Below are 57486 nucleotides of genomic sequence, written 5' to 3' on the forward strand. Positions count from 1 at the left end.
TCTTTAAATGTTTAGTAAAATTTGGCAGTGAAGCCATCAGGTCCCAGGCTTTTTTAATTTAATTTTTTATTTTTTTCTGAGGCGAAGTCTCACTCTGTCACCCAGGCTGGAGTGCAGGGCATGATGTCAGCTCACTGCAACCTCCGCCTCCTGAGTTCAAGCAGTTCTCCTGCCTCAGCCTCCCAAGTAGCTGGGATTACAGGTGCCTGCCACCACACCTGGCTAATTTTTTGTATTTTTAGTAGAGACGGGTTTCACCATGTTGGCCAGGCTGGTCTGGAACTCCTGACCTCAGGTGATCCACCCACCTCCACCTCCTAAAGTGTTGGGATTACAGGCGTGAGCCACTGCACGCAGCCTGATCGATTCATTTTTATTTTTCTACTTAAGATATGAGTCATTTACACACCACAATTACAGTTACAATATTCTGTATTTTTCTATTTACTGTTACCAGTGAGTTTTGTACCTTCAGATGATTTCTTATTGCTCATTAACATCGTTTTCTTTCAGATTGAACTCCTTTTGGCATTTCTTGTAAGACAGGTCTGGTGTTGATGAAATCCCTCAGCTTTTGTCTGTCTGGGAAAGTATTTCTCCTTCATGTTTGAAGGACATTTTTGCTGGATATCCTATTTGAAGGTAAAAGTTTTTTTCCTTCAGCACCTAGAATATGTCATGCCATTCTCTCCTGGCCTATAAGGTTTCCACTGAAAAGTCTGTTGCCAGACCTATTGGAGTTCCATTGTATGTGGTTTTTTTGTTTGCTTTTCTTTGAGACAGAGTCTCACTTTGTCACCCAGACTGTGGTGGAGTGGCACGATCTTGGCTCACTGCAACCTTTGTCTCCCATGTTCAAATGATTCTCATGCCTCAGCCTCCTGGGTAGCTGGAATTACAGGCACACACCACCATGCCCGGCTAATTTTTGTATTTTTAGTAGAGACAGGGTTTCGCCGCGTTGGCCAGGCTGAACTCCTGACCTCAAGCGATCCACTTGGTCTCAGCCTCCCAAAGTGCTCAATTACAGGCGTGAGCCACCATGCCTGGCCTCCATTGTATGTTGTTTCTTTTCTCTTGCTGCTTTTAGGATCCCTTTTTTATTTTTGACCTTTGGGAGTTTGATTATTAAATGCCTTGAGGTAGTCTTCTTTGGGTTAAATGGGCTTAGTGTTCTATAACCACCTTGTACTTGAATATTGATTGATTTTTTTTTTTTTGAGACAGAGCCTCACTCTGTCACCCAGGCTGGAGTGCAGTGGCACAATCTCGGCTCACTGCAACCTCTGTCTGCCGGGTTTAAGCGATTCTCCTGCATCAGCCTCCCGAATAGCTGGGATTACAGGTGTGCACAATCACACCTGGCTAATTTTTGTATTTTTAGTAGAGACGAGGTTTCACCATGTTGGCCAGGTTGGTCTTGAACTCCTGAGCTCAGGCAATCTGCCCGCCTTGGCCTCCCAAAGTGCTGGGATTACAGGCATAAGCCACTGTGCCCGGCCTGAATATTGATATGTTTTTTAAGTTTGGGCTGGTGTCTCACTAGCTCACGTGTCCCCCAAGTCCACTGGTTCCGAGCCCAGCACAGCATTAGAACTTTCTAGACCAGGTGCGGTGGCTCAGGCCTGTAATCCCAGCACTTTGGGAGGCCGAGGCAGGTGGATCATGAGGTCAGGAGTTCAAGACCAGCCTGGCCAAGATGGTGAAATCCCATCTCTACTAAAAATACAAAAATTAGCTGGGCATGGTGGTGGGCACTTGTAATCCCAGCTACTCGGGAGGCTGAGGCAGAGAATTGCTTGAACCTGGGAGGCGGAGGTTGCAGTGAGCCAAGATTGCACCACTGCACTCCAGCCTGGGTGACAGAGCCAGACTCTGTCTCCAAAAAAAAAAAAAAAAAAAAAAAACTTTCTAGGAGGTGCAGTCCTTGTGGCCTAGACCGTCTTTCAGGTTTATTTAGGACTGTAGGGCATGTTAGCCCATGGTGGCAAAGCTTGCTGAAACTCATGTTCTGACCTCTGGGATGGGCAAATTCCCTCTGGCTAGGGCTGGTCTAAATGCTCTCTCTGAGGGTGCTGGCTGAGTTCTGCCCAGTGTTGCTCTCAACTGCAACAGGGGAGCACTAAATTCCAACACAGTCCCACAATCACTGCGATCTCCCTCCTTCAACTGTAGAGTCTCTCTGTGTGCCACATGGCCACTGCTGGGGTCTGGGGAAGGGGAGGTGTTAGCAATTTAAGACTGTCTTTCCTACCCTCCTCAGTGTCTCTTTCAGTCATATGAAGTTAAAACCAGGTACTATGAGTGCTCACCTGATTTTTGGTTCTTATGAAGGTGCTTTTTAATATAGATAGTGGTTAAATTTGGTGTCCCTGTCAGGAGACACCTCCACAGTTGGTGGAGGCTTCTATTTAGCTGTCTTGCTCTGCCTCCTCCATTTTTTTTTTTGTTGTTGTTTTTTTAGACAGACTCTCACCCCGGTTGGAGTGCAGTGACACAAAAATGGCTCACTGCAGCCTCGACCTCTGGGACTCAAGTGATTCTCCCACCGCAGCCTCCTGAGTAGCTGGGACTACATGTGTGCACCATTGTGCTCAGCTCATTTGTGTTTTTAATTTTTTTGTAGAGATGATGTCTTACTATGTTGCCCAAGCTGGTCTCAATGTCCTGGGCTTAAGGGATCCTCTGGCCTCAGCCTCCCAAAAGTACTGGGATTATAGGCATGACCTGTTATTGTTTATGAACTGTGTGCTCTTTACAATTTTCTCTTTGCAAGCATTTATTCTTTGATTTAACTCACCATTACTACAACCACTTGTCACTCATAGATTTGCCAGAGATTAGGTAAATATTTTACTTGTTTCTATTAATCTTTTTTTAAATGTACATGTAGCTTGCATTTATTTCAATGTTTAAAACTGGAGATGTTTTGGGTCTTTCTTTAGAACTTTGATGATGTTTTTGTGACAAAAAACATGCTGTAGGAACTTAATTCTTGTTTATATAAATTAGCCTTTTTTTTTTTTTTTTTTTTTTTGAGACAGAGTCTTCCTCTGTTGGCTAGGCTAGAGCACAATGGCTCAACCTCAGCTCACCGCAATCTCTACCTCCTGGATTCAAGTGATCCTTCCACCTCAGCCTCCCAAGTAGCTAGGACTACAGGCTTTTTTTTTTTTTTTTTTTTTGGTAGAGACGAGGCGCACTCTATTGCCTAGGCTGGTCTTGAACTCCTGAGCTCAAGTGAACCTCCCACCTCAGCCTCCCAAAGTGCTGGGATTACAGGTGTGAGGCAGTGTGCCTGGCAAGCCTATGGCAAAACTGGCTTCCTGATGTATCATTTTGCTTAAAGTCACAGTTTCCAAGTACCTATCAACATTAAGTGATGACTTAAACTGTATAATCCTTTAACTATACTGCTGAATTCTGTTTGCAAGTACCTTTCTGAGGATTTTTGCATCAGTCTTCATAAGGGATACTGGTCTGTAGTTTTCCTGTAGTACCTTTACTGGCCTTGGTATTAGGTTAATGCTGGCCTCATAGAACGTGTTAAGGGTATGCCCTCATCTTCAATTTTTGGGAAGTCCGAAATGATTGATACAGTTCCTCTTTAAATGCTTGGTAGAATTAATCAGTGAAGCCATCAGGTTTAGGGCTTTTCTTTGACAGGAGATGTTTGATTACTGATTGAATCTCTTTAGTAGTTACAAATCTACTCATATTTTTTATTTCTTCATGGTTTAGCCTGGTAGGTTTAGTGTTTCTAGGAATTTCTCCATTTCACTTGGGTTATCCAATTTCTTGGCAGACAATTGCTGATAGTATTCCCCTATAACTCTTTTCATTTCTGTAGAAATGGTAGTAATGTCTTCATTTTCATTTCTGATTTGTCTCCTTTGTTATAAGTAGATCTAGCTAGAGATTTGCAGTTTTTTGATTTTTGAATAACCAACTTTTGGTTTCATTTTGATTTTTCTGTATTATTTTTCTAGTCTCTATTTCATTTATATCTATCCTAATCTTTACTACTTCCTTTCTACTGCTAGCTCTGGGTTTAGTTTGCTCTTCCTTTTCAGTTCCTTAAATTGGAAAGTCCGGTTGGTGATTTGATATTTTTCTTATTTTTTAAATAATTTTTAATTTTGCTTTCTTCAGACCAGACTCTTATTTTTTAATGTAAGAATTTATAGCTAGAAACTTCCCCCTTGGCACTGCTTTTGTTGTGTCTCATAAGTTTTGGTATGCTGTGTTTTCATTTTCACTTGTCTTTATAAGTATTTTATTATTTGTCTTGTGGTTTCTTTTTTTTTTTTTTTTTTTTAGACAAACAGCTTTATTTGAAAGACGGAGGACAGCCGAGTCCTCCCGACCCCGTGGTCCTGGCGACATCGGTCTCACGTGTGGGAAGACCAGTGTCCTGCGGAGAGAAAACAGGGTTAGGGGTCGGCAGCCTGGGTCAGGAGCCAGACCACGCGAGCGGCCGCACCCAGGGAGAGGCCGCGGGGCCTGTTGGGGCTGGGTTTCACCGCCGCACATGTGTCAGCGCGCGGTGAGCTGAGGCCCCTGGAGGCTCTGGGTGCCGAATCTCACCCGCTGCCATGGCCAAAGCCGGGGGGGTGATTTTCAACCAATGCCAGGTGGTTTCTTTTTTGATCTAATGGTTAAGAGTGTGTTAATTTCTATGATTTTTAAATTATCCAGTTTTCTTTTTGTTTTTGATTTCTAACTTCATCCCATTGTGGTCAGGGAAGATATTTTGCTGTCTTTTAAAATCAATTCAGACTTAATTTATGACCTATCTTGGAATTTATCCTATGTATACTTGAGAAGAATGTGTATTTCATTGTTGGGTAGAGTGTTCTGTATATGGTTGTTAGATCTAGTTGGTTTATTGTGTTGTGAAAGTCCTATATTTCCTTGCTTAGATTTTGATGGTTCTATCCACTATTGAGATTGGGATATTAAAGTCTCCAACTATTAATGTAGAATTGTACTTCTCCCTTCAATTACGTCAATTTTTGTTTCATATATGTTGATGGTTTGTCATTAGGAGCATACATGTTTACAACTGTTAAACCTTCTTGCTGTATTGAACCTTTTATGTTTTTTATTTTTTTAAGACAGGATCATGCTCTGTCGCCCAGGCTGAAGTGCAGTGGTGTGATCATAGCTCACTGCAGCCTCCAATGCTTTGGCTCAAGCTATCCTTCTGCCTCAGCCTCCTGAGTAGCTGAGACTACAGGCACGTGCTACCATGCTCAGCTAATTTTTTAATTTTCTGTAGAGACAGCATTTCACTGTGTTGCCCAGGCTGTCTCCAACTCCTGGTCTCAAGGCACCCTCATACCTTGGTCTCCCAAAGTGCTGTGATTACATGCCTGAGCCAACGTGCTCATCCTGAACCGTTTTTTAGTATATAATGTCCTTCTTTGTCTTTAGTAACCTTTTTTGCCTTGAAGTGTATTTTGTTGTATACTAGTATCGCCATCCTTAATATTTGGTTATTAGTTTCATGGAATATCCTTTCCCATTCTTTCACTTTTAACCTGTTTTTGTCTTTGGATCTTAAGTCTCTTACAGACAGCATATACAGTCATTTATCATTTATGTATGGGTATATGTTCTTAGAAATGCATTGTTATGCAATTTCATCATCATGTAAATATCACAGAAGGTACTTACAGAAACCTAGATGGTATGGTATAGCCTATTGCTCCTAGGCTACAAAGCTGTTACGGCATGTTACCATACTAAATACTGTAGGCAACTATAACCCAATGGTGTTTGTATATCTAAACATAGAAAATATATAGTAAAAATGTTATTATAATCTTATCATTATATTACCATCCTATGTGCATTCCATCATTGACTGAAATGTTATGTGGCACGGGAGTCTTGAATCATGGTTTTTTAAAACCCATTCTTCTAATCTCTGTCTTTTCACTGAAGTTTAACCCATTTACATTTAAAATAATTACTGATGAGGGAATTCTGTCATTTTCCTATTTTCTATATATATTGCAGCTTTTTTTGGTTCCTCATTTCTTATCTGTCTTCTTTCATGTTTAGTTGATTTTTGTAATGAAACTTTTAACTTCCTTTCTTATCTTCTTTTAGCTATTTTCTTTGTGTTATCATGGGATTACATTTAACATCCTAAATGAGGAAGCTTCTAACATAAATTTATAGCAGCTTAATTTGAAAAAGATACAAAAACTGCTCCTTAACTGCCCTGTTCCCCACCCCTTTCAGCTGTTGATATCACATAATTACATCTCTATATAACATGTGTCCAAAACAAACTAAATCTATTAGTCCCTTAAATTAAGTAGAAAACAAGATGTGGAGTTACCTGTTGTGAAAATGTTTTCTGGGTATGTGACCACAAAGTGCATTGTAGGATGCAGTGACCTAAAAATGCATACCAGTGCTAAAATAACTGTTGCTGTCTGCAACATCCCTCCTCTCCTTAGGAATGTTGACCAGACTCTACAAAACCCAAACAGTTCCTGTAAGCAAAGAGTAAACAGATTAAGAAAACAACCAGACGGCTTAACACACCATCAGTGACTTCCCCCGCCCCTTCCATTCCCTCTTCATGATATAAAAGACTAGATAGGCATGTACTATAAGCACTGAAATCTACCTTGTCTTCCTGCTGCCCAAGGCTGCCTTATAAATTTCCCCTGGATAAATCTTTGACTACCTGCCAACCTGGAAATCTGCCTTTTTTTTTTTGGTCTGATGGCAAATCAGTAATTTGCCTCCACTTGTAGAGGGCAAGTCTCAGTCCTGGCAGGGAGTTTTCCCAACAAAAGCAAAGTTACAATAACACTAGCTTTTGGCCTAATCATTGGTTTTTGTTAATGTATTGGTCTCAAGTCATGTTGTAAACAAAAAGTGGAGTTACATACCATTGTTACAATAATACTAGCTTTTATAATTTCCCATGTATTTACCTTTACTTATCTTTATTTCTTTATACAGGTTCAGTTACTGTCTAGTGTCCTTTCAACTTGCAGGACTTCATTTAGCATTTCTTGTAGGGCAGGTCTAGTGGTAATGAACTCCCTCAACTTTTGTTTATCTGGAAAGTCTTATCTTCTACTTCAATTTCAAAGGACAGTTTTTGCCAGATATGGGATTCTTTTTTTTTTTTTTTTGACACAGAGTTTCGCACTGTTGCCCAGGCTGGGGGGCAGTGGCGCGATCTTAGCTCACTGCAAGCTCCGCCTCCTGGATTCACGCCATTCTCCTGGAGTAGCTGGGACTACAGGCACCCACTACCACGCCCGGCTAATTTTTTGTATTTTTAGTAGAGATGGGGTTTCACTGTGTTAACCAGGATGGTTTGGATCTCCTGACCTCATGATCCGCCCGCCTCGGCCTCCCAAAGTGCTGGGATTACAGGCGTGAGCCACTGCGCCTGGCTAGATATGGAATTCTTGATTGACAGACTAAATTTTTTCTTTTACCACTTTGACTATATTAGCTCATTGTCTTCTGGCTTCCAAAGTTTTTGATAAGAAATCTGCTGATAATCTTATTGAGGATCATTTGTATGCGAAGAGTCATTTCTCTTTTGCTGCTTTCAAAATTCTCTTCTGATAGTTTGATTATAATGTATCTCAGTATGTGTTTCTTTGAGTTCATCCTACTTGGTTTATTGAACTTCTTAGATATTCATGTTTTTCATCAAATATGGGAAGCTGTTGGTCATCATTTCTTCAAATATTCTCACCAGCCTTTTCTCTCTCTTCTCCTTCTGTAGTTATCACAATGTGTATGCTGATCTGCTTGAGGTATCGCACAGGTTCCTTAGACTCCTTTCACATTTCTTCAATCTCTTTTCTTTCTGTTCCTCAGACTCAATAATTTCCATTATCCTCTCTTCAAGTTTTCTGACTCTTTCTTCTAACTGTTCAATGTGCCTTTGAATCCCTCTTGTGAATTTTAAATTTCAGTTATTGTACTTTTTAGCTCCAGAATTTCTTTTTGGTTTCTTTTAGGTTTTCTATCTGTTTTTGATATTTCCATTTTGTTCATAAATAATTTTCTTGACTTTAAATTCCTTTTGTTTTTTGAGTCTCTTTAGGTTTCATTTGAATGGGTTACACTTTCCTGTTTCTCTGTATCCTTTTTGATATTTTTGTTGAAAACCAGACATTAGAATTTACTAATGTGTTAACTCTGGAAATCAGATTCTTCCTCTTCTCCAGGGTTTGCTGTTTTTGTTACTGTTTTTATTATTTTTGTTTTTTTGATTGTTGTAAGCCCTCTTTGCCTAAGATGAGTCTGAAGTATAAATCTAAGGTCTTCTCAGAGGTCTTTTCTGAGCCTGCACCATCCCCTAGGCTGTGCCATGACTTTCTGATTTCTCTCATATATGCAATTGTGTTTATGTCTGGCTCCCAAAAGGGGAAAATGAGAAAAATGAATGGGAGTGGGGAGGGAAGCACCAGCTCTTTAATTCTCCCGGAAGTCACTTCAACCAGAAGGTGAGGGGCTTGCAACAATGGAAGTGCAACAATGGCTAATGACTCTCTGCACCTCTGTGATCACGAGTGGCAGTTAGGAATCAGAGCACAGATCTAATGTTTTGAGGACAATGTACTTTTTGCCCCCTAGCTCCTACAAGCTGTGTGCAAACCACTCTAGGAACATGTGCACAGCTGCATGCCATGAGATTCAGTGGCAGGAGATGGTTAGCTGCTACTGTGCCAAGACTGGAAATTGACCGATTTTTTTTTTTTTTTGAGACAGAGTCTTGCTCTGTCACCTAGGCTGGAGTGCAGTGAGGTGATCTTGGCTCACTGCAACCTCCGTCTCCCAGATTCAAGTGGTTCTCCTGCCTCAGCCTCCAGAGTAGCTGGGACTACAGGCATTCACCACCACGCCTGGCTAATTTTATATTTTTCGTAGAGATGGATTTTGCCGTGTTGGCCATGCTGGTCTTGAACTCCTGACCTCAGGTGACCCACCCACCTCAACCTCCCAAAGTGCTAGGATTACAGGCATGAGCCACTGCACCCCACCTCTCTTTTCCTTTTTTTGGTCTTAAAACAACATGCATTTATTTGGGTCACAATGCTATAGATTGGCTATTTGGGCTGGGCTCCGCTGGGCAATTCTTCTGGTCTCTGTTGGACTCATTCCCGCATTTTTTCCCCCAGTTGCTAGGTTGGCTGAGTGTCAGCTATTCTAAGACAGATGGCTCACTGCTGCTCCACATAATCTCATCTCCCAGTAGGCTAGCCCAGGTTTGTTCTATAGCAGCTGAGCAGGATCCCAAAAAAGCAAGTGGAAGCATGCAAGACTTCTTAAAGGTTACACTTAAGACAACTACATGATCACTTTCACCACATTCCATTGGGCAAAACTTCATAGCATGGCTAGCTCAGACTCCAGGGTTGAGGAAATAGATTCCACTCCTTAATGAGGGGAGTTACAGAGACACATTGCAAATGAATGAATATAGGGAGGAACAGAGAACTGGGGACATTTCTGCAATCCTCTTCAAAGCATTAGCATATATATTTTGCCTTAGGCTTTATTTTCTAAGGGACTCAGGCTATGACAGTGTCTATTACACTAATTTTTTTTAAAGAAATTGACAAAATTTAACCACAATGTACTGTCCAAGTCTTCCTCTGGAAGCTGCAAGTTTCAATAAATTCTACAGTTCTAAAATACAGATGGTTCCTTGACTTATGATGGAATTATATCCCAGATAAATCCATCACAAGCTGAAAATATCTTAAGTCAAAAACACACTTTTGACATATTATTTTTAACTTACAACGGGTTTATCTGGGACATAACCTCACTGTAAGTCGATAAGCATACTAAAATCTATAACGTTTTTGGACTATTGTAAAGTTGAAAAATCATAAGTGAAACCATCGTAAATCAGGGATTGTCTGTACATAAGACAGACTCTGCCAGTGTAATTTTTGTCTAGGTGAGGAGACAGATTTCTGGTGCTTCCTATTCTGCCATTTTCCTAGAATCCTCTCCTATTTGTTTCATTTTCATTCATTCTATATTGATTAATATTAAACATCTAATATTGTGACTTTATATACTACTTTGGCTGAACTCTCATGTTTCTATTTTTTTTGTTCTCATTGTGATTAATTTCTAAATAGTTTATAAATCTGCAATCACGGTTGCGATTTTCTCCTTGACCCAGATTTAAGGCATTTTTCCCTTTAGCTTCCAATTAGGTGAATTTCCTTTTATCTTTTTATCTACAAAATTATTTTTAGTGCTCTCTGTTAACAGAGTGTGTAACTTAAAATTGAGATTTTTTGGGTGTAATTTAATTTTAAAAATCAATTTTTATAAATGTTTCCTGGTCATTAAAGGCAACTTCTCTATCTGCAAGTTATAAAGTTTAATATAGCTGTTAAATCTTGTATTGCTACTTAGGTTCTTTTAAAAATTGTCTATTACTTCCCTGCTGAGGTTTCAAATACAAAGAATGGTATATAATCAAACAATTTAAAGGTGAGGAGAAAGAGAATGTGATGGTTAATAGTGAGTGTCAACTTGAATGTATTGAAGGATGCAAAGTATTGATCCTGTGTGTGTCTGTGAGGGTGTTGCCAAAGGAGTTTAACATTTGAGTCAGTGGGCTGGGAAAGGCAGACCCACCCTTAATCTGGGTGGGCACCATCTAATCAGCTGCCAGCATGATCAGAATATAAAGCAGGCAGAAAAAACGTGAAAAGATTAGACTGGCTTAGCCTCCCAGCCTATACCTTTCTCCTATGCTGGATGCTTCCTGTCCTCAAACATTAGACTCCAAGTTCTTCAGGAACTTGGACTGGCTTCCTTTCTTGCAGCTTGCAGATGGCCTATTGTGGGACCTTGTGACGGTGTGAGTTAAAACTACTTAATAAACTCTCCTTTATATATAAATATATATATCTATTCCATTAGTTCTTTCCCTCTAGAGAAACCTAATACAGATTTTGGTACCAGGAGTGATTCTACAGGAACAGAATATTAAGGATGGAGTTCTTTTGTTGGTTTTGGGGTTTCTGAAGTTGGCTGCTTAATATGATTAGACCCCAAAATGCTAAGGACTCTAATAGTATGGAGAACACTGATAGTCGTTAGCATGAACTTTTTTTTTTTTTTGAGACGGAGTCTTGCTCTGTCACCCAGGCTGGAGTGCAGTGGCACAGTCTTGGCTCACCGCAAGCTCTGCCTCCCGGGTTCACGCCATTCTCCTGCCTCAGCCTCCCGAGTAGCTGGGACCACAGGCACCCACCACCATGCCCGGCTAATTTTTTGTATTTTTAGCAGAGACGGGGTTTCACCGTGTTAGCCAGGATGGTCTCGATCTCCTGACCTTGTGATCTGCCCGCCTCGGCCTCCCAAAGTGCTGTGATTACAGGCTTGAGCCACCGCACCCGGCCTGGCATGAACTTTTTAGAGAGTTATGAAAAATAAATGCATTTGACACTCCTGATTCACCACTTGTGAGAGGCAAGGAGTTTAGTGACTCTATACATAATACCTTTGACTCTATGTGGAGAACAAAGGAACATAATTAAGTTGGTTGGTTGTTCCTAAGTTCACTGGACAAAGTGAATCCAAAGGGATTCTAACTCCTCGCTCCGGAAGCAGATACTGAGCCTCAAATCTGCTAAGATTGTCCTAAGTGAGAGTCTTATCTCCTGTAAAGAAAGAACTGAAATTGTGGAAAAACAGACACAAGCTCTTATTAGGCAAGTGGCTGACCTGCAACAAAAGGTGCATGCACAGCCTTGCCAGGTGTCTACTGTTAAAGTGAGGGCATTGATTGGAAAAGAATGGGACACTGTAAGTTGGAATGGGGACATGAGCTTGTAAACGCTGATGAACTTTTTTTTGCCAAAAGAAACAGCTTCCCCATCCCGGGTAGCAAGTAGCAGCAACATCCCCTCCCTGACCCACACTGTCATCAGCCTTTCTACCTTTGTCAGAGGAGATAAACCCTACGCTGCCTGAGGCAACAGTGATGGCCTCCCCTGAGGCAGTTGCCAGGCAAGATAACGTTGATTCTCCTCAGGAGCCACCCCCAATACCCTTGTTTGCTTCTGGATCTATAACAAGACTAAAGTCCCCGCAGGCCCCTAGAGGTGAGGTTCAGAGTGTGACCCATGAGGAGGTGCACTATACTCGAAAATAACTGCTTGAGTTTTATAATTTATATAAGCAGAGATCTGGAGAACAGGCATGGGAATGGATATTAAGGGTGTGGGACAATGGTGGAAGGAACACAGAGTTGGATCAGGCTGAATTTATTGATTTGGGCCCACTAAGTGGGGATTCTGCATTTAATGTTGCAGCTCGGGGAGTTAAAAAAGGTTCTAATAGTTTATTTGCTTGGTTAGCTGAAATATGGATTAAAAAATGGCCCACTATGAGCGAGCTGGAAATGCCTGATCTCTCTCAGTTTAATGTAGAGGAAGGGATCCAAAGGCTTAAGGATATTGGGATGGTGGAGTGGATTAGCCACTTTAGACCTACTCATCCCAGCTGGGAGGGTCCAGGAAATAGACCCAAAACCCCTTGAATGAAGGGGAGGCCAGTCCCCTTGAGGAAGGACCCCACTATATTACCGACAATTTATGCTGTTAATCTTTCTCCCATTCTCCCCCAAGAAGACCTCTAGCCTTTTACCAGGGTAAAACTGTGCACTGGGGAAAGGAAAATGATCTGACATTTCAGGGACTACTGGACACTGGCTCTGAGCTGACGTTGATTCTAGGGGACCCAAAATGTCACTGTGGTCCTCTAGTTAACATAGGAGCTTATAAAGTTCAGGTAATTAATGAAGTTTTAGCTCAGGTCCAACTGACAGTGTCCAGTGGGTCCCCGGACTCATCCTGTGGTCATTTTCCCAGTGCCAGAATGCATAATTGGCACAGGCATACTTAGCAGCTGGCAGAACCCCCACATTGGCTCCCTGACTGGTAGAGTAAGGGCTATTATGGTGGAAAAGGCCAAATGGAAGCCATTAGAGCTGCCTCTACCTAGAAAAATAGTAAATAAAAAACAGTATCACATCCCTGGAGGGGTTGCGGAAATTAGTGCCACCATCAAGGACTTGAAAGACACAGGGGTGGTGATTCCCACCACATCCCTGTTCAACTCTCCCATTTGGCCTCTGCAAAAGACAGATGGATCTTGGAGAATGACAGTCAATTATGTAAGCTTAACCAAGTGGTGACTCCAACTGTGGCTGCTGTATCAGATGTGGTTTCACTGCTTGAGCAAATTAACACATCTCCTGGTACGTGGTATGTAGCCATTGACCTGGCAAATGCCTTTTTCTCCATTCCTGTCCATAAGGCCCACCAGAAGCAATCTGCCTTCAGCTGGCAAGGCCAGCAATATACCTTTACTGTACTGCCTCTGTGGTATATCAACTCTCTGGCTGTGTCATAATCTTATTTGGAGAGAACTTGATCTCTTTTTGCTTCCACAAGATATCACACTGGTCCATTACATTGATGACATTATGCTGATCGGATCCAGTGAGCAAGAAGTAGCAAATACACTGGACTTACTGGTGACACAGAAGATGGAAAATAAATCTGACTAAAATTCAGGGACCTTCTACCTCAGTAAAATTTCTAGGGGTTCAGTAGTGTGGGTCCTGTCGAGATGTTCCTTCTAAAGTGAAGGATAAGTTGCTGCATTTGGCCCCTCCTATACCAAGAAAGAGGAACAACGCCTAGTGGGCCCATTTGGATTTTGGAGGCAACACATTCCTCATTTCGGTGTGTTACTCTGGCCCACTTACTGAGTGACCCGAAAGGCTGCCAGTTTTGACTGGGGTCCAGGAGAAGGCTCTACAACATGTCCAGACTGCTGTGCAAGCTGCTCTGCCACTTGGGCCATATGACCCAGCAGATCCAATGGTGCTTGAGGTGTCAGTGACACCTCAAAGGATGCTGTTTGGAGCCTTTGGCAGTCCCCCATAGGTGAATCGCAGTAGAGGCCTCTAGGATTTTGGAGCAAGGCCCTGCCATCTTCTGCAGATAACTATTCTCCTTCTGAGAGACAGCTTTTGGCCTGTTACTGGGCTTTGGCGGAAACGGAACGTTTGACTATGTGTCATCAAGTCACCATTCAACCTGAACTGACTATCATTAACTGGGTGCTTTCTGACCCATCTAGCCGTAAAGTGGGTCACGCACAGCAGCATTCCATCATCAAATGGAAGTGGTATATACGTGATCAGGCTCGAGCAGGTCCTGAAGGCACAAATAAGTTACATGAGGAAGTGGCTCAAATGCCCATGGTCTCCACTCCTGCCACCCTGACTTATCTCCCGAGCCTGCACCGATGGCCTCACAGGGAGTTCCCTATGATCAGCTGACAGAGGAAGAAAAGACTAGGGCCCGGTTCACGGATGATTCTGCACGATATGTAGGCACTACCCAAAAGTGGACAGCTGTAGCACTACAGCCCCTTTCTAGGACATCCCTGAAGGACAGCAGTGAAAGGAAATCTTCCCAGTGGGCAGAACTTTAAGCAGTACACCTAGTTGTGCACTTTGTATGGAAGGAGAAATGGCCAGATGTGCAATTATATACTTATTCATGGGCTGTAGCTAATGGTTTGGCTGGATGGTCAGGGACATGGAAGAAGCATAATTGGAAAATTGGTGACAAAGAAATCTGGGAAAGAGATATGTGGATGTATCTCTCTCAGTGGTCAAAAACTGTGAAGATATTTGTATCCCATGTGAGTGCTCACCAATGGGTGATCTCAGCAGAGAAGGATTTTAATAATCAAGTGAATAGGATGAGCCCTTCTGTGCATACTAAGCCTCTTTCCCCAGTTACCCCTGTCATTGCCCAATGGGCCCACGAACAAAGTGGCCATGGTGGCAGGGATGGAGGTTACATATGGGCTCGGGAACATGGACTTCCACTCACCAAGGCTGACCTGGCTACGGCCACTGCAGAGTGCCCAATTTGCCAGCAGCAGAGACCAACACTGAGCCCTCGAAATGGCACCATTCCTTGGGGTAACCAGCCAGCTACCCGATGGCATGTTGATGATATTGGACCTCTTTTATCATGGAAAGGGTAGAGGTTTGTCCTCACTGGAATAAACACTTATTCCAGATATCGGTTTGCCTATCCTGCATGCAATGCTTCTGCCAAGACTACTATCTGTGGACTCACAGAATGTCTTATCCACTGTCATGGTATTCCACACAGCATTGCCTCTGACCAAGGCACTCACTTTATGGCTAAAGAAGTGTGACAGTGGGCTCATGCTCATGGAATTCACTGGTCTTACCATGTTCTCCATCATCCTGAAGCAGCTGGACTGATAGAACGGAATGGCCTTTTGAAGTCACAATTACAACATCTACCAGGTGACAACACTTTGCAGGCCTGGGGCAAAGTTCTCCAGAAGGCCATGTATACCCTGAATCAGCGTCCAATATATGATACTATTTCTCTCATAGCCAGGATTCACAGGTCCAGGAATCAAGGGGTGGAAGTGGCACCACTCATCATCACCCTTAGAGAGTCACTAGCAAAAGTTTTGCTTCCTGTTCCCATGACATTACGTTCTGCTGGCTTAGAGGTCTTAGTTTCAAAGGGAGGAACACTGCCACCAGGAGACACAACAGCGATTCCATTAAACAGGAAGTTAAGATTGTCACCTGGACACTTGGGGCTCCTCCTACCTTTAAGTCAACAGTCTAAGAAGGGAGTTACAGTGTTGGCTGGGGTGATTGACCTGGACCATCAAGATGAAATCAGTCTACTATTCCACAACGGAGGTAAGGAAGAGTATGCATGGAATACAGAGATCTATTAAGGTGTCTCTTAGTATTACCATGCCCTGTGGTTGAAGTCAATGGGAAACTATAAAAGCCCAGTCCAGAAAGGACTACAAATGGTCCAGACCCTTCAGAAATGAAGGTTTGGGTTACTCCACCAGGAAAAAAACCACGACCTGCTGAGGTGCTTGCTGAAGGCAAAGGGAATACAGAATGGGTAGTAGAAGGCTAGTCATCCATACCAGCTACAACCAAGTGAACAGTTGCAGAAATGAGGATTGTAATTGTCCTGAGTATTTCCTCCTTTTGTTAAAAACATGTTTGTGCATATATACACTTGTACTAAGAAAATATCTTCATTTTATTTCCTTTTTTTTTTTGAGATGCAGCCTCGCTCTTGTTGCCCAGTCTGGAGTGCAGTGGCAGGATCTCGGCTCACTGCAACCTCTGCCTCCTGGGTTCAAGCGATTCTCCTGCCTCAGCCTCCCGAGTAGCTGGGATTACAGGCATGCACCACCATGCCTGGCTAATTTTTGTTATTTTTAGTATGTTGGCCAGGCTGGTCCTGAACTCCTGATCTCAAGTGATCCGCCCAGCTGAGCCTCCCAAAGTGCTAGGATTACAGACGTGAGCCACAGCGCCCGGCCATAATATTATTTTTGTGAAAATATGTGTTCTGAGGTCTAAACATTCAGCTTACAAATCCCCTTTTGCGACATGAGTGTTTGTAGAGTGCGTGTTTTGAATGTGTGCATGTGAGTATATGAATGTGAACGTGTAAGTGCACGAGTTTAAGTGCACAAGTGTGTGTTAGTGTGTGCATGGGTAGGAATGTGAATCTGGTTGTGAGTGTGAGAGTGTGACTGTGTGTGTGGGGAGGGCTGCATGTGCTGAGAGCTGTCAAGAATGAGGACTTCCATTTCTCCTCACCAATCTCTAGATCCTGCCTTATTTTATCCTCTCCTAAGCCTTATGCAAACTTAAGAAAAATCAGGTTGAGACCCTCTATTACTGTCAAAAGCCATTACTCATCTCGGCCTCCCAAAGTGCTGGGATTACAGGCGTGAGCCACTGCGCCCAGCCTCCTTTTATCATGTGACCTAAGATTTACTTCATATCAGCATTTAAGTATTGTTAACTTTATGTAATAGCATTTGGGTTGGAGACTGGTGTGTTTCCAGTTGTACAAAGGATAGAGTTGTATTAGGTGTAATTATGACATTATTATTGTCTTTATTTGAAGATTATGAATGATCTCAGGAGATACGTATGTGTTCAAGTTGACAAGTGGTGGACTTGTGATGGTTAATACAGTCAACTTGATTGGATTAAAGGATGCAAAGTATCGATCCTGAGTGTGTCTGTGAGAGTGTTACCAAAGGAGATTAACATTTGAGTCAGTGGGCTGGGAAAGGCAGACCCACCCTTAATCTGGGCGGGCACCATCTAATCAGCTGCCAGCATGACCAGAATATAAAGCAGGCAGAAAAACGTGAAAAGACTAGACTGGCTTAGCCTCCCAGCCTACAGCTTTCTCCCATGTTGGATGCTTCCCATCCTCAAACATTGGACTCCATGTTCTTCAGCTTTGAAACTCGACTGGCTTCCTTTCTCCTCAGCTTGCATATGGCCTATTCTGGGACCTTGTGATCATGTGAGTTAATACTACTTAATAAACTCCATATATATATATATATATGTATGTATCTCCTATTAGTTCTATTCCTCTAGAGAACCTGGACTAATAAAGAGAACGAGATAAAAGAGGAAACAACAGAGGCCATGATTGCACTTTTTACATAAATCAAATATTGGCAAATCTGCCATCCTAGCTTCCCATCTGCCTACGAGTGGGCAGAGCCATTTTTAACCTTTCTTACTGTGAACATACTTCAATTCACTTAGAATTCTTGAAGTCCAGGCCAAGCACCTCTAGGGTAAAATTTAGCATTCTATTTTATCCAGGTGTTCACTAACGGTTCCATATTAATTTGCTTCTGCAGATAAAGTATAAATTCCTCATGGGCTAAAATCACACCTTATTTTGTATCTTCCCCTTGCACCAACCACTAGCATAGTACTGAGTACATAGTTCAAATGCCATTAACTCCACAGTGATCCTACCTATGAAGATATGACTTGAAGAATTCTGAAACTCACTAAGCTAACCTATACAAGGATACTAATTTACTATTTATATACTGAAATTAAAGCCCTAGTATGATGTCTGGGGTTACTAAACACAGTGATATAGTAATTTGGTGGAGGCCAGCAAGGCCAATGCCATACTTCTCAGGGTAACTGGAATTGTGTCTTCAAAGGAGAAGTAATTCCCACTATCAACTGGGATGTACAGGGTATCAAACTTGTGAGAAGAGCCCTTTTGTAGGCTCAAGGAGTGCCAGTGGCATTCAAGGAGGAGGGAGGGAGAGGATTTTTGTCCCCAAGGGGCATCTAGCAACATTTTGAGACAGTTTTGGTTGGTGGTGGGGTGCTACTGGGATTTACTGGGTAGAAGCCAGGGATGCTGATAAAATAAACATCCTACAATGCACAGGATAACCTTCCACAACAAAGAATTATCTGACTTAAAATGTCAATAGTGCCAAGGTTGAGAATCCTTTCTTTCGTAGGCAATCAAGGGAATTCTTTGTCCTCTGTGTTCAGACCTGAACTTAAAGAGTAAAATTATCTAAGAGCTGTTTCTGAGTAAGACAAGTTACGAGATGGGCACTGTCATCAGGTGGCGGCATATCTAGTTAAAAAAAAAATTCAGAAATTGAGTAGTCTTATTTTGTATATAAGATTATCCTTATGCTATTCTGTTTTCTACTTTTTTTTTTTTTTTTTGAGACACAGTCTTGCTCTTGTCACCCAGGCTGAAGTGCAATGGCATGATCTTGGCTCACTGCAACCTCTGTCTCCCAGGTTCAAGCGATTCTCCTGTCTCAGCCTCCTGAATAGCTGGTATTAAAGGCACCTGGCACCACGACTGGCTAATTTCTGTATTTTCAGTACAGATGGGGTTTCGCCACGTTGGCCAGGCTGGTCTCAACTCTTGACCTCATGATCCACCCTCCTCGGCCTCCCAAAGTGCTGGGATTACAGGTGTAAGCCACTGCACCCAGCCTGTTTACTTTTATGTTTTAGAGATGGGGGTCTCGCTGTGCTACCCAGGCTGGAGTGCAGCAGTGCAACTATAGCTCACTGCAGACTTGAACTCCTGGGCTCAAGAGATCCTCCAGCCTCAGCCTCCTGAGTAACAGGAAGTAGAGGTGTACACAACCACACCCACTTTTTTTTTTTTTTTTGGAGACAGGAGGTCTCACTCTGTTGCCCAGGTTGGAGTGCAGTTTTGCGATTTCAGCTCACTTCAACCTCCACCTCCCTGGTTCAAGTGATTCTCCCACCTCAGCCTCCCGAGTATCTGGGATTACAGGCATGTGCCACCACACCTGGCTGATTTTTGTATTTTTTGGTAGAGACGAGGTTTCACCATGTTGGCCAGGCTGGTCTCAAATTCCTGGCCTCAAGCAGTGCTCCTGCCTTGGCCTCCCAAAGCGTTGGGATTATAGGCATGAGCCACCACACCCAGGTACTACTGTGTGATTTTAATATCCAATGTTTTTTCTTCTATTACAAAAGTATCTTTACATACTTATCTTACCCTAAGCCACTGAAATTGTTCCATTTTAAGTTGTACTGACAAAGGATCCAAACTTACAGTTTCTGCTCAGCTGTGTAGCAAAGTATTAAGGAAAGGGTTACATGTTCACACTTTGAGGCCAAGTGGTAGTGACTCCAAGGACAAAATGAACTGTCAAAAAACGGGGCTGTATAATCCATCTATTCTTTCCAACAGTAGAATTTCCTCCAATTATCAATTCTGGAGATTCTGGGGTTATTCAATTAAGAAGAGTAGCACGTACTTCAGTCACATGAGGACACTCTCAAAATACAAGTTGAAAATACAAAACTCCTCATAACAATGTCAAGTGCCAACAATGATTTTTAAAATTTAAGTAGGGCTGAACTGTGTGTAACTGGTGAAATGTTCAAGTTAACAATCCTTACACACGAAATCTCTCACTTCACTGACTTAATTCATTATTTGCTGAATAAACAATAAACTTCCAGTCAGTAGTCAAGAGTTGGCAATCTAGCTGGTAGGACATAACATATAATCATGAAACAGCAAAAACAGTATTCAAAGATTAAATTAGCAATACCCCAAAATGTGTGTTAGAGTTAGCATAAAGAATTTCTGATGTAGTTTACCAAGAGCTAAACTAAAAAGTCCAGAATACAAAAAACAGGGATGCAATGATGTTAGTTTTTTTCACCATCCTTGAAATTCTCCCATTAACCACAGCTCTGAGTTTTCAACTGCTCTTTGTCCTTAAATCTTCAGATTCCCTCCTTTGAATGGGATAGGTAGAGCAGATTAGAAGAAATATATTCCGAGGCTCTCTAATAGTTTCTGGATGATTAACCTTCATGAAAATAACCTCACAGATAAGTAATTAGGATTTTTCAGCCCATTTCTATAAACTAAGTAAGTAAACTTTTTTTCTAGTGAACATAACTTGGTATATTAGTGACTGTAGAAAGTCTTTCTACAGCAACAGGAATTATATCAAGGCTTTTGCAAATTCCTGGCAACTCCGGGCATGTTTAAGTTCTACTACTCATCTGTTCTGATTATATTTTCATCTGATGGAATAAGCAGTTCATCTCCTTTCCTAGAACTTTTAGTGCTCTACTGTCCCCCTCACTTTAGTTAAGGTCTGCCATGTCCTCCTCTCCGACAGTCCTTGACTTTCCCAATGGCATATTCATCTGCTCAAACAGATGTCACTGCAAAACAAAACAAACTTTTAACAAAAAGCAATGTTTGCATATTTGGGGCCTTTTGTATGACAATATTGCACGTTTCCTCAGAAGAATTCACGGAGATTCTTTAAGGTTGGGGGTTTAATCTATTGATATTTTCCTTAGGTAGACAAAGACAACCTCTAAGTGCGCTCAGTTAATCTTTAACCGCTACATCATCGTCACCCAGGCACTAAGACATAACTAGGGCATAATGAGTTTTATTTCCACCAGAGGCGCCTAGTAACTACCAGGTTCAACGCTCCCAGGTGGCCGACATGTGATGTGCTCTACTGTTTGGGCTGGGGATATTAGCCCAACAAACTCTGGCCACAAGGATCACGCGGATATTCTTGGGGATGCCTAGCGAAATGCGCTGTGCCTAGGCCTCGAACTCTCGCCTGCTCTCCGGTGGGCGGTCTCGAACTCCAGCCTGCTCTCCGGCAGCCCACAGCAATGCGCCTGCCAAGACCTTAGGCTGCAAAACTCGCCACGGCCCAGAGCTCGCCTCCAAGTGCGCCCCGCACAGGGCAAGCTTTCGGCGAGGACTCGCGTCCCACCCATCTAGCCCTGGCCGCCAGCTCCCGCAGTTCACAGAGGCGGCGGCGGTGAGCGCAGCCGATGCCATATCCTCAGCGGCAAGCTGAAGGAACCTGTCTCCTCTCTGGGGCGACCAAACGATACGTCGATGCCGGAACCGACCCGACGCCGGAGCCCGGCAACGTCCTTACCGTTGCTCTCCAGGTATACGCCCCCGTCAAAGGCGGCTCTGCGGCCCTCTCGCGAGAGAGTGCCCGTGGTACCTCCTTCCTCTCAGTTGTCTGTCTCTCCCCGCCCCCGGAGTGATTGCGCGGCTTCCTCCAGAGGGCGGGAACCTTGGACGTGGCGGGGCTGGGTCAGTCAGGGCGCTAGGCCCAGCCTCTCTGCAGGCTGGCCTTCCGCGCTGCCGTGAAGCCCCCGACAGGCCCCACGCCTGCCCAGGTAGACCGGCGCCAGCCCGAGTGACGCCTGGCGTGTGGCCGCGGGCAGGCGGCTCCGTGCGGCGGGGCGGGCGGGTGCCACACCTGTGCGGGCGAGGGCGGGGCGGGAAGGTGCGCAGGCGCGCTCGGGGCTGGTGGGTGGTGGCTCCTGGGAAGTTGCGCAGCCGAACTGGCCGGCTGGGCGCGCGCGCTTGCGGTGGCGTAATCTCTTAGCCTTTCTGTGTCTCCTTTCCTCCGCCTCAGTTTGGGGCGGGTCGGGGGAATGGCTGAGGAGATGGAGTCGTCGCTCGAGGCAAGCTTTTCGTCCAGCGGGGCAGTGTCAGGGGCCTCAGGGTTTTTACCTCCTGCCCGCTCCCGCATCTTCAAGATAATCGTGATCGGCGACTCCAATGTGGGCAAGACATGCCTGACCTACCGCTTCTGCGCTGGCCGCTTCCCCGACCGAACCGAGGCCACGATAGGGGTGGATTTCCGAGAACGAGCGGTGGAGATTGATGGGGAGCGCATCAAGGTGAGCGGATGGGGAACTGTTGGGGAGGACGGGATGACAGGTGTCCCAACCCCACCGTGGGCTGGTCGCTGGCCGTGTGCACGGTGTGTGTGTGCTCCATTTTTTTCTCACGCTGATGAGATTGGAGTTGGGGATTGGAAGGATTGCAATACTGCAAACTTCTAAGGCAGCGTTTCTCAGACTTCACTGTGCATGCGATTTACCTGGGGATCTTGTTTTTGAAAATGCAGGCTATGATTTAATAATCTCGCTGATGATGCAGGTGCAGCTAGTCCGTGGACCACACTTTGAGTTCAGGAGTGTAGGGCTTATCTACCGACCCATTGACTGTGTGTGTCGTGTGCTGGGAGTCAGTCAAATATGAACGGAGGAAAAACAGTGAAATTGCGCGAGAATGGAAAATTCATTTAATCAGTAATAGTTATTAAACATTCATTCGAGCAGTGCCTTAGATGTTGTGGAAGTAAAGCCTATTGCCTTTGAGGAAGTACTTAGGTATTCTCTTGCATACAGTTTTGCTGTAGTAGTTTCTGTATGATACTGATTTTAGAAAAATCTATTTTCCTGCAGAAACATTCTATATGTGATAGTTCCTACTCAGGTTGCCAAAAGCATTTCTCATGATGCCACCTCAGACACACGCCCAATTCTTTATTCCCTTTAAGTCGTTATTTTTGGTCCCTGGGACTGGGGACACTGAGTGACAGTAATAGTGGAGAAGGTAGTATAGGCCCCAGGGCAGGTTTGAAGTTCTGAGGGGTTGGAATCTAACAGTGGAATGAGGATCAATGACAAGGCTTAGGCCTCTTGATGGTATAAACCTTAGACACACCTTCATAGCAAGCCACCACTAAATGCCACCTGTTGATGCCACTCCTTAAAACATAGGTGGAACTACCTTGCCTTATACTACTGCTTTAAATCAGCGATCGTCTTTATCTCAGTCTCTTGGTGGGGATGGGGAGTGGTGGGAGAACAGGCTTGCTTCAGACGTTCCTACCCTCGTATCTTAGAGGCAAGAACAATTTATTTTTCAGTTCCATAATCATCGCCCCCCACCCCAACGGTTATACTGCTAATGATGGTAGAGGTGAAGTAAGCTGGGTTAAAAGAAATTAACCTTTCTTTGGTGCTTTTGTCTTTTAATTTTTCACATTAGTATTTCATGTCCCATATGAGCTCTCAGTGGTGGTTTTGGGGTTGCTTTGTATTAGGGAGTTTAGAAAGATTTGTATACTTGCAGAAGAAAAGATAGAATAAAAGGCTAAACATTTTTCACCAGAATTAGGTTTGGCCCAGAAGCCTTTGGGGTGAAAAATAATGGAGCTTCTGAAGTTCCAAGGGAGTTAAGATTGGGAGAAGCAGGAATCTGGGAAGTACGTGGGCTTTGGCAAGAGCCCAACTAACCTGGATTCAAATCTGAACCTACGAAAGGGTAGGGATGGGCTGTGTGTCCTTACTAGGGTGACCAACTTTGCCCAAGACTGTCCAGGTTTTAAAACTGGGTCTCATATCCCGGGGACCCCCTGTATTGGGCACACCAAAATAGTTGGTCACCCTGGACCTTAGGCAGATTCTTTAACCTCTCAGAGTCTGTTTTTTTCTTCCGAAAAACTGGGATCATGATACCTTATCAGGCTGCTGTGAGGATCAGATGAGGACATATATGAAGCACCTGGTTCATAGTTGGTGCCTTTAAAAAGATTCTTTGTCTTTCCTGGTGGCTTAACATTATTTTTCCTGTTTGCCACCATTAGTTCTGCAGTTGTACACCGAAAGTTGAAAGCAGAGATAGTGGAGGGCATAGGTAGACAGCTAAGGGGAGAGAAATTTAAAAAACAAAACAAAGACAAAAACGGAAGTAGGAAATTCTTTCAAAAGTGGAGAGAATGAGGGTGGGGGAGGAGTTGGGATTTGAGGGCCCTTTATCTGTTCCTGGGTTGCCATTTATACTTAAAGATAACAGATGAATCAGGTGCAAATTTAAGAGATAATAGTATTGAAAAAATATAAAGCATGTGCAGTGTATAAAGTCAATTACCTAACTACTGAGGTGAGTGCTGGCAGTGATAAATAGACAGAACCACAGGTATGACGAATCTGGGAGCACAGAGTTGATAATTCTGGTTGGGAAGAGCGAGGAGATAATATTTTTGGGAGAGATTATTTCTACTGAACTTTAGCCTAACTTGTTACATTGATATGGACTTGGATACTGAGATCATTTTTCTTCTAAGGCCCTAGCCGTTGATTTGTGCCACCAATGGTGAGACTTGAGAGAGATTTTTATTGTGGTTGAAATGACTACAGACATGTTCTGAGGTTTCTATAGTAGGAAAAGATATAGCTCTGTTGGGCATTTTTTAAAACCACAGAGCTTAATTTTTTTTAGTGCCCTTTTTTTCTAAAACTGAAAAGTGATATAAAGAGCTTTATTCTATGTGCTGCTTCTGCTGCTTTTTGGTTAACCTGTAATACATCTTGAGTGCTGCTGAAATGTTCATATTATGTCTTTGGAAAATTGTAGCCTGATCTAAAATGACATTTTTCCTAATTTTTCATCTTAAAGCTGGAAAGCTCTATGTTACTTTACTAGTAAAATGCCATTCTAGACATTATTTCTTTGATAAAAATGAGATATTGCATTAAATGTTTTGATAATCATGGACTAGAAAATTTTCAGAAAGCATGACTTAACAACAGTGCCCTTTCAGAATCCGTTAAAATGTTTTATGAAATTTAAGAAAGCCTATATCTGCTAATCCATTCCTAAGCAATATGTGCAGGTAATTGAAAGAGGAAAATCTTGTTTGCAAAATTTTGGAAGTCGAATAAAATTATAAAATTAAATTCCTTAAATACAAATACATTTGGCTTTTACATTGAGACTCCTAACTCTAATCCTTATGCTCCTTCCTCGTGTGTGTATCCCCTTCATGACTAATTGTATTCCTTTAGCACAATCATTTTCCAGTGGCAGACACACCAACCCATTAAAGCCTGGTATTGTATTGAATCCGGCCTCCCATTAGAGGTCAGCAGTTCCTACTTGAACATTTTAGTAGCTTACTTTTTTGTAGCGGTAGAAATGAAATGTTCCCATGTTAAGTGCAAAATGTTAATATTAACTAAAGGAAAATAATCAGGACCTCTCCCCACACTGGTAAAACAAACATTTAATGAGTAATTGCTGGAAAGAAGACATTTTGATAAGCACAGAGAATTATGATACGGCACGAGGGTCAGCAAACTATGCTTGAGGGCCAAAAATGGTCTTTTGCCTGTTTTTACATGGCCACAATCTAAGAATGATTTTTTACATTTTTTAATGTTTAGGGAAAATATCAAGATTTCATGACATGAAAATCATATGAAATTCAAAATTCACCTGGGTTGTACTACTTTAATCCTTCTTATCCTTGTACTCTCACCCCTCTCCTTTGCTCTCTGAGTCCAATTGGTTTTCCACCTGCACACTTTCTGTTAACTGTCTTGTCTTCAAAATTCTAGTTCAAGTCCTTTTTTTAACCTCTCTTTGAACTGTTGCAACAGCTTAACAGTTACAGCAGCTCAACTGATCTCCCAGTCCTCAATTAATCTGTTTTGTACATTGTTGCCAAAATGCCCGATTAATGTTGTACTTCAAGATTTATCTCCCCTAACTCAAGTGCCCTGGGTGGTTCTCCATTATATTATAAAGTTCCAGCTGGGTGTTGTGGCTTGTGCCTGTAGTCCCAGCTACTCCTGAGGCTGAGGTGGGAGCATTGCTTGAGGTTCAAGGGTACAGAGCACTATGATCGAGCCATTCCAGCAGAGCCAGACCCTGTCTCTGTCTCTCTCTCTTTTTTTTTTAACACGTTTATTTTAGGTTCAGGGGTACATGTGCAGGTTTGTTGTATAGTTAAACATGTCACAGGGGTTTGGTGTACAGATTATTTTGTCACCCACATATTTTGTCACCCACATATTAAGCATAGTACCCAATAGGTATTTTTTCTGATCTTCCACCTCCCACCTTCCACCCTTCAGGAGGCTCCAGTGTGTGTTGTTCCTGTCTTTGTGTCCGTGCGGTATTTGGTTTTCTGTTCCTGCGTTAGTTTGCTTAGGATAATAGCCTCCGGCTCCATGTTGCTGCAAAGGACATAATCTTGTTCTTTTTGTGGCTGCATAGTGTTACATGGTATGTATATACCACATTGTCTTTATCCTGTCTACCATTGATGGGCATTTAGGCTGATTCCATGTCTTTGCTATTGTAAATAGTGCTGTAATGAACATACATGTGTAGATGTCTTTATGACAGAATGATTTATGTTCCTTTGAGTGTATACCCAATAATGGGATTGCTGGAGCAAATGATAATTCTGTTTTTAGCTCTTTGAGGAATCACACCACTTTCCACAAGGGATGAACTAATTTACACTCCCACCAGCAGTGTATAAGTGTTGTCTTTTCTCTGCAACTTTGCCAGCATATGTTATTTTTTGACTTTTTAATAATAGCCCTTCTGACTGGTGTGAGATAGTATCTCATTGTGGTTTTGATTTACATTTCTCTCATGATTAGTGATGTTGAGCATTTTTTCATATGCTTTTTGGCCACAGATATATCTTCTTTTGAAATGTATCTGTTCATGTCCTTTGCCCTCTTCTTAATGGGGTTGTTTCTATTAAGAACAAATCCCATCTCAAAAAAAAAAAAGAAAAACCTTCCAGCCAGCCAGATTCCAGTGACTCACACCTGTAATCCCGGCACTTTGGGAGGCCAAAGATCACTTGAGCCCAGGAATTCAAGACCAGCCTGGGCAACATAGTGAAGCCCTATCTTTACCAAAAATTTTAAAAAATCAGCCAAGTACGGTGGCATGTACCTGCAGTCCCTGCTGCTCAGGAGGTAAGGCAGGAGGATTGCTTGAGCCCAGGAGTTGGAGGCTGTAGTAAGCCATGATCACACCATTGCTCTCCAGCCTGGGCAAGAGAATGAGACCCTGTCTCTTAAAAACAAAAAAAGAGTCTCCTCACACCTCCAGTCAGCTTCCTTCTATGAACTCTTTTAGCACCTTACCTGAACCTTTAGATGATCTCTATCTCATTGCATACATACCTGTCTTACCTCCCTTACTACGTTTTATTCAGGGCAGGATCCATGTCTGGTAATTCCATAGACTTCTTTCAGTGTCTAGTTCAGTTCTTTTTTTTTTTTTTTCTTTTGAGACAAAGTCTTGCTCTGTTGCCCAGGCTGGATTGCAGTGGCATGGTCTCAGCTCACTGCAACCTCCGCCTTCAGGTTTCAGGCAATTCTCCTGCCTCAGCCTCCCAAGTAGCTGGGATTACAGGCGCCTGCCACCACACCCCGCTAATTTTTTGTATTTTAGTAGAGATGGGGTTTCACCATGTTGGCCAGGCTGGTCTCGAACTCCTGACCTCGTGATCTGCCGCCTCGGCCTCCCAAAGCGCTGGGATTACAGGCGTGAGCCACCGCGTCCGGCCTAGTTCAGTTCTTAAACCACATAGTAAGTACTCAGGGAAAAGTGTTGAATATATAGAGGCAGAGAGATCAGTTGGTAGGGTACTCTGGAAATCCAGAATTGAGGTGATAAGGGAAAATAAAGGGGTGATAGAAGAGGTATTTTGAAGATAAAGCCAAAGTCTTCAGTAACTGGCTGTTGGTGATGAGAAAGAAGAGGACTAGATGAGTGAGGTTGTGAGTCTGGGTGACAGGAGGTAGGTAGTGGAGCTAAGGGGGACTATGTGGAAGATTGGATTTGGACAGGCTCTGTAACATTATGATTTAGTCATGTGTTTATTGAGATGATCCTATATTCAAATGGAAATACTGATTGGCAGCTACAAATACCGGATTGGCACACAGGAGAAATAATTATGCACATGAAGTTGAAGTTTGGAAGCACGGATAGAACAAAATGTAGCTAACATGCCTAGAGAGAATAGTAGAAATTTTGTTAAATTTTGTTATGGCATGATGAAGATGACATTCAGTGAATGCTGTATAAATATAAAATATAAATTGGGTTACTAATTATTGTTCTGTGTTGATCTTCATTAAAAGTAAATTAATGTTTATAAGTCAAAAAATATTTTATATGAAGTCACCTTATACCCTACCTTAAAACAGAATCAAATTGATACTTTATTTCTTAAAATGTGGTATTGGTGGTTGGAGAGATACCAAACTGGTTCTCTTGATTTGATTTGATTTGCATTGAAATTCAGTGAATGAGAATATGCGCAGTTCAGGTATCCTAAGAATGCTGAAGAATCTTGTGATCCCTTAGCTCAGAAACTTTTGGGCAGTTTCTGGTCTGAAAAAGACTTTGAATTGCTGGGGTTTGGTCCTGGGGCTGGCATGGTGTAAGTAATATACATTTTCACAGACCCAAGCTTTCCTACTATCTGAAGGATCCCAGGAACCAGGTCAGAATTCCTGTTGTTTTTCTAGCCTGATTTCAGAAGCCTATGATTCTCTTCTGTCACTTCTTACGAAGATGGCAGCATTGGTGTGTATATTCAGAGGTGGTGAGAAGAGAATTACTTACTTCTCTGGAATCAGTGGTCAAGATCTCTTGCTTTGGAGACTGTGTGAGGGCTCTAAGCAAATTAGTTTAAGCAGAAAGGGAATTTATTGTTTCATATAACTAAAAAGCCTAGAAGTAAATTTCTCTGTCTGCCAGTTCCAACTGCAGCTCTACATGCCCATTCCTAAACTATGGTAGTGACAGGGAGTGTGGGGGTGCGAACCTCTGATTGGTCAGACGTAGGTCACATGCCCTCCCTGGGAGCCAGTGGTTCATGTGAATGGAAAGCAGGGGAGGGCCGATTCCCAAGGAAAATAGGGTGCTATTAATAGAAGGGAGAATGAGGGTTAGGCTGGAGAAAACAACATGCATTCTCTACAGAATCAGGTAGTCCACGTTTAAATTCTGGCCTTAAGACTTACTCGTTTTGTGGCCTTGGGTGAATTACTTAAACCTCAGTTTCCTCATCTGAAGATTGGGTAATTATTACATAGGGTTGCATATATTAAATAAGGACATGTAAAGGACTTAGCAGAGTTCCTGGAGTATACATGGAATGTGCTAAGCCCCAAATCAATATTAATAGTTTAAGAGTAAATGCTCATTCCTTCAGGAGAGAGATGGTAGTGGGGAAAAAAACAGGCAGTGAAAGAATAGGGAGAGAGGATGGATAACTAAGATTACTGTTCCAAATTGTGTGTATTTTTTCCTCTAAGGTGATAACTAATGCTTTCTCTCACTGCTTGCTCTCTTCCTTATCACCATTATTATTCTGTAATTAAATCCTTTATTTAAAAAAAATTTTGACCGGGCATGGTGGCTCACGCCTGTCATCGCTTGAACCTGGGAGGCAGAGGTTGCAATGAGCTGACTTCGTGCCACTGCACTCCAGCCTGGGTGACAGAGCAAGCCTCCATCTCAAAAAAAAAAAATTCATATATACGTATAATTCCTTTATATAAAACTTCATGAATCTCTACTTTAAATTCCAATATCAAGTTTTAACAAAAATGGCAACCTAGCTACTGCTAAATACTAATAGTAGATTCTTGTTGTTGATGACAGCTCTTTTTTTTTTTTTTTTTTTTTTTTTTGACGGAGTCTTGCTCTGTTGCCCAGGTTGGAGTGCAGTGGCGCAATCTGGGCTCACTGCAAGCTCCGCCTCCCGGGTTCACGCCATTCTCCTGCCTCAGCCTACCAAGTAGCTGGGACTACAGGTGCCTGCCACCACGCCCGGCTAACTTTTTGTATTTTTAGTAGAGATGGGGTTTCACTGTGTTAGCCAGGATTGTCTCGATCTCCTGACCTCATGATCCGCCTGCCTCGGCCTCCCAAAGTTCTGGGATTACAGGCGTGAGCCACCGCGCCCGGCCATGACAGCTCTTTTGGTAGTTTTATTATCCAAAATGAGAAATGATCTGACTTTAAATTGATTTAATACTCTTTTTGCTTGACCTAAAATGTTAAAGGTTTTAATCCAAATTTTCCATCCCTGATTAACTATTAAATTTCCTTTTCCCCTATTCTTTCAAAGAACACATTTTTATTATTTCATGTAAAAGACCATCTATATAAGAACTACATAAGAGCTTCTGTTAACAATTTAAGTTGTAAAACAACATCATAACTGGTATTAGTAACATCTCAAGAGAACTCTTTGCTTTTTGTATGTGGAGTAGAAATGTGTGCATCTGGTGTACAGAATCAAATGGCAAATCTTTGAAATAAATTTTAGCTTTCTGGAGTCTCTCTCAACCTCTACTGATTCTGAGTGCTGCCAATTCATGTATTGGTCTGTGTTCACTTAAACCCTGTTAAAATTTTAAAATAAATAAATTTTAGCTTCCTAAGAAGACAAGTAACAAATTTTTGTGATTATTTGAAAGGAATACTGCCTTTAAAATGAAGAATTTGGGCCAGGCGCCATGGCTCATGCATGTAATCTCAGCACTTTGGGAGGCCGATCAGTTGAGCCGAGGAATTCGAGACCAGCCTGGGTAACATGGAGAAATCCCATCTCTACAAAAAACACAAAAATTAACTGGGTGTGGTGACACACTCCTGTAGTCGCAGCTACTCAGGAGGCTGAAGTGGGAGGATTACTTGAGCATGGGAGGTGGAGGTTGCAGTAAGCCAAGATTGTGCCACTGTACTCCAGCCTGGCGAGAGTGAGACCCTGTCATAAAAAAAAAATAATAATTTTTTTTTGAGATGGAGTCTCTGTCGCCCAGGCTGGAGTGCAATGGTGCGATGTCAGCTAACCGCAACTTCTGCCTCCCAGGTTCAAGCCTATTAAAGGCGTGTGCCACCACACCTGGCTAATTTTTCTGTATTTTTAGTAGAGACAGGGTTTCACCATGTTGGCCAGGCTGGTCTTGAACTCCTGACCTCAAGTGATCCACCCACCTCAGCCTCCCAAAGTGCTGTGATGACAGGCGTGAGCCACCACCCCTGGCCAAGTATATATTATGTTATCTTTATAATGTTTAAAATGGCAATAAGATTGCTGTGAGCACATATTAGCCATTTTTCCTAAGATATTTAAGTATTAAATTGGGAAAAATTTCTCTGAAAATATTTCCTAATTTAACATTTACCAGATGAAAGCATCTCACTTCCTTGGGTCCAGAAGTATCATTTTCTCTTCTTTTTTAAACATCATGAACCATTCCACTCATAGCTAAGCCTCAAGAGTTTTCTAGGCTTTGCTTTTCGCCTAGTGTCTGTCTGTCTGTCTCCTTCAAAGTTTTCTCTAGCCTTTTATGGTCAACAGTTTTTAATCAGTTGTCCTGTCGTGTATTGGCTGGGTCTCTCACTGCTCCTTTCCTGTCTCCTTGCCTTCTCATCTCAGTGTGCAGGCCTGGAAGGCAGCAGGCAGCAGTAGCCCTAAGCCTTCCCATCATTTAGTTATTCCATGAGAGAAATTTTGAAGCTTCTTTTTAAATATTCCTTTGTAAATGCCTCATTATTAGTTACGTTTATGGCTCTACAGTAAAGTGTAGAGTTATTTCAGGCTGGGCATGATGGCTCTTGCCTATAATCCCAAAGCTTTGGAAGGCCAAGGTGGGAGGATCACTTGACCCCAGGAGTTTGAGACCAGCCTGGGCAACATAGTGTGACCATCCCCCCACTGTCTCTACAAAAAGTAAAAACTTAGCTGGGTCTGGTGACACACGCCTGTGGTCCCAGCTACTCAGGAGGCTGAGGCAGGAAGATTGAGCCTGGTAGGTGGAGGCTGCAATGATCCATGATTGTGCCACTGCATTCGAGCCTGGAGGGGCTGAGTGAGACCCCGTCTCAAAAAATAAAAATAAAAAAGGGGTAATTTCGTACCTCTGTGTTCTGGAAGACTTGATATGATTAGAAAGCATAAAATTTTGAACAGGATTGATGGGAAGAGGAATACTGTTTTTTGTTGTTTTTTTCTATTATACTTTAAGTTCTAGGGTATTCAACGTGCAGGTTTGTTACATATGTATACATGTGCCATGTTGGTGTGCTGTACCCATTAACTCATCATTTACATTAGGTATTTCTTCTAATGCTATCCCTCCCCTCCCCCAACCCCATGACAGGCCCTGGTGTGTGATGTTCTCCACCCTGTGTCCAAGTGTTCTCATTGTTCAATTCCCATCTATGAGTGAGAACATGCGGTGTTTGGTTTTCTGTCCTTGTGATAGTTTGCTGAGAATGATGGTTTCCAGCTTCATCCGTGTCGCTACAAAGGACATGAACTCATCCTTTTTTATGGCTGCATAGTATTCCATGGTGTATATGTGCCACATTTTCTTAATCCAGTCTATCATGGGTGTGCATTTGGGTTGGTTCCAAGTCTTTGCTATTGTGAGTAGTGCTGTAATAAACTTACGTGTGCATGTGTCTTTATAGTCTCATGATTTATAATCCTTTGGGTATATACCCAGTAATGAGATCGCTGGATCAAATGGTATTTCTAGTTCTAGATCCCTGAGGAATCGCCACACTGTCTTCCACAATGGTTGAAGTAGTTTACAGTCCCACCAACAGAATAAAAGTGTTCCTATTTCTCCACATCCTCTCTAGCACCTGTTGTTTCCTGACTTTTTAGTGATCGCCATTCTAACTGGTGTGAGATGGTATCTCATTGTGGTTTTGATTTGCATTTCTCTGATGGCCGGTGATGATGAGCATTTTTTCATGTGTCTGTTGGCTGCATAAATGTCTTCTTTTGAGAAGGGTCTGTTCATATCCTTTGCCCGCTTTTTGATGGGGTTGTTTGATTTTTTCTTGTAAATTTGTTTAAGTTCTTTGTAGATTCTGGATATTAGCCCTTTGTCAGATGGGTAGATTGCAAAAATTTTCTCTCATTCTGTAAGTTGCCTGTTCACTCTGATGGCAGTTTGTTTTGCTGTGCAGAAGCTCTTTAATTAGATTCCATTTGTCTATTTTGGCTTTTGTTGCCATTGCTTTTGGTGTTTTAGACATGGAGTCCTTGCCCATGCCTATGTCCTGAATGGTATTGCCTAGGTTTTCTTCTAGCGTTTTTATGGTTTTAGGTCTAACATTTAAGTCTTTAATCCATCTTGAATTAATTTTTGTATAAGGTGTAAGGAAAGGATCCAGTTTCAGCTTTCTACATATGGCTGGCCAGTTTTCCCAGCACCATTTATTAAATAGGGAATGGGAAGAGGAATATTGTTTAGTCAGTCTCATCTAAAAACAAAGGGTTTTCTTAGGATTAAACTTCTTCTTCTTCTTTTTTTTTTTGTTTTTTTGGAGACAAGGTCTCACTCTGTTGCCCAGGCTGGAGTGCAGTGGCACGATTATGGCTCACTGCAGCCTTGATCTCCTGGGCTCAAGCGATCCTCCCACCTCAGCCTCCCAAGTAACTGGAAGCACAGGTGCATGCCACCACTCCCAGCTCACTTTTTTTTTTTTTAAGAGACAAGGTCTCACTGGTAGAAACAAAGTAGAGACAAGGTCTCACTGTGTTGCCCCAGCTGGTAGAGACAAGGTCTCTTTTGGTAGAGACAGGGTCTCACTGTGCTGTCCAAGCTGGTTTCAAACTCCTGAGCTCAAGTAATCCTTTCACCTCAGGCTCCCTAAGTGCTGGGATTACAGGTGTGAGTCATTGCACCCGGCCTGGGGTTAACATTTATCATTACCGCTTACATTTGTGGAGGACATCCACAGTTCTTTGAGGCGGGTCTAAATTCTGTGTAATCATTTTTTTTTTATTTTGTTTTTATAAATGACATGCATGTTTGTTAAGGAAAATAGAAAAGTAGAAATAAAGGGAGAAATTACCTTGGAGACAACCATTGTTAATATTTTGGTATATTTCCTTTTCGTGTGCTTTTTATTTTTTATCTTGTGAATATAATTTGCTTAAAACATTATAAGTCATTTTTCATTGATGAAGTGATGCTTGAACATCTGAGTTACAGAAAATGTCATTAGAAGAGAAAAAAATCAGCTCTAGTTCCCTTGGATAGCTTTTATATAGGTCATCCAATTTATTACCAAAATATCTTTCTAAATGCTAAAGATAGAATTTCAAGGGTCTTGTCTTTTCTTTCTTTCTTTCTTTTTTTTTTTTTTTTTTTTGAGACATAGTCTTGTTCTGTCACCCAGGCTGGAGTGCAATGGCACGATCTCAGCTCACTGCAACCTCTGCCTCCTGGGTTCAAGCGATTCTCGTGCCTCAGACTCCCAAGTAGCTGGGACTACAGGTGCATGCCACCATGCCCTGCTAATTTTTTGTATCTTTGGTAGAGACGGGGTTTTGCCCTGTTGGCCAGGCTGGAGTGCAGTGGCACGATCTCAGCTCACTGCAACCTCTGCCTCCTGGGTTCAAGCGATTCTCATGCCTCAGACTCCCAAGTAGCTGGGACTACAGGTGCATGCCACCATGCCCTGCTAATTTTTTGTATCTTTGGTAGAGACAGGGTTTTGCCCTGTTGGCCAGGCTGGTCTTGAACTCCTGAGCTCAGATAATCTGCCCGCCTCGGCCTCCCAAAGTGCTGGGATTACAGGCCTGGCCTCAGATATATTTTATTTGCAGATATTTTCTCCCATTCTGTGAGTTGTCTCTTCACTTTGATAGTGTCCTTAGAAGCACAAACTTTTTTTTTTTTTTTTTTTTTGAGGCAGAGTCTTGCTCTGTCACTCAGACTAGAGTGCAGTGACATGATCTCAGCTCACTGCAGCCTCTGTCTCCCAGGCTCAAGTGATTTTCCCACCTCAACCTCCCAAGTAGCTGGGACTATGGGCACCTGCCACCACACCTGGCTAATTTTTGTATTATTAGTAGAGATGGGGTTTCACCATGTTGGCCAGGCTGGTTATGAACTCCTGGACTCATGTGATCCACCTGCTTTGGCCTCCCAAAGTTCTGGAATTACAGGGATGAGGGGATGAGCCACTGTGCCTGGCCCTCCGCCGCGCACCTCTTCCCCCACCCCGCCCCCCGCCACTTTTTTTTTTTTTTTTTTAAGAGACAGGGTTTCCCTATGTTGTTCAGACTGGTCTTTTTTTTTTTTTTTTTTTGATGGAACAACATTTTGATTTTTTTTTAGTTTTTAAAAGTTTTTGTGGATACATAGTAGGTGTATATATTTATGGGGTACATTATATGTTTTGATGCAGGCATGCAATGTGAAATAAGCACATCATGGAGAATGGGGTATTCATCCCCTCAAGTATTTATCCTTTGAGTTACAGACAATTCAGGCCAGGTGCAGTGGGTCATGACTGTAATCCCAGCACTTTGGGAGGCTGAAGCAGGCAGATCGCTTGAGCCCGAGGAGTTCAGACCAGCCTGGCCAACATGGCGAAAACCCATCTCTACAAAAAAATAAACAGATTAGCCGGGTATGTTATCTTGCACCTGTAGTCCCAGCTACTCAGGTGGCTGAGGCAGGAGGATTCCTTGAGCCCAGGAGGTTGAGGCAGCAGTGAGCTGAGATCGTGCTGCTGCATTCCAGCCTGGGCAATAGAGCAATGTCCTGTCTCAAAAAAAAAAAAAAGCCAATTACATTATTTATTTAAAAATATACAATTATCAGACCCCTCCTCCCCCCAGAGCTGGTTTTTTGAAAGGATCAACAAAATTGATAGACCGCTAGCAAGACTAATAAAGAAAAAAAGAGAGAAGAATCAAATAGACACAATAAAAAATGATAAAGGGGATATCACCACTGATCCCACAGAAATACAAACTACCATCAGAGAATACTACAAACACCTCTACGCAAATAAACTAGAAAATCTAGAAGAAATGGATACATTCCTCGACACATACACTCTCCCAAGACTAAACCAGGAAGAAGTTGAATCTCTGAATAGACCAATAACAGGAGCTGAAATTGTGGCAATAATCAATAGTTTACCAACCAAAAAGAGTCCAGGACCAGATGGATTCACAGCCGAATTCTACCAGAGGTACAAGGAGGAACTGGTACCATTCCTTCTGAAACTATTCCAATCAATAGAAAAAGAGGGAATCCTCCCTAACTCATTTTATGAGGCCAGCATCATTCTGATACCAAAGCCAGGCAGAGACACAACCAAAAAAGAGAATTTTAGACCAATATCCTTGATGAACATTGATGCAAAAATCCTCAATAAAATACTGGCAAACCGAATCCAGCAGCACATCAAAAAGCTTATCCACCATGATCAAGTGGGCTTCATCCCTGGGATGCAAGGCTGGTTCAATATACGCAAATCAATAAATGTAATCCAGCATATAAACAGAGCCAAAGACAAAAACCACATGATTATCTCAATAGATGCAGAAAAAGCCTTTGACAAAATTCAACAACCCTTCATGCTAAAAACTCTCAATAAATTAGGTATTGATGGGACGTATTTCAAAATAATAAGAGCTATCTATGACAAACCCACAGCCAATATCATACTGAATGGGCAAAAACTGGAAGCATTCCCTTTGAAAACTGGCACAAGACAGGGATGCCCCCTCTCACCGCTCCTATTCAACATAGTGTTGGAAGTTCTGGCCAGGGCAATCAGGCAGGAGAAGGAAATAAAGGGTATTCAATTAGGAAAAGAGGAAGTCAAATTGTCCCTGTTTGCAGACGACATGATTGTATATCTAGAAAACCCCATTGTCTCAGCCCAAAATCTCCTTAAGCTGATAAGCAACTTCAGCAAAGTCTCAGGATACGAAATCAATGTACAAAAATCACAAGCATTCTTATACACCAACAACAGACAAACAGAGAGCCAAATCATGAGTGAACTCCCATTCACAATTGCTTCAAAGAGAATAAAATACCTAGGAATCCAACTTACAAGGGATGTGAAGGACCTCTTCAAGGAGAACTACAAACCACTGCTCAAGGAAATAAAAGAGGATACAAACAAATAGAAGAACATTCCATGCTCATGGGTAGGAAGAATCAATATCGTGAAAATGGCCATACTGCCCAAGGTCATTTACAGATTCAATGCTATTCCCATCAAGCTACCAATGACTTTCTTCACAGAATTGGAAAAAACTACTTTAAAGTTCATATGGAACCAAAAAAGAGCCCGCATCGCCAAGTCAATCCTAAGCCAAAAGAACAAAGCTGGAGGCATCACACTACCTGACTTCAATCTATACTACAAGGCTACAGTAACCAAAACAGCATGGTACTGGTACCAAAACAGAGATATAGATCAATGGAACAGAACAGAGCCCTCAGAAATAACGCCGCATATCTACAACTATCTGATCTTTGACAAACCTGAGAAAAACAAGCAATGGGGAAAGGATTCCCTATTTAATAAATGGTGCTGGGAAAACTGGCTAGCCATATGTAGAAAGCTGAAACTGGATCCCTTCCTTACACCTTATACAAAAATCAATTCAAGATGGATTAAAGATTTAAACGTTAGACCTAAAACCATAAAAACCCTAGAAGAAAACCTAGGCATTACCATTCAGGACATAGGGGTGGGCAAGGACTTCATGTCCAAAACACCAAAAGCAATGGCAACAAAAGCCAAAATTGACAAATGGGATCTAATTAAACTAAAGAGCTTCTGCAGAGCAAAAGAAACTACCATCAGAGTGAACAGGCAACCTACAACATGGGAGAAAATTTTCGCAACCTACTCATCTGACAAAGGGCTAATATCCACAATCTACAATGAACTCAAACAAATTTACAAGAAAAAAACAAACAACCCCATCAAAAAGTGGGCGAAGGACATGAACAGACACTTCTCAAAAGAAGACATTTATGCAGCCAAAAAACACATGAAAAAATGCTCATCATCCCTGGCCATCAGAGAAATGCAAATCAAAACCACTATGAGATATCATCTCACACCAGTTAGAATGGCAATCATTAAAAAGTCAGGAAACAACAGGTGCTGGAGAGGATGTGGAGAAATAGGAACATTTTTACACTGTTGGTGGGACTGTAAACTAGTTCAACCATTGTGGAAGTCAGTGTGGCGATTCCTCAGGGATCTAGAACTAGAAATACCATTTGACCCAGCCATCCCATTACTGGGTATATACCCAAAGGACTGTAAATCATGCTGCTATAAAGACACATGCACACGTATGTTTATTGCGGCATTATTCACAATAGCAAAGACTTGGAACCAACCCAAATGTCCAACAATGATAGACTGGATTAAGAAAATGTGGCACATATACACCATGGAATACTATGCAGCCATAAAAAATGATGAGTTCATGTCCTTTGTAGGGACATGGATGAAATTGGAAACCATCATTCTCAGTAAACTATCACAAGAACACAAAACCAAACACCGCATATTCTCACTCATAGGTGGGAATTGAACAATGAGATCACATGGACACAGGAAGGGGAATATCACACTCTGGGGACTGTGGTGGGGTGGGGGGAGGGGGGAGGGATAGCATTGGGAGATATACCTAATGCTAGATGACGAGTTAGTGGGTGCAGCGCACCAGCATGGCACATGTATACGTATGTAACTAACCTGCACAGTGTGCACATGTACCCTAAAACTTAAAGTATAATAAAAAAAAAATTAAAAAAATATATACAATTATTATTGACTATAGTCACCCTATTGCCTATCAAATAGTAGGTCTTATTCATTCTTTCTGTTTTGTTTTTTTTTTTGTACCCATTAACCATCCCCATCTCCCCTACTCCGAAGCCCCACTACCCTTCCCGAGCCTCTGGTAACAATTTTCAACTCTCTATGTCCATGAGGTGAATTGATTTGATTTTTAGATCCCACAAATAAGTGAGAACATGTGATATTTCTCTCTCTGTGTCTGGCTTATTTCATTTAACATAATGATCTCCAGTTCCATCTGTGTTGTTGGAAATCACTGGATCTCATTGTTTTTTATGAATGAATAGTACTCCATTGTGCATATGTACCACATTTTCTTTATACATTCATCTGTTGATGGACATTTAGGTTGCTTCCAGATCTTAGCTATTATAAATAGTGCTGCAAAAAACATAGGAGTCCAGATATCTCTTTGATATACTAATTTCCTTTCTTTGGGGTATATACCCAGCAGTGGGATTGCTGGATCATATGGTAGCTCCATTTTGAATTTTTTGAGGAACCTCCAAACTGTTCTCCATGGTGGTTGTACTAACTTGGATTCCCACCAACAGTGTATGAGGGTTCCCTTTTCTCTACACCCTCCCCAGCATTTGTCATTGCCTGTCTTTTAGATACAAGCCATTGTAACTGGGATGAGATGTTATCTCATGATAGTTTTGATTTGCATCTCTCTGATGATTGTTGATGTTGAGCACCTTCTCATATACCTGTTTGCCATTTGTATGTCTTCTTTTGAGAAATGTCTATTCAAATCTTTTGCCCATTTTTTATTAGATTATTAGATTTTTTGCTGTAGCGTTTGAGCTCCTAATATGTTCTGGTTATTAATCCCTTATCAGAGGGGTAGTTTGCAAATATTTTCTTCCATTCTGTGGGTTGTCTCTTTACTTTTTTGTTTCCTTTGCTGCACAGCAGCTTTTTAACTTGATGTGATTCCATTGTCCATGTTTGCTTTGGTTGTCTGTACTTGTGGGGTAATGCTTAAGAACTCTTTGCCCAGACCAGTGTCCTGAAGATTTTCCCCAACATTTTCTTGTAGTAGTTTCATAGTTTGAGGTCTTAGATTTAAGCCTTTAATGCATTTTGATTTGATTTTTGTATATGGCAAGAGATAGGGGTCTAGTTTCATTCTTTTACATGTGGATACCCAGTTTTGCCAGCACAGTTTATTGAAGAGACTGTCTTTTCCCCAGTGTGTGTTCTTGGTAACTTTGTCAAAAATAAGTTCACTGTAGGTGTGTGGATTTCTGTCTGCATTCTCTATTATGTTGTGTTGGTCTATATGTCTGTTTTTATGCCAGTACCCTGCTGTTTTGGTTACTACAGATCTGAAATACAATTTGAAGTTAGGTAATGTGATTCCTACAGTTTTGTTCTTTTTGCTTAGGAGAGCTTGAGTTATTCTGGGTCTTTTGTGGTTCCATATAAATTTTGGGATTGTTTTTTCTCTTTCTGTGAAGAATGTCACTGGCATTTTAATAGAGATTGCATTGAATCTGTAAATTAATTTGGTACTATGGGCATTTTTTAGCAATATTGATTTTTCCAATCATTGACATGGAATATTTTTCCATTTTTGTGTGTGTATGCTTTAATTTCTTTCATCGGTGTTTAATAGTTTTCATTGTAGAGATCTTTAACTTCTTTGGTTAGTCCCTAGGTATTTAATTTTACTTCTGTTGTTTTGTTATTTGTTTTCTGGTTGTTTTGTGGTCTTCTCTTCCTTCTTTCTTTCCTTCCTGTCTTCCTCGAGTGAAGGTAATTTTCTCCTGTGATATGATTTAGTTTCTTGCTTTTTATTATTTGTGTGTCCATCGTATATTTTTTTCGCTTGAGGTTACCATGATGCTTGCAAATACTATCTTGTAACCCATTATTTTAACCTGATATATTAGTCCGTTTTTACACTGCTGATAAAGACCTGAGACTGGGCAATTTAAAAAAGAAAGAAGTTTACTGGACTTACAGTTCCACGTGGCTGGGGAGGCCTTACAATCAAGGCAGAAGGTGAAAGGCATGTCTCACATGGCAGCAGACAAGAGAAGAGAGCTTGTGCAGGGAAACTCCCCCTTTTAAAACCATCAGACCTCTTGAGACTTACTCACTGTCATGAGAACAGCATGGGAAATACCTGCCCCCATGATTCAGTTACCTCTCACATGGTCCCTCCCACAACACGTGGGAATTCAAGATGAGATTTGGGTGGGGACACAGCCAAACCATATCACCTGATAACAAGTTAACACTCTTTTTACATAAACAAACAAACAAAAAACTAATAGAAATTGTATGCTTTAACTTCATCCCCTCCACTTTTTAACTTTTTCTTGTTTCTATTTATATCTTATTGTATTGATTATGTCTTGAAAAGTCATCGTAGTTATTATTTTTGATTGGTTCATCATTTAGTCTTTCTACTTAGAATAAGAGTAGTTTATACACCACAGTTACAGTGTTATAATATTCTGTATTTTTCTGTGTACTTATTATTACCAGTGAATTTTGTATCTTTGGGTGATTATGTATTGCTCGTTAATGTCTTTTTCTTTCTGATTGAAGTGCTGCCTTCAGCATTTCTTGTAGCAGAGGTATGGTATTGATCAAACCCTTCAGCTTTTGTTTGGGGAAGTCTTTATTTCTCCTTCATGTTTGAATGATATTTTTGCCAGATATACCATTCTAGGATAAAAGGTTTTTTTCTTCAGCACTTGGAAATATATCATGCCACTCTCTCCTGGCCTGTAAGGTTTCCATTGAAACATCTGCTGCCAGACCTATTGGAGCTCCATTGTATGTTATTTGTTTCTTTTCTCTTGCTGCTTTTAGGATCCTTTCTTTATTCTTGACCTTTGGGAGTTTGATTATTAAATGCCTTCAGGTAGTCTTCTTTGGGTTAAATCTGTTTGGTGTTCTATAACTTTCTTATACTTGAATATTGATACCTCCTTCTAGGTTTGGGAAGTTTTCTGTATTATCCCTTTGAATAAACTTTCTGTCTCTGTGTCTTTCTCTACCTTCTCTTTAAAGCCAGTAGCTCTTAGATTTGTCCTTTTGAAGCTATTTTCTAGATCCTGTAGGCATGCTTCCTTGTTTTTTATTCTTTTTTCTTTTATCTCCTCTGTGTATTTTCAGTTAGCCTGTCTTCAAGCTTGCTTATTCTTTCTTCTGCTTGATCAGTTCTGCTGTTAAAGGACTCTGATGCATTCTTCAAGAATCTCTTTGTTGAATTTATCTGGTAGTATTCTGAATTCCTTCTCTGTGTTATCTCGAGTTTCTTTAAAACAGCTATTGTGAATTCTCTTCTGAAAGGTCACATATGTGTTTCTCCAGGATTGGTCCCTGTTGCCTTGTTTAGTTCATTTGGTGAAGTCATGTTTTCCTGGATGGTGTTGATGCTAATAGATATTCTTCTGTGTATGGACATTGAAGGATTAGGTGTTTATTGTGGTCTTCACTGTCTGGGCTTATTTGTAGCTGTCCTCCTTGGGAAGGCTTTTCAGACATTTGAAAGGACTTGAGTGTTGTGATCTAAGCTGTATCTGCCTTAGGGGTTACCCTAAGCCCAGTAACACTGTGGTTCTTGCAGACTCGTAGAGGTACCACCTTGATGGTTTTAGACAAGATCCAGGAGCATTCTCTGTACTACCAGGCAGAGATGTCTGCTTCCTTCCCTTACTTTCTTCCAAACATACAGAGTCTCTCTTTGTCTCTCTCTGTTCTGAGCAACCTAATACTGAGAGTGGAGTGACACAAGCACCCCTGTGACCACCACCACTATGACTGCACTAGGTCAAAGCCCCCTTTACTTTTGCCTCTGCACTAGGTCTAGACTGCACTAGACCTGAAGCCAGCATAGCACTGTGTCTCACCCAAGGCCTGCTGTAACTACTCCCTGGCTACCGCCTATGTTTACTCAAGGCCCTAGGACTCTACAATCAGCAGGTGGCAAAGCTAGCCAGGCCTGTGTCCTTCTCTTCAGGGTGGCAAGTTTCCCTAAGCCTTGGGTTGGTCCAGAAGTACCTTCCAGGAGTCAGGGACTAGAGTTAAAAATCTTAGAAGTCTGCTTGGTGTTCTGTTGTACTGTGGCTGAGCTGGCACTCAAACTGCATGACACAGTCCTTCCCACTCTTCCCTCCCCTTTCCAAAGACAGAGGAGCTTCCCACTTGTAGCCATTGCCACTCCAGGCCATGAGGAGTACTGCCAGACTACCACCAATGTTCCTTTAAGGCCCAAGGGCTCTTAAGTCCCCTTGTCATGAATGCTGCCTGGCCTGGGCCTCACCCTTCAGAGTAGTGGGGTACCCTCTGGCCCAGGGCAGGTCCAAAAATGCTGTCCAAGAGTCAAGTCCTGAAATCTGGGACCCCAAAGGACCCCCTGTGGCCATGCTGGTACCAAAGGTACAAGACAAAGTCCCCTTTACTTTTGCCTCTGCTTTTCTCAAGCAGGAGTTTTGCCCTATAGCCGCCACGGCTAATTATGTGCTGAGTCTCACTTGCAGTCAGCAAGTCTCAGAGGTTCACCCAAGGCTGTCAATGTAGTGCCTGGGTATGCCAGCTGGTTTTTCAGGGCCCAAGGGCTCTTCAGTTAGCAGTGATGAATGCTGCCAGGACTGGATTTTTTCCTTCAAGGCAGCAGGTTCCCTTCTGCCCAAGGTGTATCTAGAAATGTCATCTAGGAGGTAAGGCCTGGAATGAGGGCCTCACAACTCTGACCAGTGTCCTATCCTGCTGTGGCTGAGCTGGTATCTAAGATCAAGACAGCGTCCTCCCCACTCTTCCCTCTCCTCTCCTCAAATGGAGGGAAGTGGTCTTTTTTGGAGCTGTGAGCTGTGCAGCCTGGGGTTAGGGGAGGGGTGATGGCAGCACTCCCTTGGCTGTCCCAGCTGGAGTCTCAGTATGTCTCCTATCTGCCCCAGCGCACTGTCTCTGGGCCTAGTTTAGCACTCGGAGTTGCCTCAGAGTTGCAGTGCTTGTGGCCTAGACTGCCTTTCAAGTTTACTTGGAGACACAGAGGGCAAGGTTTGTGGGAACTCATGTTTGGACTGCTGGGATTGGTGGTTCCCCTCTGGCTGGGGCTGGGTTAAGTGTTCCCTCTGTGGGTAGACATCAGCTGAGTTTGGTCCGGTTTTCCTTTTTGCTCTAACAGGGCAGAACTGAGTTCAGTGCCTCTCAATTGCTGTGTTCTCCTTTTCCCAGTGCCCAGAGAAGCTCTCTGTACCACACCGCTGCTGCTCGGGGTGCAGGGGGTGGGTGTTGGCAATTCAGGACTGTTTTTTCTATCTCTTCAGTTCCTCTTTCAGCAATATGAGTTAAAACTAGGTACTATGAGTGCTCACCTGATTTTTGGTTCTTATGAAGTTTTTTTTTTTTTTTCCTGTGTAGTTAGTTATTAACTTGGTGTCCTTGTGGGGCAGTTGGGGACATGATAGGTAGAGCTTTCTATTCTGCCATCTTGCTCCACCCTCCAATTTTATTTGTGCAGGCTGGTCTTAAACTCCTGGGTTCAAGTGACCCTGATGCCTTGGACTCCCAGAGTGCTGAGCTACCGCATCTGGCTGCACAAATATTTTTAATTTTGATGAAGTCCAGTTTATTTTTTCCTTTGATTGCTTTTACTTTAGGTATCGTATCTTAAGAAACCATTGCCTAATCCAAGGTTACGAAGAGTTAAAGTTGTAGCTCTTAAATTTAGGTGTTTGATCCATTTTGAGTAAGTTTTTATATATGGTGTGAGATAGGGATCCAGCCTCATTTTTTGCATGTTGTCCAGCACTATTTATTGAAATGACTAATCTTTCCTGCTGTTGAATTTTCTTGGTAATCTTGTTAAAAATCAGTTGACCATAGATATATGGGTTCACTTCTGGATCCACAGTTCTGTTCCATTGATTTCTGTGTCTGATCTTAGGCCAGTTTCACACAGTCTTGATTACTGTAGCTTTGTAGTAAGTTTTGACATCTATAGTTTTAAGCATTTTAATTCTATGTTGAGCATTTTTATTCATGATTTTTTTCTAGCCTTCTTAAGTTTTCAAGGGGGCCTGGATTTCATAGACATACACATACATGTATATGTTTGTTTGGAGGCTGGATCTCATAACAACATGTTTCCTAGGTTTAATATTTTAAATTAGACTAGTGAAAGGTAAAGAGGGATGTATAGTAACCAAATTTACAGGAATTAAATGCTTAACATGTTAACACCTGATATATTTTTCTCTTAACATTTTAAAATAAAGTTTTGAGGTAAATTTTATTTAAACAAATTGGATTTACTGAAATTTAGAAAATCCTGTATTGAAATATTTGTTCCGACACTTGTATTATAATTTAATTGTGAGGTAACTGGTATCATGAAGTCTGGATCCCATAGGTAACACTGAAAAGACATTATGGAAGGGAGAAATCAAAATATTTTAAGTGAAGAGATAATAAAGACAACGCAAGATGATTACATTTCTTGATATGTATAATTGGAATGGGATTTTCAGTTTTCCTCTTTTTCTTCCCATTTTTAGATCCAGCTATGGGACACAGCAGGACAAGAACGATTCAGAAAGAGCATGGTTCAGCACTACTACAGAAATGTACATGCTGTTGTCTTCGTGTATGATATGACCAACATGGCTAGTTTTCATAGCCTACCATCTTGGATAGAAGAATGCAAACAACATTTGCTAGCCAATGATATACCACGGATTCTTGTTGGAAATAAATGTGACTTGAGAAGTGCCATACAGGTTCCCACAGACTTGGCACAAAAATTTGCTGACACACACAGTATGCCTTTGTTTGAAACGTCTGCTAAAAACCCCAATGATAATGACCATGTGGAAGCTATATTTATGACCTTGGCTCATAAGCTTAAGAGCCACAAACCATTAATGCTTAGTCAGCCCCCTGATAATGGAATTATCCTGAAGCCTGAACCAAAGCCTGCAATGACGTGCTGGTGCTAAATAACAGTCTTTATTATATTATCTAATTTTGACTAAAGAAATACTTTTGAAGTATGACAGTAATAAGTCATAAGATTTAATCTCAACTATAATGGGTCATCTTGACACTTTGCTGTTTGTCATTGTCACGCTTTTGTATTTTGTATCTACTTAAGTTTGTCACTGTGACAACACAGGAAAAGTTGGTTTTCAGGTGAGATTGAAAATGAAGCAAAGATAGGATGAATCTGAACATCTCTCCATCTAGAGCCCACTGAAGGAAGCTTCAAATGAGAACATGATGGAATCAGTAACCATTCAATCTTTTGTCCTAGGATTGGAAAAAAATGTTAAAGGTTTAGGACACACCTAATAGTATGTCCTTTGAATGGGAAGTGTTCTTAATAGGATAAAAACTGGTATTTGCCTCTCCCCAGAGTACTTTTTTTGTTTTTTTGGTAGAGACGGGGTCTTGCTATGTTGTCCAGGCTGGCCTTGAGCTCCTGGGCTCAAGCAATCCTCCCACCTCAGCCTCCCCAGTACTGGGACTATAGGTACTCACCACTGCATCTGGCCTTTCTTTGTTTTATTAACATATTTAGTTTTGTTATTATTGGTATGTTTTAGAGCCAAGACTTTAGTTCCAGTGGGATAAGAAGGCATAGAATGTTTTCTGGTTCCCAGTCCATAAAGAATGACTTTTCCAAGAGTTCTAGATGTTTGATTTTCTAATTAATACTTATCAGATCTACAAAAATCATTATTATTTTTAAAAGAGTTATTTGAGTTTCTTTCTTTTTTTTTTTTTTTTTGAGATGGAGTCTCGCTCTGTCTCCAGGCTGGAGTGCAGTGGCACGATCTCGGCTCACTGCAACCTCCGCCTCCCAGGTTCAAGTGATTCTCCTGCCTCAGCCTCCCGAGTAGCTGGGATTACAGGCGTGCACTACCACACCCAGCGGATTTTTGTATTTTTAGTATAGGTGGGGTTTCACCATGTTGGCCAGGATGGTCTCCATCTCTTGACCTCATGATCCACCTGCCTCAGCTTCCCAAAGTGCTGGGATTACAGGTGTGAGTCACTGCACCCAGCCGAGTTGCTTTCTTACTAAATCCTATTAAAATATGCAAAAATAAGTCAGATTTTAAGGCAAATAAAGTGACATAAGGTGCTTTATATTTTATTTTGGTATATTTAAACAGTGAAAAACTAACTGAAAGCACATGAAGAGTTGTAACTTGGGGGAAAATAGGTAAACATAGCTTCTAGCTAACACAGGAGACCTATTCTTAGCCTTTACTAATTTCAAGCAGTGTATCTGATATGGTATCTCTTGCTCTGCCTTCAACTCCAATAAATTTAATGACTAAATGCCAAGTTAACAAATCAACTTCCATTTGGATTGTAGCTGTGAAGGCACAACTCTAATTGCTATTAGTCTACATGTATTTCTGTAATAGTATTGTGTCGTATCAGTTTTTAAGATGTCTAAATTTTATGGTCACAAGTTATCCCTCCTCAGTATGAAAAATAAATTAGATATTGAAAAATGTCTATACTTCAGTGATGGAAAGAATATTTCAAGAAGTTTTTTAACCTAAATACTTTTATTTTGAATTTAAGTCTTTGCACATAAAATATAGCAAGCTTACATATTAAACTATTTACGTAAATGGAATGTAAGCCATGACTTTAACTGAAGTGTTCACATTCACTAATTTTGATAGATTGCTGTCCTTAATAATTTGGGAGGAAATTAAGCCAAATGATTATTGTACTACAGTATTTTCAGAATATGGGAAATCAATTAAAAATGTAATCTAATCTAGTTTAAGATTTTTGTTTAATCATCATGGTGGTCCTACCTGGATAATTTAACTATAAAGACAAAATAATTCTATTAAATGAACTAACTGAAAATAATAATTATAGGAAGTGATTATTCCATTTTAAGTATTAGAGCTCAAATTGGCTTTATTTGCATTTAGGGAGATCATGTTTTCTTAATCATGCTGGAATTAAAAACTAAAAGTTGTTTTACTTGTATCGAAATTAACCTTGATTTATAACTATTTTTGTAATAAAACAATGACAGCTGTAGTAACTATGATGGGTGTAACAACATTTTTTTAAAGAAGGGAATCTGTTTATCGCTTTTCAAAATATTTTCTAAAGTGGGGGAAGAAAGTTTATAGACTTTCCAAGCACATTTATGGTTTTTTATTACTGTTATTATGGTTTTAAAAAGAGTAACTTTATTTCTTTTTGTAAGGAATTAAGTAGTATCCTTTACAGTTCTGTGAAAGGACTTATTTTTTAACTTTAATATTTATTAGTTTTAAAATATTTGTATCTCATTCGTAACAATTTGTTTTAATTTTTTATATGTATGTTTTTATTTTTAAAAAACATACCAGTTGAATGGGGTTAAAGCTTTCAATATCTTAAAATATTTATAAAACATTTCACTGTTGCAAAATCACTTCCAAAATGATAGCTATCTAACAACTAATTACTAATTTTTAAAGAACAAATCACACATTTAAAAAATCTGTAGAATTTATTTTAACTATGACCTTTAATTGAAAATAAATAATTAAAATATCAGACATGTTTTGGAAAAGTCTTAATTTGAGAACACCAAAGGAAACTACCCCAGAATCTAATGTAGTTAGCTATTAATAACAATGCATTATTGAAAGTATATTGCAAATACATGTTTCCTCATGAAATCTAAGTAATTTTGTTATGGAATAGTGTCACTGTTACATTTCCCCCATGAAGTTCAATAAACCAGCTTAGCCACAAAGAAATTGTGTTTTATTTTCTTTGTTTGGTTACTGGGTAGAGTATAAAATAAAACAATCTTTTTTTTCCTCCTGGTTTCCAGATAATATTATATATATGATACACTTTTAAAAACAACAAAAAGCCCCCAACCCATTGGAAATTTATTTTCTTATATACATTTGAGGTTAAAGAACACTTCAGGAAAAAAACTCAACAAAGTATTAAAATTAGCTGATAACATAGCTTTTGTATTTGTGTGGTTTAGTAATCCAACTTGTTTTAGAATACTTCAGTGCAAAAAGCAAATGGTGCAAGAGGAGTTGATGTGTATTTAGACGTAAAAGCATTTAACAAGAGTGAATAACTATAGAAAGTATGAGAAAAGAGAACGAACTACGTCTCAGGTATAAGATTGCAGTTACTGATTTAGACACCATAGGATTAGGGATGTGGGGGCCTCTGGTGTTGATTCTACTTCCCCTGGTCAGTTTATTTTACGTATAAGTTACCCTTGTGTTCAAACACAAAATTGACATTATTCATGAAGGACTGTTTTCTTAATCAGATATTAAGAAGTTGGTCATGTATTTTGGGAGCACGTTTGCTACAGCCTGTGTGGCAAGGGCAAATGCACTTGGTTTATTGGAATAACCTGATTTATCAAACATTTATCAAGTATGGGTCATGTGTTCTCTATTTGTGTTAGTGGAGCTACATAGACACTGTCCTTGAAGAACTTACAAAATAGTATATGAACAAATAGGAATTCTACAATATACTGTGATCAGTGTAATCAAAGAAGCATATACAAAGGACAATGAGCACAGAATATGGAGTGGTCTTTTGACTTGGATATGGGAGCAGTAGATAATCAAAAAGCTTCACAATGAGTGGAAGCATTTATGCAGCATCTCAGGGTAAATGTGAGGCATTCTCCATGTAAAGGAGAGGGAAGAAAGTCATCCCAGGTGAGTGCACTGCAGGGCTCAAGAGTGGAGTTGAATTTGGGGGGAATGACTGCTAGGTCAGTGTGAGTATGTGATAGAATGGAGGTGTGGTCAGAACACGGAAATGAAGCTAGCAAGGTAGATTTTGGTTAAACTGCCAAGTGGCCATATGCAGTGGGATTAGGACTGGCTTGGGTGCAGTATCTGAAACTCAGTCTGAACCAGCCTACAAGGGGGATTTTAATGTAAGGAGTCTGACTTGTCTCACTGGACTTGAAGACAAGGATGTGACTGGACTAAAAGAAGAGCTGGGATTGAGCACACGGTTTCCTAACTCTGGGTCCAGCTTCTCTGCACATCTGCATTTTCTCTTTCTTTTATAACTAGATTTTTCCATTTTTTAAGTTTAATTAGCAGAAAACATGGCCACTGAGTACTTCTGAACTTTTGGATGCTGCAGTCATTCAAAGAGAAATGAACTCTCAGTCTGAAGTTGAAATTTCCAGCATAGACTGTTAATTGGCCTGGCAAGATCCAGGTGTCCACCCAAGACCAATGGCCAAAAAAGATAAAATAAGCAATTTCCACATTTAGGGGAGAAGGTATTTTGGGGGAAGGGGAGCAAAGAAAGAAGATAGCCACACAAAAACATTTGAACTTTACTATTTAGGCAATGGGTAACTAATGAAAGCATTTTGCGAGGTAGTGAGACCGTTAGATTTATGCCGTAAATTCCAGCGGCAATGGGAAGGGTGAGGGGATGAAGTCATGGTGACAGTCAGCTTACTGAAATAGCCTAGAAGAAACAGCTTTAACTGGAGCACTGGCAGAAAAATACAGATTTGAGATATTTCAGAACTAAAACCCCCAGGAGTTAGAGACCAAGGTCAGGAATTTCATTGCATGAACTAGTCAGTATTCTTTTCTAGAGCTGCTAGTTGCACTCATGTATGTGGCCAAATGTTTTTTTAAAATGTCAGGCTTTGGTTTTATTTTTTAGATTATTACATTGCTTTAATTTGCCTTTATCAAAAGTTTGATTCTTGTGATTTATTTACATATATGTTGTTCAGAGTGTTTTGAGTCAGATGAAACTTGTCATTTAAAATTTTTAAGTTGTATATCCTAATGCTTTTTGGTATTTTTCTTGTTCTGAGTAGTTTAATTATAGAAGATTCTGTATATTTTTCTTTTGAGTCCCAGAACATTCTTTAAATTACAAAAACAATTCAACTTTTGTTTTGGTTATTCATTCCATAAACTTAACAGAGTATATGGAGCCATTTTATTACTTCTCAGCTCCTCATTATTAATCTTTTCTTGCTGCAAATGGAGAGTTCCATGTTTCAATAAAATGTGATCAGTAATGGGACTTCTTTTTTTAAGTTAAATTTTTGTATAGGAAATACATTCACATGGTTCAATACTTGGACCATTCACAAAAGAGTAAATGGTGAATTCTCCTTCCCACTCTTTCTCCCAGCTCCTCAGTTCTTACCACAAGGAACCAGTACCATGAATTTTTTTTGTTTCTGTTTTTGTTTTGAGACAGGGTCTCAATCTGCAACCTAGGCTGGAGTGCAGTGGTGTGATCTCAGCTCACTGCAACCTCCACCTCCTGTGCTAAAGCACTCTTCCTACCTCAGCCTACCAAGTACCTGGGACTACAGGTGCACGCCACAACACCCAGCTAATTTTTTGTACTTTTTGTAGAGCCACGGTTTTGCCATCTTACCCAGGCTGTTCTGGAAGTCCTGGGCTCAAGTGATCCATTCACCTTGGCCTCCCACCCCAGTTCCCACGCTGGGATTACAGGTGCGAGCCACCACACCTGGCCCCTGAATTTGCTGTTTCTTCACATAACAATATACCCTGGAGATGAATTCATGTTAAAATATGTAAGCTTCATCATTCTCTTTTAGGTCTCATGGAATTCCTTTAGTTGGCCATTATTTAGATAGCCCTCTACTGATGAACATTTAGGTTGTTTCCAGTCTTGCTATTACTAGCATTACCAAAATGGATATCATTTTACATAAGTAATTTCTCAAATGTGTGAGTATATACAAAGGGAAAATTCCTAGAAGTGACATTGCTAGATGAAAGGTATCTGCGTTTGCAATTTGGGTTTCTAATCGCCCTCCTCAGAGGTTGCACTAGTAATAAAAAGCATGCCAGATTCCTCACACACTCACAACACAGTGTATTATCAAAGGTTTTGACATTTGGAAGGAGCATTAATAGGTGAAAAATGATATCTCACTGTGGTTTTAACTGGCATTTATCTTATGAGTAGGGTTGAGCATCTTTTTATATTTAATGTTTACATTTCGTTTTCTGTTGAATTGTCTGTTCATATTCTGTCAGGTTTTGTTTTTTTGCCTTTTGTAGGGATACTGAATATTTTGGGTAAGTTAGTGATGTTTTATTTTTTTTTCCTAGTTTGTTTTTTGCCAAATGGCATTGCTCCTAATGGTTTTTGGCATGAAAATAATTTTAATGTAGTGAAACTTAGCAGTCTTTTCCATGACTCTCATTTTGTGTCATAATTAGAAAGACTAACCTTGCCTGAGATAAGAATTCTTGGCCAGATGCGGTGGCTCACGCCTGTAATCCCAGCACTTTGGGAAGCCCAGGCGGGCAGATCACTTGAGGTTGGGAGTTTGAGACCAGCCTGGCCAACATGGTGAAACCCCGTCTCTGCTAAAAATGCAAAAATTAGCCAGGCATGGTGGCAGGCGCCTGTAATCCCAGCTACTTGGGTGGCTGAGGCAGCAAAATCACTTGAACCCGGGAGGCAGAGGTTGCAGTGAGCTGACGTTGTTCCACTGCACTCCAGCCTGTGGGACATAGTGAGACCCTGTCAATCTCTCTCTGTCTCTCTTTCTCTCTCTCTCTCTCACACACACACACACACACACACAAGTGAATGTTAGCTATGTACTGGATAATTATGATGTCTCAATGTAGGTTTATCAAATGTAATAAATGTACATAGTGAGGGAGGCCGTGTGTATGTGTGGATGGGCAGGGGCTCTGTGGGAACGTGATGGTTTCTGTTCCATTTTTCTGTGACCCTAAATCTGCTCTAAACATAAACATTTTTTTTTATTATACTTTAAGTTCTAGGGTACACGTGCACAATGTGCAGGTTTGTTACATATGTATACATGTGCCATGTTGGTGGGCTGCACCCATTAACTCGTCATTTACATTAGGTATATCTCCTAATGTTATCCCTCCCCCCTCTCCCCACCCCACGACAGGCCCCGGTGTGTGGTGTTCCCCACCCTGTGTCCAAGTGTTCTCACTGTTCAATTCCCACCTATGAGTGAGAACATGCGGTGTTCTGTCCTTGCGATAGTTTGCTCAGAATGATTATAAACCCTATTTTTTTAAATAGATGTATCAGAGACTGCAGGTTGCCTACCGAATTTTTGTCTTCCCTCTTGTATTAATTTCCTAGGCTGCAGGAAAAAAGTACCATAAATTGGGTGGCATAAAAAACAGAAATGTATTGTCTCACAGTTCTGGAGGCTGGTAGTATCAGCAGTGTTGATTTCTTGTGAGGCCTGTGAGAGAGAATATGTTCCATTTTTCTCCTGGCTCACTACAGCCTCGACCTCCTGGGCTCAAGCAATCCGCCAAGCTCTGCCCCCTGAGTAGCTGGGAATACAGGTGCATGCCACCATGCCCAGCTAATTTTTAAATTTTCTTTTTTTTTTTTGAGATGGAGTCTCACTCTGTTGCCCAGGCTGGAGTGCAGTGGCGCCATCTCAGCTCACTGCAAGCTCCGCCTCCCAGGTTCACGCCATTCTCCTGCCTCAGCCTCCCGAGTAGCTGGGACTACAGGTGCCTGCCACCATGCCTGGCTAATTTTTTTGTATTATTTTAGTAGAGACGGGCTTTCACCGTGTTAGCCAGGATGGTCTTGATCTCCTGACCTCGTGATATGCCCGCCTTGGCCTCCCAAAGTGCTGGGGTTACATGCGTGAGCCACTGCGCCTGGCCAATTTTTAAAATTTTTTTGGTAGAGATGAGGTCTCCCTAGGTTGCACAGGCTCATCCCAAACTCCGGGGCTCAAGTGATCCTCCAGCCTCGGCCTCCCAAAGTGCTGTGATTACAGGTGTGAGCCACCATGCCTGGCCAGATTTTTTCCTCTTTTTTGTGTGTGTGTGATGGAGTCTCGCTCTGTTGCCCAGGCTGCAGTGCAGTGGCGTGATCTCGGCTCACTTCAACCTCTGCCTCCCGGGTTCAAGTAATTCTCCTGCTTCAGCCTCCTGAGTAGCTGGGAATAAAGGCGTGCACCACCACGCCTGGCTAATTTTTGTATTTTTAGTAGACACAGGTTTTTACCATGTTGGCCATGCTGTTCTCAAACTCCTGACCTCAGGTGATCCACTGGCCTCAGCCTCCCAAGGTGCTGGGATTATAGACATGAACCACACCGCCCAGCCCAGATTTCCTCTTCTCATAGGGACGCCAGTCATACTGGATTAGGGCCCATCCTGATGACCTCACTTTAACTTGATTACCTCTGTTAAGGGCCCTATCTCCAAACAAAGTCACATTCTGAGGTACCAGGGATTAGAACTCCAATATCTTTTTTGGGGGGGCAGGGGCACAATTCAGCTCATAACACATCTCCCTCTTTTCTTACTAACAGAACCCTGGTTTCTTTTGGCCTGGCCACATAGCCCACTAGATAACCAGTTCCCAGCCTCCTTTGCAGCTAGGTATGGCCACATGTCACAGTTCTGGCCAAAGAGCTATGAGCAGGTGCTTGCCAGGGATTTCCAGGGAAACTTTGCTTTCCTGTAAAGAGGCCTGCCCTTTCCTCTGGTTGCTTCCTCCTCCTCTGTCCATGGCTGGCACGTGGGAGGGAGGCTATAGCACTGGCATGGATGCCTTGGCATTACAAAATGCTCTGGAGAACAGTGTCCTGCAGCTACCACACCAGCTCAGGCTACTTACCTCATGACTTTGCTGAGAAAAATAATCTCCACTGTTCAGGGGATTTGAGTACCTGTAGATGAATGCAATTCTAACTGGAAGAACACTTGAGGTGAAATGTGGAAGAAACTTGGGGACATTGGGACTAAAACTTTTGGACGACAATTGCACTATCCCTGTTTAGGGACTGCCCGTGTGGTCAGGGAGCGATTTGGGGCTCACTCACTGCCCTGGCGCATCAGTCCTTCAAGGAGAGGAACTTGCTGGGAGAACCTGAGTTAGTGCCTTTCTACCAGCCTTTAAACCTGCGCCAGGGGAAAACACCGTTTTAGGGACTTAGTGAACAATGGGTGCGCCATGCAGATGTCATTCCTAGGCAACACCCTAGGAGTGGCAGAGCAACCAAAGAGAAGGAACCGGGGTCCCAGATGCTGTGCTGCTACCATCACAGCCCCAGACAGTTATGCTTGGACCAGTAAGTGAGAGTCAAGTAGAAGACTCACATCTTGTTCGAGCCAATGTTATTTGGGCTTAACTAATACCTCATCTAAGTTATCCTAGAAAAGTACATCTAGCTTTAAATTGTTAAAATTTGTCAGTCTGTGATAAAATTGATGGTATACAATTTTACTACTGTATGAAAATATATGTGTAAAGTCTATTATGGAACTGGTATACGTTAGGGATCTCACCTAGCTCATTTAAGAAGAAAGGGACTGGCCGGGCGCAGTGGCTCACGCCTGTAATCCCACCACTTTGGGAGGCTGAGGCAGGCAGATCACGAGGTCAGGAGTTCGAAACCAGCCTGGCCAATATGGTGAAACTCCATCTCTACTAAAAATACAAAAATTAGCTGGGCTAATTAGTGGTGGTGCATGCCTGTAGTCCTAGCTACTCAGGAGGCTGAGGCAGAAGAATCACTTGAACCTGGGAGGTGGAGGTTGCAGTGAGCCAAGACCCCACCACTGTACTCCAGCCTGGGTGACAGAGCGAGACTCTGTCTCAAAAAAAAAAAAAAAAAAGAAGAAGAAGAAAGGAACTTAGAGAATTTGGGGTAGCTTATGTTATCTTTAGGAGGACCTGGGACCAAAATTTGGATGCTACAAAGACAGGAACAATAGTAGCCAAGATAAATGCCCAGATGTTGTAGTAGAACGTTCACTGTCACCACTATCTCTCCTCAGCACCTATGACACTCAGGACTGGCCACAAAATGTCCCCAAAGCTGTCCCAGAAGTACTGAAATCTTCCAACATCACACTGGAAAGAAAGGCCATTCTCCCTGTGACCCTGTCTCTACCCCCTTCCTAGAACTGAAGCTGCAAATATATCTTGGGAATCACAGGTTTTATCATCCCAGGCTCTGCAGCAGGAAAGCACACTAGAAGAGGATGGGGAGGCGTCGAGTAAGCCAGTCAGCATCTGCTGCAGAAAGTGATACTATGCCTCTGAAGCTCTTCACTGGGAAACACAGCATACTGCTATTTTCATGCATTTCTGAAGTACTTCTAAAGTGTGAACTAAAAAATCCTTGCTAATTTGGTGATTTGTTATATTTTCATAAACTCCTTATGCAAATGTAAGATTAGTAAATGTTGCCTACTTCTGAGAGTGTATTCTTCCATTGTACATCCAAAGGCGCTATGGAGCACACATTTTTTAATTCTGAAAACATTGGGAACTTAATCACGTAGGATAAGGTGTATGACCAGCTAGACAGGGAGGCACTCCCTGAGCCTTTTTCTTCCATGCTCTTCTGGCTGAACACCCTTTCCTTTACGATCTCACCTTCAGAGGTACTTGATTCCTGAACCCATGTTTAGAGCCTCACCTTTACCTCTGAAATCCTGAATTGGCTGCTGCATGTGGGCCATCTTTCTTTTGCAGTATCTGTGGACCACTCAAACATGTAATTTAAAATGTATAAACAGTGGGGCACGGTGGCTCACACCTGTAATCCCAGCACTTTGGGAGGCTGAGGTGGGAGGATCACTTGAGCGCAGGAGTTTGAGACCAGCCCAGGCAATAGAGACACCATCTCTACAAAAAATTTAAAAATTAGCTGACTGTGGTGGTCTGTACCTGTGGTCCCAGCTACTCAGGAGGCTGAGGTGGGAGGATCGCTTGAGCCCAGGAGATTGAGGCTTCAGTGAGCCGTGCTCATACCACTGTACTCCAGCCTGGGCATCAGTGAGACTCAGTCTCAAAAAATAAAAATAAAAAATAAAATAAAATGTATAAACTCAATCTTCCTCCTTAAATTTATTTTTCTTCCTGTGTTTCCTCAAAACCTCCAGCTTCTGTTGAGGCTTCCCTTCCCCCCACTCCCACATCTAGTCTCCTACCTGGATCTATCACTTCCACTGCCTTTGACCCTTGCTTCTGTCCTCTCTTGCTGAGAGGCAGAGGACGCCGCGCTTAAACTGCGGAGTGAGACCACAAAGAAGCTGAATCCCAGATGTTCCTTTTTTTTGAAACGGAGTTTTACCCAGGCTGGAGTGCAGTGGTGCTATCTTGGGTCACTGCAACCTCCACCTCCTGGGTTCAAGTGATTCTCCTGCCTCAGCCTTCTGAGTAGCTGGGATTACAGGCGTGTGCCACCACGTCCAGCTAATTTTTTGTATTTTTAGTAGAGGCGGGGTTTCATCATGTTGCCAGACTGGTCTCAAACTCCTGACCTTAGGTGATCCGCCCTCCTTGGCCTCCCAAAGTGCAGGGATTACAGGCGTGAGCTACCGTGCCTGGCCCAGATGTTCTTTTTTAAACAAATTATTTTATGTTTTATTTTTTAAGAGAGAGTCTTGCTCTGTTGCGCAGGCTTGAGTGCAGTCGCATGATCTCAGCTCGCTGCAACCTCTGCCTCCCGGGTTCAAGCAATTCTGCCTCAGCGTCCCAAGTAGCTGGGATTACAGGAGTGTACTACCACACCCAGCTCTTTTTTGTATTTTTAGTAGAGATGGGTTTTTGCCATGTTGGCCAGGTTGGTCTCAAACTACTGATTTGATGTAATCCGCCTGTCTCAGCCTCCCAAAGTGCTAGGATTACAGGCATGAGTCACTGTGCCCAGCCTGAATCCTAGATG

At 41.8% G+C, this 57486-nt stretch overlaps 1 protein-coding gene and 1 non-coding gene across 3 annotated transcripts; one reads left to right on the forward strand and one right to left on the reverse strand.

Annotated features, from left to right (window-relative positions):
* Positions 1-4501: 4501 nt before the first annotated feature.
* Positions 4502-4629, reverse strand: LOC115934508 (small nucleolar RNA ACA64). Its single transcript, XR_004070295.2, has one exon. It is a non-coding gene; the product is annotated as a small nucleolar RNA ACA64 (small nucleolar RNA).
* A 16385-nt stretch (positions 4630-21014) lies between these two features.
* On the forward strand, positions 21015-48526 carry RAB33B (RAB33B, member RAS oncogene family). Of its 2 annotated transcripts, none has more exons than XM_019025435.4 (3): positions 21015-21421; positions 21901-22168; positions 45296-48526. In XM_019025435.4, the coding sequence occupies exons 1-3, from the start codon at positions 21366-21368 to the stop codon at positions 45734-45736; spliced, it is 765 nt and encodes a 254-aa protein (XP_018880980.2). In that variant the 5' UTR covers positions 21015-21365; the 3' UTR covers positions 45737-48526. The 2 variants fall into 2 exon arrangements, with proteins under 2 accessions (XP_018880980.2, XP_063561622.1); XM_063705552.1 differs by lacking the exon at positions 21015-21421 and adding an exon at positions 21453-21658.
* Positions 48527-57486: the final 8960 nt, after the last annotated feature.

The sequence above is a fragment of the Gorilla gorilla genome, chromosome 3 (genome assembly GCF_029281585.2).
Source record: "Gorilla gorilla gorilla isolate KB3781 chromosome 3, NHGRI_mGorGor1-v2.1_pri, whole genome shotgun sequence".
NCBI lineage: Eukaryota > Metazoa > Chordata > Mammalia > Primates > Hominidae > Gorilla > Gorilla gorilla.

Excerpts from the sequence above, each read along its gene's own strand:
- RAB33B (XM_019025435.4), top strand. The coding sequence starts at position 21,366 with ATGCCGGAACCGACCCGACGCCGGAGCCCGGCAACGTCCTTACCGTTG. Across the intron at positions 21,422-21,900 it reads TCCTTACCGTTGCTCTCCAG|TTTGGGGCGGGTCGGGGGAA; the intron begins GTATACGCCCCC and ends CCTCCGCCTCAG. Across the intron at positions 22,169-45,295 it reads TTGATGGGGAGCGCATCAAG|ATCCAGCTATGGGACACAGC; the intron begins GTGAGCGGATGG and ends TCCCATTTTTAG.